This window comes from Canis lupus, chromosome 1 (genome assembly GCF_011100685.1).
Source record: "Canis lupus familiaris isolate Mischka breed German Shepherd chromosome 1, alternate assembly UU_Cfam_GSD_1.0, whole genome shotgun sequence".
In the NCBI taxonomy this organism is placed as follows: domain Eukaryota; kingdom Metazoa; phylum Chordata; class Mammalia; order Carnivora; family Canidae; genus Canis; species Canis lupus.
This window is the reverse complement of record NC_049222.1, coordinates 56,733,297-56,805,385: the sequence shown is the minus strand read 5'-3', so window position 1 is coordinate 56,805,385 and position 72,089 is coordinate 56,733,297. Positions and strand designations below refer to the sequence as shown.

Below are 72,089 nucleotides of genomic sequence, written 5' to 3'. Positions count from 1 at the left end.
GGAGAAAAGGCAGTCTGTACTCTCTGGCTAGAGACTGAGTTTATCACACAGGAACAGTTTGAAGTCATTTGCTTTGTCCGCCTGAAGTAAGGTACAGTTGAAAATTGGGTGGTGAACACTTTTCATGACAGGAACCCCTGGACAAGCTCCTACGGTGAGCACTTCCGGCTGCCTGACTGGTCTCCAGGGAGGAGACTGAGGAACACCAAGTATACTGCTGGCGTGGACTCTAGTGCCATTGGGCATCTCTATCCAAGGAGAGTGCTGGGTGTCTGCGTGGCAGGTCTCCTTCAGAGCTCTAATGACAACCCAGCAACAATGGGGACATTGATTTGTTTTGTATTAGGGAACCAATGTGATCACACTTACTCATGTTTTTTTTTTCTTTTTTACTGCCCAGTCCATAGATCTCTGACAAGTCAAAGTTCCAATCAGTTCCAAGAAAAATCAAACAATGATGTGGATGTAGTCAAAACTTGTAATGAAGGGTGATTCTTATGTACACTGGGAAGGAGCCTTGAGGCCTGGGCTCTTGTATATTTCCCATTCTCTCTGTTTTGCTACTAATCCACGCTCGACCAGTAGACATGTTCCAGCATCGTGTTCAACAAGTTTAGTAAAATTCCCTCACCCACGTTGCTTGGGTGGCCCATCTGTCCAGGTAGCACTTTGAAGAGGATCTGCAGGGTTTCGTTTGAGGTCCTCTGGCTCCACCAAGCGGCTGACCCAAAACCCCCTCAGGTCGTCCTGACCTAATATAGCACCAGATTCTTCCCACCATCTCTTCCACTTCTGTAGCCAAAGTTTGGAGCTCTGGTATCATTTGTAATACAGTTAGATTAATTTGTCAGAGTTTGCTTTCCATCTTGGCTCCTTCAAATCCTGGTTGATTTTTTTTAACTTTGCATGCAATAAATTTTATTCTTGCATTTCTACAGCATTTGACAAGTAGGTAGTCATATACCCACCACCCAGCAACACAGAGACAGATTCCACTGCTCCAAGCATTTCCCCGCTTGGCCTGTTTGTACTTAACTCCTTCCCAAACCCTGAGAAAGCACTGATCACCTTTCCATCCCTGCTTTTTTTTTTTTCCTCTTCCAGAATGTCATATAAATGGAAAAATACAATATGTAGCCTTTGGGGTCTGGCTTCTTTCACTCACCAAAATGGAGCTGAGACTCAGCCAGGCTCCTCGTGAATCAACTGCTCACTCTTTTCCAGTGCTTTGTTCTACTGTGAATAGACCACAGTTTGTTTATCCATTCTCCGTTAAAGGACAACTCGGCTGTCTCCAATTTGAGGTATTATTAAGTTGATATAAAGGTTTGCAAACAGCTTTTTGTGGGAATGTATATTTTCCATACAGTTAGATAAAGATGTAGCTCAGAGGTTTCTGGGCCATATGGTAAGAGTATGTCTATCATCACAGGAAACAGGAAGCTGTCATCCAAGATGTCTCTACTATTTTTGCATTCCCTCCAAAACAGAACAAGAGTTCTTGTGGCTCCACATCCATACCAGCATTCGGGACTGTCACTTTGAAAAAAAAAATAGCAATACTTACTGTTTAGGTGGGGAGGGAGGGAGGAAGGGAGGGAGGGAGGGAGGGAGGGAGAAAGGTTCTGGATCCAAGTCCTTTCTTAGATTTGTAATTGGCAAATAGTTTCTCCAAGTCTCAGGCTTATCTTTTCATTATAATCAGTGTCTTTTGCAAAGCAGAAGTTTTTAAAATTTTTTGTTTAGGTCAAATTTATTTATTTTTTTATTTTTTTATTGGAGTTCAATTTGCCAACATATAGCATAACACCCAGTGCTCATCCCATCAAGTGCCCCCCTCAGTGCCCGTCACCCAGTCACCCCCAACCCCCACCTACCTCCCTTTCCAGCACCCCTTGTTCGTTTCCCAGAGTTAGGAATCTTTCATGTTCTGTCTCCCTCTCTGATATTTCCCACTCATTTTCTCTCCTTTCCCTTTTATTCCCTTTCACTATTTTTTATATTCCCCAAATGAATGAGACCATATGTTTGTCCTTCTCTGATTGACTTATTTCCCTCAGCATAATACACTCCAGTTCCATCCACATAGAAGCAAATGGTGGGTATTTGTTGTTTCTAATGGCTGAGTAATACTCCATTGTGTACATATACTACATCTTCTTTATCCAAAAGACTCCACCCCAAGATTGGTAGAACTCATACAGCAATTTGGTAGCGTGGCAGGATACAAAATCAATACCCAGAAGTCAGTGGCATTTCTATACACTAACAATGAGACTGAAGAAAGAGAAATTAAGGAGTCAATCCCATTTATAATTGCACCTAAAAGCATAAGATACCTAGGAATAAACCTCACCAAAGAGGTAAAGGATCTATACCCTAAAAACTAGAGAACACTTCTGAAAGAAATTAAGGAAGACACAAAGAGATGGAAAAATATTCCATGCTCATGGATTGGAAGAATTAATATTGTGAAAATGTCAATGTTACCCATGGCAATTTACACGTTTAATGCAATCCCTATCAAAATACCATGGACTTTCTTCAGAGAGTTGGAACAAATTATTTTAAGATTTGTATTGAATCAGAAAAGACCTCAAATAGCCAGGGGAATATTAAAAAAGAAAACCATATCTGGGGGCATCACAATGCCAGATTTCAGGTTGTACTACAAAGCTGTGGTCATCAAGACAGTGTGGTACTGGCACAAACACAGACACATAGATCAATGGAACAGAATAGAGAATCCAGAAGTGGACCCTCAACTTTATGGTCAACTAATATTCGATAAAGGAGGAAAGACTATCCACTGGAAAAAAGACAGTGTCTTCAATAAATGGTGCTGGGAAAATTGGACATCCACATGCAGAAGAATGAAACTAGACCACTCTCTTTCACCATACACAAAGATCAACTCAAAATGGATGAAAGATCTAAATGTGAGACAAGATTCCATCAAAATCCTAGAGGAGAACACAGGCAACACCCTTTTTGAACTTGGCCACAGTAACTTCTTGCAAGATACATCCATGAAGGCAAGAGAAACAAAAGCAAAAATGAACTACTGGGACTTCATCAAGATAAGAAGCTTTTGCACAGCAAAGGATACAGTCAACAAAACTAAAAGACAACCTACAGAATGGGAGAAGATATTTGCAAATGACGTATCAAATAAAGGGCTAGTTTCCAAGATCTATAAAGAACTTATTAAACTCAACAGCAAAGAAACAATCCAATCATGAAATGGGCAAAAGACATGAACAGAAACTTCACAGAGGAAGACATAGACATGGCCAACACGCACATGAGAAAATGTTCCGCATCACTTGCCATCAGGGAAATACATATCAAAACCACAATGAGATACCACCTCACACCAGTGAGAATGGGGAAAATTAACAAGGCAGGAAACAACAAATGTTGGAGAGGATGCGGAGAAAGGGGAACCCTCCTGCACTGTTGGTGGGAATGTGACCTGGTGCAGCCACTCTGGAAAACTATGTGGAGGTTCCTCAAAGAGTTAAAAATAGACCTGCCCTACGACCCAGCAATTGCACTGCTGGGGATTTACCCCAAAGATACAGATGCAGTGAAACGCCGGGACACCTGCTCCCCGATGTTTCTAGCAGCAATGTCCACAATAGCCAAACTGTGGAAGGAGCCTCGGTGTCCATCGAAAGATGAATGGATAAAGAAGATGTGGTTTATGTATACAATGGAATATTCCTCAGCCATTAGAAACGATGAATACCCACCATTTGCTTCGACGTGGATGGAACTGGAGGGAATTATGCTGAGTGAAATAAGTCAATCGGAGAAGAACAAACATTATATGGTCTCATTCATTTAGGGAATATAAAAAATAGTGAAAGGGAATGAAGGGGAAGGGAGAAAAAATGAGTGGGAAATATCAGAAAGGGAGACAGAACGTGAAAGACTCCTAACTCTGGGAAACAAACTAGGGGTGGTGGAAGGGGAGATGGGCGAGGGTGGGAGTGACTGGGTGAAGGGCACTGAGGGGGGCACTTGATGGGATGAGCACTGGGTGTTATTCTATATGTTGGCAAATTAAACACCAATAAAAAATAAATTTATAAAAAAATAAAAAATAAAATTCAAGTTCTAAATATTGTACATGGCAATATGTTTAATTTTCCTGTAATTTTTAATATTACTGATTTTAGATGTTTCCTATGTTCTAACACACATTTAATAATCTAAATTTCCCTTTAAGCACTGTGTTAGCTACATTCTGCAAGTTTTCAAATGTGTTTTTATTTAGCCTAAAATATTTTTAATTTCTTATGAGATTTCTCTTTTGACCCATGGGTTATTTAGAAGTATACTCGTGAGTTTCCATGTCTTCAAGGATTTTCTGAATATATTTTTGGATATATTTCCAGTTAATTTTATTATACTCTGAGAATATATTTGTGTGTTTTCTATTATTTTACCAGTTTTAGGATTGGATTTATGGCCCAGAACATCACTTATCATGGTGAATTTTTCAACTTGAAAAAAATGCATTTTCTTGCTGTCAGGTACAGTCATCTATTAACATCAATATTGTCAAGCTGGTTAACAGTATTTACAGAAAAACCATAGGAGAAAAGATTAGTGAACTTCTTTTTGGTAAAATTTTCCTAAAAAGGACATAAAAAGCATAAATTATGGATGAAACCATCAAAATTATGAACTTTTACCCTTTAAGACATCATTAAAAATTATACCACAGACCGAGAAAAAATATTCATAAAACAAATATCTGACAAATAACTTTTTTCCTGAATATATAAATAACTTACAACGACATGGTAACAAAACAAATAATCCAATTAACCCACGAGCAAGGATTTTAAGGGACATTTCAGTAACAGAATGATGCACAAGGGGTAGAAGGCAGGTGAGAAGACCCGGGCAGAGATCATCACTGGAGAAGCAGAGGAAAACCATAAAGCCAGGTTATTGCTCAGTCACCAGAAGGCCTGGTGTTCCAGAGTGAGGCCACATGGACTTTGGGCAAAGATTGAGGACACCAAAGCTTTAGGTGCTTCTGGTGGGAGCAGAAAACCATTTTGGAAAGCAGTTCAGCAAATTCATAAAATAAGAAACTTCCACCTACCTTATGACCCAGTCATTTTACTCTTGGAATTAGTATATTTGAAACACAAACTTGTGAGGACGAATGCTGGAAGCACCATTTATTTGCAGTCCACCACGCTCTCCTGGAGCAGGTGCTGGTGGAGGACCTCACCAACCCTTTCCCGCTCAGCTCATAGGGACCCCAGGACCCAAAACACCATGTAAGCCAAAGGAAGTCAGAGATACGGTGATGGCTGCCAAGGCAGGGATGCTGGCAGAAGGACTCTAGGGACACGGGAGACCTTGGAAAGGACAGGACTGGTGGCATTGTAGTTGTGGTGAGGTCTTCACATGTATACAAAGGTCAAGACTGATCAAAATAGCACCTTAGCAAAAAAAAAAAAAAAAAATAGCACCTTAGCTATGTGCAAGACGTTAGAGCTGTAGGGGCTTGCAAGAAACAGAAACTGGTAAACATCCTGTCCCAGGACTACCTCAGATAAAAGTAGGAAAGGAAGCTCTCCAAGTGGGAAAACCCAAAGCAACCCTGGAGGTGAGCACAGATGCTCAGGAGGGAAGGAAGAGTTCCAGAAAGAGTTCACCTACAGGAACAGCAGCTAGTTAAAACAGCTGTCATCAGCAGTGTGAGCTTCATAAGGGTTGTGGAAGCAAAATCTTACAACACTAGTGTACTCAATGGAGCTATTGCTGGGGATTTCTTGCATTTCCCGGAAAATATTAAAAGTACTAATTTAAATGTTAACTGTCTAGGAATCCATATTGTAGTTTTTAGGATAACTGTTAAAATAATAATAAAAGAATATTAACTAAAAATACAATAAAAGTGAAAACTTGGCTGATGAAAATAATTGATTTATCTGAAGTAAAACAAGAAAGATGGGACAAAGAAACAAAAATGGATGAGATAGAATTGAATAGTAAGATGGTAGACTAAAACACAATTGTACCCTTAGCTGTATTAAATATGAAATGCTGAACAATCCAATGAAAAGATAAAGATTATCTGCATCCATCAAAAAAAAAAAATAAAGAAGTACCCAACAATATGTGGTTTGCAAAAGGCCTATTTTAGATAAGAAGGATTCATACAGGTTGAAAGTACAAGGATGTCAAAGAGGAGCCATGAAAACATTCTCTAAGAGGCAGCTGGTGTGTCTGTATCAGTGAGAGAGAGTTGACTTTAGTAAACGCCAATATATATATCGTATTACTAAAGATAAAAGGGACATTTCATAAAGGAAAAAGGAAGATATGAAACTCATAATTTCATATGCATCTAATAACATTGTTAAACACAGAGAAGAAAAAATTGACATCACTAAGGGAAAAAAGAGGAAATCTGCAGAAGCCAAGGTGAAGATCTGAGAACATCTCCATCAGAGACTGATTGTGTGAATAGATCTAGATCGGGGGAAAAAAATGAAAATAGATTTGCAGGACATAGCTACATCTTCTTAATTTAACACATGTAGTACAGTGCACTCCACAACTGCAGTATAAATTCTTTTTTCAGGTGGTCAAGGGAACATTTAGTAAGATTGCCTGGGCCATAAAGCATGTGATAAGTAAAATCACACAAAGTATGTTTTCCCCCACAATGCAATTCCAGCAGAATCAGCAACAGAAGGCAACTAAACCAATTACACCTCACTCTTCTATATCTTTACTGGATGAAAGAAGCACAGTGGAAATTAGAAAACATTTGTAACTGAAAAATAATCAGAATACAACACATCACAGCTTATGGGTGTAGCTGAGTAGTGCCTAGAGAACACAGTATATATTTAAGTGCATACATTGCAAAAGCTGAAGAGTTGATAATAAAAGATGGAAGCTTTCAGTCCCAGAAGTTAGAAAAAGAACAGCATGTGAATACAGAAATAGAAGGAGGGGAATTATAAACTAAGATGAGAAACAAAATTTTCCTCCTGAGCAGATAGGGGTTTCCAGTGTCAACATTTCCCCAATAAAGGGCAACCGAGCTGTTTTTTGACTCACGTATTCCAGTGCTCTAGGCACTGGTCAAGCTCTGCACACGAGGTGCATAGTCTATTTGGGGAGTTAAGCAGACATATTAATAATTCAATACAAGTACAGGAGAGGAACAGTCCCAGAGATGTGACAGTGTTCAGAAGGCTGGCAATAAGACAAGTCTCACGTGAGCCACCCCACATTCCAACAAGGGTTTTGTGAGGCAGGGTCAGGTAGCAGGTGCAGGGCCTCACTGTGTGTGCCCCCTGGCACCCAGTTGCATGCAGGTGTGATGCCTCCACTCCAGAACTGCAACTCCTTCCTGTTTTCAAAAGCCAGCGCACTATCATGTCATCCTCCTGTTACCACCCCATCCCCCTGCCTCTACCAGGCCCTGGAAGGGAGAGGTGAACACTGCTGCCCTGGGGTGATGTCAAGGTGCAGACACAGACAGGTGGTTCGGATCCAGGGTGCATGGTGGGCCTGCTTCTGTGGCACACTGAGTACCTGGAACCCAGAAGAGGTGGAGAAACCATGGGCTCCAGAGCTCTTCTGAGCCTGAGCACAGGACAGGTGGGTGTTGGGGCAGTGTGCACCCACACGGGGAGCAGCTTATAGGAAAGCAGGACAGAAGCAGGAGGCACAGGGGCTCATTCTTCACACCTGATTGACATCATTCTAAGACGTGCACAGAACATTGTTTTTCTTTTTACATCATTACGCATTAGGTAACAGTCTCAGATGCACCTGCCACACACTTTCATGGCCACTGAGTCCTTAGCATGCGGAGGCAGGTGTGGGGCACAGAGTGGAGGTGCAGGCATGAGCATCACCCCCCCCCCGCCCCCACGCTGAGCCTGCAGCCCTGTAGCGGATCTGAGGTCCCCCCATCCCCCCTCAGCTTGAGCTCGGAGCCCACCACAAGGCCTGCCTGTGCGGCCGCCGAGCATCCAGCCTGCTTCCCAGGGGCCGAGGCCTTCCTCCCCTCTCCTGGGCGGCCACGGCCCGCAGCCAGGGCTAACCGAGCTCCACCACTGTTGTGAAATGCAAAGCCTCGATTTTAGAATGTTTTTCAACATAAAGTCATGGGAATGGAAGTTCAAGCACCAAAACAAAGTTATATAAGAGGAATAATAAATTAAAGATGTCCAGCGGCAGCTGCAGGAGGAAAACAAGCGTTCGCAGGCACCCCTGCCCCCGGCCCGGGGGCCACAGCCTGCCGAGGACTCGTGAGTGGGCCTCCTGGACCTCGCAAATCACGCTGAAGCATTTGGACAAGAGTTTAGATAAGCAGAGAGAATGCACTGTTTGAGCTCATTTTTTCATAACTGGCTCAGCAAACAAAAGAAAAACACTGCAAGCGTCGGCGGCCAAAGCTGTCGTGATGAGGGCAGTGATAACACAGCGTTCCCCCTGGCCTCGGCTCTCGTGACTCAGGGAGGTGGGAGCTCAAAAGAGCTGGGGACCAGCGCCAAGGAATATGTGTTCAATTTTGTCCCCTCCCCTGCTCCAGTCCATGGAACTTATAGCTGCTTCGAAGGGATGACACACTGTAGTTTATGTCTCATGGAATGTCAAGCACTGAGTTTTTCCAGTCCCTGCCCTGACACTGTGGGCTACTTGACTCTGGGCAATCTGCTTTCACAGCCTCTGTTTACTCATTTATTTTTTTAATATATATATATATATGTTTATTTTTTATTGGTGTTCAATTTGCCAACATATAGAATAACACCCAGTGCTCATCCTGTCAAATGCCCACCTCAGTGCCCATTACCCAGTCACCCCCACCCCCCTTCCACCTCCCCTTCCACCACCCCTAGTTCGTTTCCCAGAGTTAGGAGTCTTTCATGTTCTGTCTCCCTTTCTGATATTTCCCACTCATTTTTCTAAAGGGAAATGAACATAGTGTCTCCCTCATAGGAATGGCATGCATATTTATAGAAATAATGTATCACAAACATCTGGGTATGGTGCTTTCGAGTCAGAAGTCTTAATAGACTTAGCTTTCTTGCAGGTTATTGCAGTGTCAGGAATAGCTGGCTACATCACTCTTAAGTTGTAGTTTTATGCAGTACAAGCCAGGATACAGGGACTCAGGAGCATTGGGGTGAGAAGTGGATATTGCCACTTTAAATACAATGATTAAAACTTGGGAATGAAGGTGTCTCTGATGTTTGGTTGTGTTTGGAAAGCCCAAGGAGTGGTCTATGCAGATGCTGGCTAGTCCAGGGAGAGAGGGCAGCTATGTGAGAAGGTGTGGAGGCAAGAGCATACTGGTGTTAAATAGGAAAGAGGACTACTTGGCCAGAGCCAAGATGACAAGGGGCACAATAGCAAACACAGGGCCCCAGCAAACTAAGTAACAAAGATGGCATATACAAAAAAGGGATATGAAGATGTGGTCAGATTCAAGGTAAATCTATGCCAAGATCTGAAGGAGAAAGGACAGACACAGTTACTGAGCCCAGTGAGACCCACGGCTTCTGGTGAGTCATGGGGCATCGGGAGGTCCTGCCAAATCCTGACCAAGAGTAAGGACAACAGCCCACCTGTGCTCGTCTCCGCATCCTTACTTCCCGCTGGTATCACCCATTTAATCAAACCAGAGGAAAGGGACCCTATAAATACAGGTCATAAAGGTCAGCCTCCTGGGCACAAAACACGTGGGCAAAGAGTGGGGAGTTGAACAAGATGGACAAGCAGGAAATATCCAGCATAAGGAACAAGAGAGGTTGTGTGTGGGGGGGGTGAGAGTACACAAAGTCTTGCAGGCACTGTAATGGATTTTCCTCCAGAGAAGGGGAAGTCAGAAGAGCCCTCATCAGGAGAGTGAGTGCATCTGACTTAACTTCCAGGGAGATCATTCTGGCGACTGTGTCAGTGAGGTCAGAGGAAGAGGCAAGGAGAAGAACATTCAGGGTTCATCACACTAATTAAATGGAAGACAGTTGCGACATCCGGAGGTGCCCAGGACAGCTTGGAGTTGGTTGTCAGCACTGAAAATTCAGAGATGTAGTCAGATTCTTGACATGCTTTAGTGACAGCACAGCTAGATTTATGGATGGACTGGATCTGTGTGATGAGGGATGGAGGAACCAGACGGTGGCTCCGGAAGTATGACCTGAGCACCTGGAAGGCAGATGTGGTCACTAACACATGTGAGATGTCCATACAAGGGGTTGGCGTGGTTTGGGGAGAAGATCACAGTTTAGGTTTGGACATATTAAGTTCGAACTATTTTTAGGTCCAAGCAGAAGTTTCAGTGAGGAATTTCCATACAATCCTGGAGTTCAAGAAAAAAAAATCCTGGGTCTTATGATATGAACTTTGGAATAGTCAGTGAGATGGAAACTAAATCCATAAGAGTTGGGAGTGCAGGTGGATTTGTATGTAACAGTGTATGCCTAGTGTAGTCGGCACCCTATAAGTGGTTGATATTGTCCTTAATTCTCTCTTTTCCTTCATTCTTCTGATTTAGGATTTGTCCCTCTATTCTTTTGCTGACTTTTACCTTGAATTTATGTAAGACCATAACTTAAACAGAACTTCTGATCTGGACAAGATGGCATAGACTTGCTTCTTCCTGCTGTCACCATGAAGTACAATGGGAAACTCTGAAGTTATGCAGCAAGGGACCAGAGCAAGATGGGTGATTTGTTACCCTAGCACTGGAGGAACAGCTGAGCAGAGGGCATCTTATTTACCCCCACTAATCTGAAGAATTTCCAGACTCCAAGCCCAACACCAGAAAAAACAAAGTAGGCTGGTTCTTCCCCTGGTTCTGACTGCACCCCTCCCCATGACATCTCCAGTGAGCACGGCTCTGTCACTGGCAAAGGGGATAGACTCAGAACCCTGTAAAAAGCCAGAGGCACCCTGCCTCCTCACTGCCTGATATTCCCCCTCTCCTACCATGGATACAAGGCAGTCTTGTGACGTGGGCAAGAGAAGCCCCATACCAATTGCTCAGTCCAGGATCCCCTAGGTCTACAGGGTCTGAGGGCTCTCCCCCTCACCAAAGGACAGAGGGGATTCAAGGGATGCCAGGACAGGGATCCTGCCACAACAAGCACCCAGCTGGAAAAGTACCTTTGCCCTAAATGGGCCTAAGAATTCTCACCCTCTCTGACATGGAAATGACAAACATTATCATTCCAGGAACCAGGACAACTCAGCTTGAATAGAAGGCAATCAATGGATGCTGAGACCAAGCTGAGTCAGATTTTGGAATCATCTGACAAAGATTTTAAAGCATTTGCCATTTAAAAAAATTCTTTAGCAAACTATAAAAATTCTCTTAAAACAAATGAAAAAATGATAAAATGTTAGCAGTGGGAGATTTTAGGCCTTTAGTCTTGATGTCTGTTATAAGCTACATCTATAAACTTCATGGGTGTCAAGGTCTATAATTCTCTGAACTCTGGCACAGAACCCTCCACTCTTTATATTTTTAATAGAAAATCTTGCATAGAACTTTAAGACTAAGAAGGGTAAGACTGTGCTCACTTTGGTTGAGAGGATGAGCAGACCTCCTTCTGTCTGTCTTGAGCTCTACCTGGGCACCTGCATAGCTGCTTCTCTGGTACACACAATCCTGTATATAGCGAGAAATGATCTCAACTTATTTTTACTTACATAATGCTGAATTTGTAAAAATTCCAAAAAGATATTTTAGAGTGAAGGTACTCAGAAGCAGGAGGGTTGATCCTATGATTTAACTTTGAGTTAGTGACTGGCTTATTATAACATGAACTCATAGATTTTTTTTAAAGATCTTATTATTTATTCATAGAGATGCAGAGAGAGAGAGAGAGAGAGAGAGAGAGAGAGAGGCAGAGACACAGGCAGAGGGAGAAGCAGGCTCCATGCAGAGAGCCTGACGTGGGACTCAATCCAGGGTCTCCAGGATCACGCCCTGGGCTGCAGGCAGCGCTAAACCACTGCACCACCGGGGCTGCCCCATGAACTCATATATAATAGACATTCTGTATGAATGAATAATTGAAGCTGGATATTAAAAAAAAGACAAGACAAAGTCATCTCAGCAAAGACATAGAGGTTATATAACAGATCCAAGTGGAAAGTATAGAGCTGACAAAACATAACAGAAATTTTCAAAAAAATCACTGGATGGGTAATAATTGACTGGAAATGACAGAGGATAGATTCAGAGATCTCAGGACAGAGAAATAGAATTCACCCAAACTGAACAGAGAAAAAATATTGAACAAAAAGTGAATAAATGAGTAGTCTAGAGACCTGTGGGACACTAACAGAAGATCCAACACTCACAGCATTAGAGTCCCAGCGGAGGAAGTGAGCAGAACTGAAGGAGTACCCAAGGAAATAATGAGATCCTGAATTTGGGAAAAAAAAAAACACCAACTTGCAGATTCAAGAGACTGAGCAAACTCCAAACAAAATAAACCCAGAGAAATCCACACCAAAACAAATAATTAAAATTCTGAAAACTAAAGACAAAATATCTTGAAAGCAGCCAGAGAAAAACAACACATTTCTTATAGGAAAACACCAGTTCAAATGACTGGATTTCTCCTCTGAAATGATGAAGGGCAGAGGGAAGTGGTATAATATTCTTTTTCTTTCTTTCTTTCTTTCTTTCTTTCTTTCTTTCTTTCTTTCTTTCTTTCTTTCTTTCTTTCTTCATAACACTTTAAAGTGATAAAGGAAAAGAACTGTTAACTGTAAATTCTATATCTGAAAAAAATAACTTTGAGAAATTACATAGAAATAAATACATATTCAGATGAAGGAAAAGTGAAAAGAATTTGTCACCAGAAGTTTATGCTTAAATTCTTGCTACATTAAAGTTATCAATTATAAAGAAAATAATAAAAGAAAACAGTATGGAAGAAGGAACAACAGAAATATGTATATTAAACTCATTTTTTCATGATTTCTTTAAGTTATATTTGTTAAGTATAACACAAATTATAACTCTGTCTGGTAAACAAGACAGTGATATTTAAAAGCAGGGAAGGGAAAGTCACACAATTAAAAGTGAAGTTTCCATATTTACTCAAAGTGGTAAAGTGTTGATACCAGTAGAGTGTGATAAGCCATCTATCTGTACACATTGTAACATCCAGAGCAGCCACTATGAAAATTGTACAAAGAGATTTACTCAAAAATACTATGAATAAATTAAGATGGAATGGAAAATAATGTCCAGGAAACACAGGAGGAAAAAAAAATATTAACAGGAATAAGAAACAAGGAAACCAATAGAAGCCAAATTATAATGTGACAGCTATAAGTTGAAATAATTACATTAAATATAAATGCCCTAAATACACCAATAAAGACAAAGATTGATGGAGTGGATAAATAAGTCACCCAACTATATGCACTTTATAAGCAATTCACTTCAATTTCAGCATAGCTAGCTTGATGTAGAAAGATGGAAAAAGATATCCATACAACCATCAATTTAAAAGAGCTGAAATGGCTATACTAATCATCTGAAAAGGGAGGCTTTAGAGTAAAGAAAATTACTAGAAATAGAGAGAAACATTATAAGATCAAGAAATCCACCCTCCAAGAAACCATAATGATCCGAAATACATATACATCAAATAACAGAACCTCAAAATACACAAGTCAGTAATTATAAGATAAATAATTACAGCTTGGTGATTCAATGTACATCATGGTGACTATAGTTAATAATTATACACTTGAAATTTGCTAAAAGAAGAGATTTTAAACTTTCTTGCTGCAAAAAGTAAAAGGTAACTATATGAGGTAGGTGGTGGATATGTTAATTAACCTGATTGTGCAAATCATTTGACAAAGTAGGTGTATATCAAATCCTCACATTGTATATTTTAAAATATATAATTTTGTCCCTTATACTTCATTAAGGCTGGAAAAACAAAGAAAATAATTGATAGAGCTGAAAAGAGAAATGGGCAGGTCCACAGTTATGGTTGGGGATTCTAACATCTCCTCTAAGCAACTAAGAGAACTAATAGAAAAACAGCTAGGATATATAGATTTGAAGAACATAATGGAATCAACAGTATCTAACTAACATGTATAGAACACCCCATCTGACAACAATATATTTTTTACAAATACTATGAAATATTCATCAGGATAGACTATATCTTGGGCCATAAAAGAAGCCTTAAGAAATCAAAAATAGTTAATAGTTGAAGTCAAACATAGTATGTTCTCTAGTGTAAAGGAAGCAAACTAGGAAAAATAACTAAAAGTTGACAGGAAAATCTCTGAATACAAGAAAATTAAAATGACAGCCATCTAAATATCTCATAGGTCTAAAAGGAAGTCTCAAAAGAAAACTTAAGAATAAATAGATCTGAGTGGAAATGAAAGTACAACATGTAAGACTATGTGGAATACAGCTAGAGTGATGCTGAGAGGAAAATTTTTAATAAATTGTTTATATTAGAAAATAGATCTCAAATCAATAATATAATTTTTCACCTAAAAAACTGGAGGGGGGAGGGGAAAATACATCAAAATCAAGTGAGTGAAAAGAAATAATAAAGAACAGAAATCAATGAAGTTGAAAATAGAAAATAAAAAAAATTCATAAAACTAAAAGCTAATAATTCTTTGGGAAAAAAATCAATGAAATTTATTGTGTAGCATGACTTATGAAAAGAGAGAAGACACCAATTAGCAAAATGAGGAATGAAATAAAGTCCATCATTACAGACCCTACAGCCATTAAAAGGAAAATAAGGAAATTTAACAACCAATTTATGCTCATAAATTTCACAACCTGGAAAACATGAACTAATTCCTTGAAAACCACACAATACATAATCCCAACAAAGATGAAATACAGCATTCAAATAGTATTATAACCATTAAGGGCTTTGAATTTGTAACTAAAAAGCTCTCCAAAAATAAAGGTCTCCAGGCTGATTTCACTGGAGTTCTACCAAACATTAGAGAAGAATTAACATCAATTTTACACAATTTCTTTCAGAAAATAAAAAAGGGAGGGATACTTCCCAACATATTTAAAAGTCCAGAATTATCCTGACACCAAAATCAGAAGAAGACAGCACACACAAAAAAGAAAATAATAGCTTAAGCCTTTACAAGAGGAATAATGAAGCTTAGGAGCATAACATTTTAATATCTCTTACCTGTCCTAATTTATATGCAGTTGTTTTGTGTATTTCAGTTTTTTATTTTATTTTACTGTCTCTAGCCCCAAAGAAACTTCATGGTTTTATTATTATTGTGTTCGCTGACATTTACCCACATAAATTATCATTCTTTTTTCCCCTTTATTCCTTTTTTTTCATTCAGTGATTACTTTTCCTTCTTGAAGTATGCCATTTATCACTATCTTTAATAATACTCTACTTGGAGGAGACTTTTTCTTCATCTAAAGTGTTTTTATTGTCCTTACTCTTGAATTTGATTTTGATGGGCACACCATTCTCAATTGACAATTCTTTTCTTTTAGCACCTTGAAAATTGTATTCTTCTGTCTTCTAATCTTCGTTGTTTCTATTTAGAAATCTTCTGATAATCAAGTTACTACTTCATTTAGGATTCTCTCTTCTCTCTCTAGCTGCATTTAAAATCTTCTCTGTGTTTGGTGCTCTGAAGCTTTTTTGGAATACAGCTAGGTGATTTTGTTGTTGTCATGCTTGGTATAGATTCAGCTATTAACTCTTCCAAAATACTGTTTCTATTCCAATTTTTCTATTCTTTAATCTTGGATTCATTTGATTTATACATATATTATAACACTTCAGTCTACTTTTCATACCTTTTAACCCCTTTTTCAACTTATCATACCACTCCAGCTCCAGCTACCTCTTGTGTGATTTCTTCAGAGCAGTCCTCCATTTTACTAATCTCTCATCATTCATTTTAACTAATCACCAAGTTTTTAATTGTAGTGATTATATCTTTCACTTACATATGAAAGTTTTATATTTTTAATTATGTCTGGTGATTTTTTTATGCTTTTTATCCTTGTTCTCAGTGTTGTTCTGGTTTCTGTGACTCTCTTTCATGGTGGTAACTTTTTTTTCAGTAGTTTTATTAAGGTTCAACTCAATAATACACAAGGACACTAAATGGGCTAAGTGAAATGCTCTCCTTTAAAGAATGTTTGCATTTACTCCTATTAGGAGCCAGGGAACACTGTTGGTTTGGGAAACACTTGGAGGTTCAAATTTTAATGTAGAATTTATTCTCTAGAGTCAACCCCTGAGAGCACCATGGGCAAGCCCCAGCTTTATGTATGTGGCTGCTGGTCACCGATCCTTCAGGACCAACTTTACATACTTAAACTTTTCTTAGTACTGATGTTTGGTTTCTAAGAGCTAAATACCATGACTATGAAAGCATGCTTTAAAAAAATGGAAGAGCACTAGGTGTTATTCTGTATGTTGGCAAATTGAACACCAATAAAAAATAAATTTATTATTAAAAAAATAAATAAAAATAAAACTAAAAAAATGGAAGCCATTCTTCTTTGTAAAAGTCAGGAGACTAGAAGGTTAGTGAAATGAGCTATGTTCTACCTTCTGCATTCTGAGGGTACCATGGTGCAGTTTCAGGGGCTTGAGGGAAGAACCGGGTATCTGTTCTACATGTAGTCAGTTGTAAATTTGCATGTGATCAATATTGTCTTACCTCCTTTGTTAGTTAGAGAAATAGTTAATAAGTGGCCTTTGTTAAAACATAACACATTTTCAGGGAATAAAAAATCATTTTTAGAATCCCTGACAAGTTCTGAAGAGCATTACAAAAAGCACATGAAGCGTGCTGTTTCAAGTCTTCATGCTAATGATGTTTGCACGCCTTGGTTCTAAGTAATGACACATGTCGTCTGTGTCCACTTGCAGTTTAAAAAGACTTACTGTAAGCTAAGAAGACTATTAAAAGATGTAGAAAACCAGATGGTTTTATTTATATAACTTTACATGAAAATAAACTAAGAATAGATTTTTTTTTTGTCATTTGGATATTCACTTGTGCCTCTTCCCAATTTTTCCTAATAGTAATTTTATGATCATGAGTCAGTGTTAATGGCAGGTTTTGTGTCTGGGTCTCGTCAAAGCAAAAGAACCTCCCATACCTAACAGCAAGGAATCTGGTTCACCAGTTTCCCTTCCATATAACTTTGAATCTTGGTACTTATTTCCTATCCCCCTCCTCTTTGGCAGGAGCCAATGTGGATATTGATTACAGTTTGGGCTGTATTCCCACTGACCCAGGAACTCTGGAACAAGCCTCTGGTGCTCACATATGCAGTGTAATGGTGGTCCTAATTGAGCATCATCTGGAATTCAGACACAACCAACCATATCTAGAAAATCAATGGGATGAGTCTGTTAAAATCGCTTTTGGAAGAGAGTTTGAGTACCTCTTGGAAGAAAATTGAACCAAAAGAGGTGAAACCAAGCATGATAACCAAGTCCTGGTGAGCAGGTCTAGGTAGCTGGGGCAGGTTATCTCCAGGTATGAAAGCTCTGCCATGATGTGTTTCCCTTGTTTAGCCTACTTGCACTCACGCCTGCCTTTGTGGGAGCAGAAGTGCTGCATGAGCGAAGGTGGAGATAGTTGGTACAGAGACTGCATGCAAATGTTAGAGCCCTACATTGAACATAACCCTAAATCTAAACTACTGGTCTTCCACCTGGAAATCCAATCACTGCAACAGTTATTGCTCCAAAGCAAAAGGGGCACTTGCATCCTCTCTAGCAAGAAAGCATGCTGTGCAGAGAAGACCCCAGACACCTTCCTGTAGCATAAAGAAAGACATTTCTGTCCCCCACCCCTTAGCATGGTGGTAGAAGTGTGATCTGATGGCTTAGATGGGGGTCAGCAAACTTTCTGTAAAGGGGCAGGAATATGTATTATAGGCTTTGCAAGCCATATGGTTTTGGTTGCATCTACTCAATTCTGCTGCAGTAGCTGGAAAGCAGCCATAGACAACACATAAGGAAGGGGTGGCACACCACAATAAAACTTATTAACAAGAATCCTTGGCCAAAGTGGGCCTCAATGCCCAAGGACTGCAGTGTGCCAACCACTAGTCTCGAGGATGGATTCTGGAGCTACCCATCCCAGCACCATCAGTGAGGGGTGACCATGGGCAGGACTCTGTCTGTAAGCTGTGCTCCACCACTGACCGTGTCTCTATGTCCTCATGAGGTCTGAATGGGGGGCAGAGTGGGGTAGTGACTAGGGGTAGTTACTCCCTAGGTCTAAGATCATAAACAGGCACTGTAATTTCTTAGTATCCTGTTTCCTCAACTGTATAACTGAGAAAATGTAGATAACAGCACTCACTATCTCAGAGTTTGTTGTGAAGAAAAACAAATTGAAGTATTTAATTCCATACCTGGTACAGAGATCCTGTGGTTGCTGTCATGAAAGATGGTGAATAGAAGAGAGGGAACATGGCAGGGAAGGTCATGTGTGTTCAGGTCTCTTCTGATGTGGAGAGGACATATGTGAGTGCTAGTTTAGGGAAACAATCAGAATAGGGTGGGGAAGTAGATGATTTATGACCCACCAGGGGCTTTGAGAGCCATTCTAGCCCAGTTAAAAGGCAGTGTGTCCTGCTCAACAGGAGGACACTTAGCTTGGCACTCACAAGTCTCTCTGATGCCATGTGGCTGTGACACTATAGTCAAGAGATATAACCTCTCCTGCCAATAACCGTGTGTCCCCACAAGATGAGCTGGCCCCATGGCGTCTCTGGTAGATTCTTGCTGAGCCAAGGTGTTGGGTGGAGACCACAGGCAGAAAGGCAGAAGGATATATGACCAGTAGGAGCTGAAGGAGGATGGAGTCAGCAAACACCACTATCTGCCTCCTGCTAAAAGAAGGCACCCACCGCTTTCATACCAAATGCGAGCAGAGCACTAGACAACAGAGATGAAGAAGCTACTGCATGAGAAGCAGAGGGCGCACCTGGGAGGCCTCCACCTCCTCTATCACAGGTGGTGCATATCTAGGAGTATCTGTGGGAGCCACTCATGGTGACAGGAGAAGGAGGGACAGCTAGTGTCTACATGGTTCCCCTGGAGAGACTATTTAAACTATTGGGTTATATTTTAGGCTGGATAGAAAGACAAGATTGTTAAAGATTCCTTTTCTAATCCCAACTGAAGGCTTATGAGGAAGATGGAACCAGTCTTGAGCCTAGTAAAATGGCTACATATTCTCAGCTTGTTCTGAGTAAATTTTGTGTTTCTTCCTCACTACCTCCACTAACATTTCCAGTAACATAAGTTTAGGGTACAAATGGCAAGGCTTTGGGACTCTCCTGAGAATGACTAATATAGAATGGGGAAGACGGTGTTTCCATTAGGACTTAGCAACAAAGCCGCCATAGCCTCTAGATTTCCAGGGCTTCTGGGCTCCAGCATGTTGGGGTGGCAGGGGGAGGGGAGCCTGTACTGTAGACACAGCCTTGGCCCAGAACATGGTCAGAAGTTATGATGGAATTGTATGATTTTATGATGGTTGGTCCAAACTGTTTCCAAGCTCCTATGAAACAGACATATTTGCAAAATTCCTTAACTCCAGTAAAATTGGTGTTTTGATTGTTAACAAGATCCTGTCCATTCACAGGTTAACAAGGCATCATGTGTTATTCTGATGCTAATGTTTTATAATTATACACATGGTGTATGACACTGTCCCTCCTCTTCCCTCTTCAGCAGTTCTGAAGCAACCGTGTGTGATATAGAGTGTTCATAGATCACTGATGAAAACTCTAGTGTGTACTATCCATTGCTGGACAGAGCAACTATGGTGTTCTCTAGGAAACATCACAGCATTCATGCTGCCACCCGAGTGGGATCTGCTCAGAGCCTCAACTGTAAACATAAAGTGAATCTTCTCCTCAGAAGGGCTTTAAATTGCCATCTCCATAGTCACAAATAGAGGAGAAATCTGCAAAGAGAATTCAAAGCCCAAAAAGACCAGTTACCAAGCCAAAGGTACAGAAAACTGAAACAAGACAGAACCACCATCTTGAAGACCAAACTATGGAGAAGAAAAGACTGCCACTCAAGTCATCTAATTGACAAGCTAGTAAATAAACACCATACTTGAAATAAATACATGAACAGTAGCCAAGAACTTTCTGTAATGTCTACTAAGAGAACCCAGACTGAAATGATCAAAACCATGAGTGCATCAGAGATGCCATTACAGTTACTGAAGAACCCAAGTTCACAGACACATTAATGCATCACTCAAATATGCACAGTGTAGATGGATGTACAATATGTTCAGGGTGCTGGATATAATTCTCATTATATTTTCTAGAATAAGTCAAATCCTGAGTTACCGAAACCTACTATAGAAACTAGATTAGTGGATTATACTCGATTACTACAAATATATTTTTACTGGGAAAATATTTAAATGCAAAAATACAAAAGTAAGTAGTACTACCTCCATTGCTTATTTTAATGGGATCAACCTATGTCAGAGAATGCATCCAAGATCCCCAATGTGAGTAACAGAAGAATAGACAACACATTTATGCATAGCAGGCCGTCTCTTGATGGTGTAAAAGTTTAGTTTCAAGGGAAATTTCCCATGACTCTCCTTACACTCCAGGAGAGCAGAGTCATGTTTCCCTTCCTTACAGAGAGCATGCGCTGCTCCTGCAGGAGAGGACGTAGCAGGAACTCAGTAAATGTTTGCTGCTCAAACACCGGGTAAGAGGAGCTACCTCATAAAAATGTGTCACAAATTAAGCTTTGTAATTTGAAGCCTGTACAAGTTGACTTTTAATGGAGATTTTGGGGCCTCTCTTGAAAGAAACTGGTGAAAGCTTGAATCCACAAAGATTTGGACCAAGTCAGATAACACAATGAGCCCTGAGCTTGTGTGCACGTGATGGGCAGTGCTCTTCTGGGATGAAGGGCAGAGACAAATGAGACAATAATAGAAGCATCCTGAGGGTCCCTCAGCAGACTTTGCTCTACCGGCACTGAGGATTTAGTTCTCAAGTCATCCCCACACACCCACAGCCACTTATCCAGGTCACCACGGGACATGGTCCTTGCTCCAAACAAGGAGGATTCTTCAGCCCTGCACCCTTGTCCTTGGTCCGTGAGCCCCAGACCATAGAGTAAACAGCTGCCTGCTGATGGTTGTGTCTCCACCTCTTCTGCTGGAACTGTCAATTTTATGAGAATTTAGAGTAAAAGGAAACTGCAAGCTTAAAAAGAGGTAAGAAACCCTTCTTAGGGTTTACTGATCTTGCTCTGGGCCTTATCAAAGGTGGGCTCAGTGCCAGATCTTGTAATCTCCTGGAAAACCATCCAGACTCTTTACAAACTGCCAACAAAAAAGTGGAACAACGCAGACTTTATTTCAGTCATTTTGAATTTACTCAAGTGAATCCAGCATCCTGCTTTTTGGTAAGGAATACATGGTGAACTCTTCACTCTCCAGAGCTCACCACAGTAAAATGTCACTTGCATCTCTTGGCCCCTTGGCATCTGGGCATAAATTTGTAACGATCTTCGAATTTCTCCTTGGTCCTTCTGATGGTACTGACGAGTGTGTGTGATGAACATTGATGATGTGAGTGTGATTAATATATCAGTAGGGAGGGGGGCTTCCAAATGCCCCAGGACACGTGTGCTACACAGCATGGCATGGAACCATGGATGTGCACATCCAGTCACTCACCAGAATTGGCATCAATCTGGCTTCGGTTCTCACCAGCCTGGTGACCTTTCCCCAACCAACCAGATATTACTGAGTCATAGGATTACAAGATAAGCAAAAATTTCCAAGCAATTATATCAGAATTTCATAGTTGAATGGATTATGAAATAATCCATCTCAGAACACAGAAATTTTCTTTTTTTAAGACAGAAGTTTGAAATTCCATTTTATTTAGTGGTTGTAAAGGATCTCAGCTGTTGACTTTCCTTTAGGAAATATTTCTTGGTAGAAAGAATACTTGCTCACGAATCAGATGAACCCGATTAAGTGTATTGGGGACTTAGTTTAATACTTGTGAGATACTAGAAAAATATATACATATATTGATCTCTGACCTCCAGTTCCTATCCCAGAGCTCCTAAAATTCTCACACATCCTTAATGGGTAAGAAACTGGGAAGGTCTCTTGTCCTAATGAGAGGATTCTTGGGGGTGGGTGAGGGGCTCCTGGATGAGGTGTGGTCATCAGAAAAGGCAGCCATGGTTAGAAGCATGGGGTTTTCAGCCCCACCCCCATCCTCCAGAGAGGAGAGAGGGCTGGAAATGGAGTTAATGATTGCCTGCATAAAGAAATCTCCATAAAACCCTAAAAGTAAGGGATTCAGGGAGCTTCCAGGTTGGTGAACACACCTGCAGCCCCCACCACGAGGGTGACCCTCCCCAACCTCGCCATACTCGCCTCTCCAGCTGGCTGCTGTCTGTCCTTTATCACATCCTTTATTAGGCAGGTAAACTGGGGGCACCTGGTGGCTCGGTCAGTTAAATGTCTGATTCTTGGTTTCCGCTCAGGTCGTGATCTCAGGGTCATGGGATCAAACTCTGTGTTGGGCTCCGTGTTCAGCGGAGAGTCTGCTTGAGATGCTCTCTTCCCTCTGCCCCTCCCGCTCATGTTCTCTCTCTCATTCTCAAATAAATCAATCTTTAAAGAAAAATTGACTGGCAAACGGGCAAATAAGCATTTCCCTGAGGTCTGCAAGTGGCTCTAGCAAATCAAAGGAATCCCAAGCGGAGATGGAAACACGTCCAGTCTGTAGCCAGGTTGCCCAGAACCTACTGTGTGTGGTTGGTGTGTGAAGGGGGTGTCGTTGCATGGGATCCAGCCCCTCACCTGCGGGTCTCCAGCAGACAATGTCCGAACTGAGATTGTAGGACACCCCATGGGCATGCTGGAGAACCGCCTAGTGTGCAGGGACCCCCACACCCATGGCGACCAGGGTGTCGGAAGCGAGGCATTCGTGTGAAGGTAAAGGACTCTTGAAGGAGCGAGAATGGATGTTGTTTTCCTAACACAGGTGGGATGATTAAGACTTTTTCACTAGGGTACCTGACTCCATGCGTGCAAGGAAGTAAGAACGGTTAACTCAGATGCTTCTTGTGTTCTAAACAGATACTCCATTTAACGAGCACATAGAATCCAGAAAACCCTTACATCAGAGCTCAGAATGGCATCAGAATTACCTGGGCTGCTTGAGAGAATGCAGATTCCCAGGTTTTCTTACAAGTCTTAAGGGTTTTTTTTTTAAGATTTTATTTATTTATTCATGAGAGACAGAGAGGGAAGAGAGAGAGAGAGAGAGAGAGAAAGAGAGAGAGAGAGAGAACCAGAGACACAGGCAGAGGGAGAAGCAGGCTCCCCACAAGGAGCCCTATGAGGAACATGATCCTAGGACCCCAGGATCATGACCTGAGCTGAAGGCAGACGCTCAGCCACTGAGCCATTCAGGTGTCCTAAGTCTTAGGTTTTAAAGGGGAAACTAATATAAGTAACTTTTCAAGTGAATAGATTTATAGAGAAATGTTGATTCTCATTGCCATTCAATAAGTCTCAATGATATTAGGATACTGGTTTTTTCTTACATAAGTCACTGAACTATAGTAACTGACACTTTTGAGATTCGGTGGACATCTGTCTAGGTCCTTTCAAAAGATTTTAGCAAGTCTGACTAAGGTGAAGGCTGTATGTGGGGACATTCTCCTGATTGCCTCCAGCATTTAACTTGCACTGGTCTGTCCTGAGCCAGCTGCATGGCCTACAGGAAGGGGGACGCGCCGGACCCCACAGGCACGGGGCAGCAGCAGCTGACAGGTAAGCCGGCTGGGCTAATGCCGGAGCCCCTGGCCCTCCAGAGAACCCGGGTGGGTTCTCCCGGCCACAGCTGAGACTCACCACTTCCAAGGATGAGCAGATGGGAAATGTAAGTGACCCCCACCTACAACTTAGACATTTTGCTTCTAAATTTACACAGCAGTTCTAGGATTCTGGAGATGAGATTTCCAAGTAGAAAACACATCTTTTTCTGCACTTCTGAATCCCAGAAAAATCACTATCTCTGTTATTTCTGCTACAGGACTATCCTGGTTGCAATCTTTTCACATCTTTTAAGACGTCTGGAACACTGGCATTGTTAGTCACATCAAATAAGAATATTTCAATCAGTGAATAAAACCATGGATAAAGATATACATATGTTAATGTAAACATAAAAAATACTCTGAGAAAAAATGGAAGAATATAGATCTAAAAAAATAAAGGCAGATAATTTGAAAGATTTGGGCTTCAAGTGAAGGAATCTGTGCGTGTAGATGGACTCCTGTGTGAGCCCTCACATATTCGTGGGGCCAGGCATCACATGGACACGGCGCACACGGTCCTGGCCCAGACCACTGATCACTGAAATTAAGTCTAAGAAAAACAATTTGGCATTGACCCTGTTTCTCTTACCTATTAGTTATTAGTTATATGCTTCACCTTGGTCTTGAAATAATTTCCTTTTCTATTGAATTTCTATCATCATGTTCCCCATGCAGGATCTCACACTCCTCACTTAATCTGGGTTAATCTGGATCATTTCTTTCCTTCTCTATTCCACAGATTTTGCATTTACTAAATATTCATTGAACACTTGCTATGTCTGGTTATTGCTTTAGATATTAAAAACAAAAATAAATTAGACATAAACCCTGCCCTTAAGAAATTTCCAGCTAAGTAAAAGGAGACATATAAAAGAAGTGCTATATGATGGAAGAGCAAAATGAAGCAGCAGCGACTCTAGAAATTACTCCAGATGTTACTCCGGAAGGGGCGTTTCTGTAGATCTGGGTCCTGATGAGGAATGAGCAGCATGAACACATGGGCACACCCAGCTGGCAGTGCTGGGCAGGCATTGTGGGTTCAGACACAAGGACTTAGGAGCCAGATTCATGGGATAAACATCAACCTGTGTTTGGAGAGCCAGCACTGAGAGGCTCCAAGTAAGGACAGAGCAGATTTTATTTGTATTTTTTAAAACTCAATTAAACATGCAAGGGTATAGGTCTGCAGTGGTTAATTTTCCGTGCCAACTTCGTTGGGCAAAACCAGAGAATATGTGAATAATGAGGTATTCATTCATGCAGTAATATACAAAAATGAAAATAAGTAAGCAATATCTATATACCTCAATGTGAATTAATCTCAGAAGTGTTTAAAAAGCAGGTTATTAAAAAATGTAATGCAAGATTATGCTTATATAAATTTTAAAGCATGTACATCAATACCAAATACTGTGTAAGACTCCATACGTGTGTAGTAAAATATGAATAATGTCTGGGAAGGATTGTTAATTCAGGCGATGCTATTTCTGCAGCGGGAAAGGAGGCCTAGCTCTGATGTGTGGGTAATATTTTATTTCTTCGTCTGGTAACTAAGTACGTGAGCATCCATTACCTTGTTATTTATACATTCTTCACTATATTCCATCATACCTGTGGGATAAATACTGTTAGTCATAGGGTCCAGAGGCTCTGTTATGGGTGAGACATTAATAAAGGAGTAATGCATAGAAACAGGTGATAATGATCTTAAATGAAAAACAACTGGCTACTGTTTTAAATGTATGCATGAATATAACACTATTTCGAAATATGTATTGGAAAATTTTTCAAAAGAAATATCACAAGATTAAAAGACTATTGGGTACTTTGTTTGTTTGTTTGTTTGTTTTTTAATTTATTTTGAAGAAAGTCAGACTACCACATGTGGCACCTCATGTGGATGGGCCTGGAGCCTTGGGAGCTTGGAACCCTATGTTCTCCTACAAATGGACCTTGAGGGTTTGCTTGGAGGTTCTAGCAGGGGAGTGCAGCCACTCATTACCCTTGACCCAAGAACGGTCCTCTTCTATGGGGAAGGCTGTCCCCTTCCACCACGTGCACAGCTTTGGGAGGGACACACGTGAGGCAGTGAGGGAGGGCGGGGACAACCGCCTGGTCAGCCAGGTCAGCCGAATCAACCTGGCCGCCAATGGGGTGACAGATGTCGCAGCCAGGTCGCCCTCACATCCAACAGTGTTTTCATTATTTTAAATTAATTAATTAATTAATTAATTAATTATTTTAGAGAGAGGTCAGGGAAGGGGCAGCGGGAAAGAGAGAAAGAATCTCAAGCAGACTCTGTGCCCAGTGTGAGACTTATGCTGCCAGAGCTCAATCTCAAGACCCTGAGATCACGACCTGAGCTGAAACCTAGAGTCAGTCGCTTAGCTGATTGCGCCGCCCAGACACTCCACTGTGTTTTTATTTATTTTTTTAAAGATTTTATTTATTCATTCACGAGTGACACAGATAGAGAGGCAGAGACACAGGCAGAGGGAGAAGCAGGCTCCATGCAGGGAGCCTGACGTGGGACTCGATCCCGGGACTCCAGGATCAGGCCCTGGGCTGAAGGCAGATGCTCAACCTCTGAGCCACCCAGGCGTCCCCCAACAGTGCTTTTAGTAGAGCACAATAATGACCCTTTGTATTTTCATTTTTATACCTTTTTAAAGCTGCATTTCTTAAACATAGTGTGCTACTGGGTTTTCACAATTTGTTTATTGGCACAAAGAGAGAAACAGCCAATAAAATAGTTAAGTAACTCTAAAAACATCAGTTATGTGTGACATGTAGGCACCCCTTTCCCAGGTGACATGGAGGAGAGCTCAGTCTTAAGGAAATTTTACCCCATCCACCTCCATCTGGTCCTGAGGAAGCCAGACCTGCTGTCCTATTGGGGCCGATGTCTGTCTCCACTAAACCTACTGTTTGGATCTGTCTGTGCTTTGTATTCTCTTGTCTCCTGTCTTCTCTGATGCCTGCCACGGGGCTTGGCACACAGTAGGTGCTCACAATTTCTAAGTGAATAATGATCCCTGATGTAGCCCCGATCTGGAGGAGAGAGAGCTGGGACTTGCCCTGTGGAGTGAAGAAGGCCAGAACGAACTCCATGGGGCACCGCTGCTCCCGACTTTGCAGACTCTGCAAGCCCAGAAACGTGCCGTCCTCTCCCAGCCGGGATGCATCACGCACTCTGCAGCCTCAAGAGAGGGCTGCTTGCTTACTTGCATCCCACGAAATACCCAGCAGTTCCAAAGTTCCTAAATAAATATTAATTATATGTGTAACTAAATATAATTTAAAAATTGCATATGGTCTTGCATCATAACCAGTGCCACAGACCTGGACCTGCTACTATTAGTAAAGGCCGACACTTACGTCTTTTTTAACGGGTGATCAGTGATATTATAGATCAAACTGCTTCTAGTCACTCCACATTTTAAAGCACTCAGGTTTACAGTTTCTCACACGTCCATGTCCAACTTGCAGTTCTCTGATCTGGAATTTGTCCTGTGGCCGTGGATAAGCAGGCATGGGGCCCTCGGTCTGGGAGCCCACAGCCCTTTGCTTGCACTTACCTTAGCTGTGACTGTCAGCTCCCGTATCACCTGAGATAAACTTCTCTATGGAGGGTGGTGAGGGAGGCACTCCCTCGTGACTGTGACATGTGCCCATCGGCGTCCCCGCACGGCCACCGCCTGAAGTGTGAGCAGCACATCCTCGGCAGCGCCACATGAGACTCCCGGGGCAGTACGTCTGACCCTCACGAGGCTTGTGAACCCACACACTCAGCTGGTGGGGCCGGGGTCACAAAATAAACAGAGCAGTTTCTATTTGCGCAAGTATCTCGGTTGGCTGGCCCCCTGACCCCACAATAAGAAATAAGTTCTGCTGCTTTTGTCACTGCCGAGCTGTGCTGGGGTCCCACACGTGACACGTCCACTCGAGGTGAGCCCAGGGGTGGGGGGGGCGGCACCCGGGGAACAAGAAGCCACTACAAGGGACACAGGGGTCCTGTTGTGGTGGCAAAACCACTCTAAAATGGACTGTGGTGATGGTTGCACAACTTGTGAATATAGTAGAAGCTAATTTTACATTTTAAACAAGTGAATTTTTTATGGAATGTGAATTATATCTCAATAAATTGTTACAACAATTGAAAATACAGAATTGCCATGATTTTGGCTAATACTGATATTTATTCTTATCATAGATGCTTAAAACGGAAGAGCACATTTTGTTTTTTTAAAAGATTTTATTTATTAATGAGAGATATACAGAGAGAGACAGAGGCAGAGACATAGGCAGAAGGAGAAGCAGGCTCCATGCAGGGAGCCCAACGTGGGACTCGATCCTGGGTCTCCAGGATCATGCCCTGGGCCGAAAGCGGCGCTAAACTGCTGAGCCACCTGGGCTGCCCAGGAAGAGGACATTTTGGAAGGTGTTTCTGTCTCAGTGAGGATGAAGATCTGTAGACCCTGTAACATGAAATGGTTAACCAGGCAAAGACATCCAGAAAGTAACACAAACATGCAACTTCTTTCCCTAAATGTACACGTTCTCCTTTAAATAGTGAGCATCCGTACCTGTTCTGTGCGTGGTTCACCGGGGAAATGTACTATGACTTACAGCACAAGAGATTCACAAGGATTCGCAAGGATTCATAGCATTTGTACATAATAAATATAATAGGATAATATACATGCGTGCATATGTGGATATATACACACAGCTGGTATATATGTGAGTAGGTACATTTTGAATTATTTAAGTAAACATAAAAATCACGTCTTTGGTTTATTTGAATTCTGAACTTCTGCTAAATAGCTTTTTAAAAAACTTCAAAGCACTCTTTTGAAAATTGTTTTTTTAAAGATTTTATTTATTTATTCATGAGAGAGACGGAGAGAGAGAGAGAGAGAGAAATAAGCTGAGGGAGAAGCAAGCTCCATGCAGGGAGCCCGATGTGGGACTCAATCCCGGGACTCCAGAATCATGCCCTGAGCTGAAGGTAGATGCTTTAACAGCTGAGTCACCCAGGCGTCCCTGAAAATTATTTTTTATAGATTCCTTATTAATATCTATGCTAATTCACCTGGCATTCTACAGGTAAATGGCTTCTATGGCTGAAGCCTTCTGCATTATTCAGACACTAAGTCAAAGTGCTTCTCTCTACTTCCCCATAATGGAGAACAGGAACGTGCTGGTGGCTGGAACTCAATCCAGGTCACTAAAGCAGAAACCCTTGGGATGGGAAAAGGCTGAACATTGGGTTGTCAAGTCTGTCTCCTGTCTCCAGGCTGCTGTATGGTTTTGCCTCAGGGAACCCTGGGACCTTCGGCCTCGCTATTTACGGCACTCTGTATGCCTTGGGTACTAGGTGTTCCCGTCACTGGACCATGGTGTATGGAAGCCAAGCTGACAATGTGTCAGTGCCACTGGAACACTGAGTTCTTTCTCCAGGTTTCAGGGAAATTTCACGCCTGGACTTGCAGAATCCGTACCTCGTGTGGGAAAACATGCACCACGGACAGAAGTCGTGAGAGCACCACTAGAGGTCACACGCTCACCTCGGCACTCACTGAGGACCCTCGTCTGGGAAATCGTTCAGTGAGAAATCTATTTTTCAGCCAGAAGGTATCAATGGTGTGCTGTGCTGAGATGGTGTTCCTTTCCAAGCTATCCCACTGGCCAAGCAAAAAAGGGCTTAGTAGTCAAAAGCTTGGTTTGGAACATTTTGCTGTTTCCAATCTTGGCAGTACCCACAAATCTGTCTCAATGGCCCATGGTAAGCATCTAAGATTTTGGCCAACAAAAGAAGGAAGGAAGCGTAGAATGCAAAGAGAAGATACCATAGGCCAGATGCACCTGTGGCTGGCTGGCGTGAGACCCACACGCTCAGGAGTGTCCCTCCTGCAGGGTCCCATCTCCTCTTTCCCATGGAAGTGGCCTGCAAGCTTCCCAAGGATGTCTCCCCAATGTTGAAGGCTTTCGGAAAACTTGAAAGTTTTGGAAGAGTTAAAAGAAAGGGAAACGGAGTTTGAAAATTAGGTATTTGAAAAGAGTCTTGGAAATTTCATGGGGTAGGAAAGGCCCCGGGTCCAGGTGCTCCCCTGTGGGAGTGAGGGGAGGTCTAGGACTCTGAAGGTGGGCAGAAGCAGCCTTTTGCTTCCTGGCATGAAATGAAGGAATGCGAAGCAGGAATATGAGGTGTTAGGAAAACGGGGACGACAGCCAGCCACTTTCCCCAGAGAATTCCAGGTCCCAGCCCGCTGTGGCGTAACCGGCAGGCAGAGGGTGATCTCATCTCGGGAGAGGTCTGCTTGGGAGGACAGCGCTGCACCAGCTGAGTTCAGACTCCACTGCCACCAACTTCCAGCTCTGTGGACTCAGGCAAGTCAGGAACGACTCTGTTCCCAAGCATCCTCGTTTCTCACTAAATTTCCCATGAGGGGGACACCTGGGTGGTTCAGCGGTTAAGCGTCTGCCTTCGGCTCAGGGTGTGATCTGAGTATCCGGGATCGAGTCCCACATCCGGCTCCCTGTGGGGATCCTGCTTCTCCCTCTGCCTGTGTCTCTGCCTCTCTCTCTCTCTCTCTCATGAATAAATAAATCTTTAAAAAATAAAAAATAAATTTGCCATGAGGATTAATGAGTTAATATTGACAAAGCACCTGGAATGGCATGCCAAATACATAAAGGGTTGTATAAATATTTGTTAGATAACCTAATGGCACCGTGCAAGACTCCTAAATGAGGCAATGCCTGGGAATGTGGATTTCAAGAATAATTGGTTTGATTTGCCAGTTTTTTAGAATGGAGATTAGACATGAAGTGGCATTTTAGATAATAAGGCAATGATATTTCTTGCATCGCTCAACACATAGGCTGAGATTTACATACACGCAATACCCCTGCACATAGAAAGTCTTTCAAAATTTTTGATGATGTTTAAATTATGCCCAGACTTACAATCATGAAATGTGAGTCTGTGCATGAATGTTACTGGTGTGCTAGATGTGTGTGCATGAGTCTATATAAATGTATGTGTGTGTGAGTGGTATGTGTGTGCATGCAACCTGCATGTGATTGGTATGTGTGTATACATGTATTGTGTATGCGTGTATTCCATGTGTGTGATTGGTGGGGGGGAGTATATGTGTGTGTGAGATGTGCTCCAACCCTCAAGGGACAGGGACATTATGCTCTCTGATAAAACTAAAATTTTCACTTAAACTAATCCGGTCAGAATGAATTCACGTGTCAATGTGTGGGTAATTAGTGCTAACCCAGCATGTGAGGAGTTTTGTTACTGTGCACACTTGCAGGCAATGAGAGCAATAAGCTGGCTGCACTGACTTTGCTCCCTCCTGGCCCATGGGCCGCGGGTGAGTCCCGCCCTTCCTGGAGGGCCGCAGGAGGACCTGGGCTGGAAGGGGCAGGGCCCGGGGGACCCCCTGGCCGAGGTCTGGGACGCAGGGGTCATGGCTGTGCGGTGGTCATTGCAGGCAGCAGCGGCAGTGGCAGCTCCTTCCGTCAGGCTCGCCCTCGCATGGGGACAATCATCCTGTGCAGCTGTGGTCAGGGCGCTCTGCACACAGGGTGTGAAGTCCGACGCTCCATCAGCGCAGTTAACGGGCGATTTTCCAACCACACATGGCAGGTGTCCCTCCTTTGAGCCCATCACCCAGCCTGGAAACTCGGAAAGTGGGGGATGAGGGACATGCAGGACACATGCCAGCAGGATGACACCTGCTGCTCGAATCTCAGCCTCCCCGGAGGGCAGGGCCTGGCACAGATGTGAGTGCAGGTGTGGGCGCAGGTGCAGACGCAGGTACAGGTGCCTAGGCCAAGGGCCAGCAGGTGCTGGGCTGCAAGCTGTGCCCTTGGAAGCTGGCGCACCGCGGAGACCACTTCTTAGGAACCCCGCCTCGCCCTCCGCCAGCAGCTCCTGCTCAGGGGCCACCGGGTTTCTGAGGCCCTCCTCGCACCACAGCTCTGCCCAACGGTGATAGCTCAGAGGCCACCTTCGCACCTGGCTCACTGATCCCCGGGCACCACTTGGCCCCTGGGTTTGTGGCAACCAAAGGGAAGTGCGGCATGTGTCCGGGGGATCCCCAGGAACGGGATAGGATTCCATGACAGGTGCCCCGCAGGTCCCCGGTTAGGGAGTGGGATCCCAGGACTCAAGGGTGACCGTCGAGGAGCTGCAGCCTCAGGTGCCTGGGTGGACTGCAAGCAGGGGAGCAGGGAGGAACTCTTTGGGGCAAGGACAGGGTAGAGGGGAGGACCTCCCTGCACATCCCCTAGCCTGACACACTGCCGGAGTCGCAGCACCTGCTGAACCCCGGGGAAGCTCAGAGACGAGGGATGGTGATCACATCCCCAGTGCCCCATCGCAGACTCAGTAGGGCCAAGTGGCCTTGAACACACTTCCCACCCTGTGGTTATCCACAGTGTGATACCGACCTGTGTAAATAAACACATGTTTTCCAGGCATGGGAAGTGGCAATGAGAGGTAGCAGAGCTCCCTGACAGGTGCATGTGTGTGGGGATGGCATTGGGGTGGTGCCGGGTCACCTTATGTCTGTGGCCAGGAGGGCAGGGGGCCGGGCAAGCTACTGAAGGACCCAGCAAGCAGGATGGGTCAGTAAAGCAAGAAGAAACAGATGACATTAACTCTGACACCATATCTTCCTTAACCAATACATCCCAAAGCCCATTATCCAAACATGTAATGACTATGGAAAGAATTAATGAGACATCTTACATTCTCTCACATTCTTTCTTTTTTTCATACTAAGTCTTCACCTTGGGTGTGCATTCTGCACGTTTAGCACATGTCCATTTGGACTAGCCTCACTTGGAGTGCTCCCAGCTGCTATGGGGACACTAATGACCTAGGTTTGCAGTTGCTCAGATTCCAGAGATCTCCCTCCCATTCAGAAGTCTTGAGTCCATAATAAGACAAGAGTTGGAAATCACTTGATCTGAAGTGATAACAATGATAACTTACTTAAAAACATTTTTCGATTTTCGAATGTTTCCACAAGTATGATCTCATTTAATTTCTTCATCTAGAAATGTAAAAAACTTGAAATCCGACATTTTAATTCCAAGTATTAAAATTTACTTGATAGGGACACCTGGCTGGCTTGGTGGATGGAGGTCTGCCTTTGGCTCAGGTCGTAATCCCGGGGTCCCGGGATCGAGTCCCACGTCAAGCTCCCTGACTGGAGCCTGCTTTTCCCTCTGCCTGTGTCTCTGCCTCTCTCTCTCTCTCTCTCTCTCTGTGTGTGTCTCTCATGAATAAATAAATAAAAGTTTTTAAAAAACTAGTATAAATGAATGACAGAAAATAATGCACATGAAAACATAAAATCCAACCGACAGCATACTTAAAAGCTCATTTATAACCTTTACTGTAAATATTAGAAAAAAAGGAAAAATAAAGACGAAAACCTAACAGTAAAGACTAAGAAGTTAAATTTGATTCTTTCTCAAAGTTAGCACCAGCCAAAAAAGGGGAAGAAACGATATCAGGCTAGGTATACACAAGAACTTCTGCTCATCAAGACACTCATGAAAAGTGAGAAAAGGTAAGGCCCAGAGAGGAAGGATATTCATTGAATGAACAAAGAACTCTTACCCAGACTACATTAGGATCATCTATATATCAACACTAAGAAAATCATGTAAGAGAGTTAAGCTTACAAATATGGATCCCCAAGTGGCCAGATGCTCCATCTCGATAATGGCCGAGGGATGCAAATTGATCAAGGAGTAGATGCAATCCCACCACGGCTGGAATGGCTGAATCTGAATCCGTCCTCACTGAGCGTTCACGAGAGGGCACGTGGGCAGAGTCGGCCTCATATGTCGGTGGGGGAGGTAAGTCAGTGCAGCCGCCCTGGAAATAGTGTGAGATCATCTCTGAAGGTGACAGACATGCATACCTGTGCCCCCGGCGAGCCCACACCTAGGGGGGGAGATTTGTGCTCAGGAGCGCTGAGCCTGGTGCAGGGTGATTTGCAGCCGTTACTGGTATTGAATCCCCAAACTCTGAACAGCCCCCATTGCCTCCACAAGAGATGCTATGGGACAGGACAATACACAGAAACAAAGCTAAAGGGATGACAGTTCCCAGTAGTCACAGGTGCATCTCATGGACAGAATGTTGAGAGAATCCAAAGGACTGTACGCGTCATGATCATGTTTCAATGAAGTTCAACAGCACTCAATGCTATCGTGTTTAGGGACATATGCTTGTGTGGTAAACTTTTTTTCAGAAAAGCAAATAAGTGATTAGCATTACAGACAGAAAAGTAGTGAACCCTGTGAGCAGAGACAGGATCGTGGTTTGGAGCAGACAGGCAGGTCTTCTGATATCCTGGTCACCCTGTGTGTGGACCTGGCAGTGGTGACATAGACCATAAGTCATTGAATAGTTTATTTTTGCTTTGTGTCTTTTTAAAAAATATTTCACAATACTAAGAATATTTTTTTAAAAAATAAAGTGAGCCATATTAAAAACCACAGCTAAATTAACAGATGGGATGGACGCTCGCGTGACCCTGAGATGGAGGGACTCTCACAGCAGGGCGTTGGAGCTGAGCTGGCTGCCCCCTAAGCCCTCAGTCTGGATTCCTAAGTAGACGGAATTGCACACGTGTGAAGAGCTGAGGCCAGACTCATGGCTCGTGGCTAGGGGAAAGCTTTCTGCCATGTATTTTTTTTTAATATTGTGGGAAGGAGATCTGTTTTCCGCTGCCGCCCTCCTGCCTAGAGCTAAGGCCGTGAGGGCTTGGTGCCTCTGGTCTGGCCGCTGTCTCTACCCGTTGGGGTAAGGCCACAGAAACTGCAGTGGCTAGCCCAGAACTGGGCCGCCACAGGGCCACCGAGGGGACCCGGGTCCCCAGTCTTCAGTCTTGAGTAAATAAAAAATGCCTTTTGATTTAAAAAAGATCATTTTCATGAAGTATTACTTTTTAATTTAAAAAAAAATTACTTTTTAATTAAAAAAAAAATTCCGGAAAATGTCCTCACTTGAGAGTTTACTTAGTGTGACAGCTGAACACAGTCTGTACTTATCTAACTTTCGTTCAAATAAGCCAGTCGTCAAAAGAGGTTAATAAAACTCTTTACAACCATATTAACCATGTTCAACCAAAAACCTCGATGGCTCTGCTGAAAGCACAACCACCGTATCATTAAAGTTAACCGTTCACAGAAGTGCTGGAATCGATGTAATTTAAACGCAAAGAGCAAGCGATAGGGTCTCAGGGTCACGTTCAAGATGCCTGGTGCTGAGGATGGGGTTTCAACCCCCAATCCAAGCTTCCACGCCCGTGGGTTCCAGTCACATCTGCAGTGCACTTTAACACATTTCTGTGGTTTAATTTCCTTTGGTTTGCTTTATAATCCTGTTTTGAAGAAGTGGATGAACTGATCTGAACTTGCTTTTTTTTTGAACAGTTTAAAGAAGGGTTCCAAAATTTTCCAGCTACATTTGAAAGTCAGAAAAAAATAGGCTTTATAACTTTTTTTTTTAATGTCAGCATTTTGCAGTCTCCTTTGTCTTGGTTTAAATTTAGGCCACACACACACAAATAATGCCAATAGTCCTGCTGTCTTGGGAATGGCTCACCAAAAGAAGCTTTTGGAGATACACATTGTCAGGTTAGTATATCCCACAGCTCACAGGAGGCAGATGGAGTCCCAGGACCAAAGGGGCCGCGCTTGCTCCGGCATCCATCCTGGAACCCATTTGTGCTCGAGGGTAGCCTGTCTGTTCTTTCTGGTCCTGCTGTGGGGCAGCACACAAGGGGGAGGTAAAGAAGCAGACATACCACGTGAATCTGTTGAATTTTCCTTCTTTCTCTCCAACCCCCAACACCATGAAACTCAATGATTCATGGAGAAACCAGACAGTACGCTAACTAATGGAAAGCCTGCCTCCCGTTGCCTGAATGGGTGTCTCAGGCTTGGTAGTTTGGCCAAAGAGAACACCGAGCCAGCAGCTAGACAAACCAACCAATGAAGAAAGAAAAGCAGAAGGTCATGTGTCATTTCAGCCGTAATTCTTATAATTAGGCAAAATGTAGTCTCCAAAATGAAAAAACAATATATCTCATATATCCATAATATTGTGATAAATTATTTTTATCACAATGTTACTTAAAAATATGTCGATAATTAGGTATAAAATCTTTACTCTTTTAATTCTTATACAACTAAAAAAACTACAAATCGCAATACCAATTAAAATTGACAATATTAATTTAATATGACAAATGATATTTAGCTAAAACCAGCTGGTTAAACAGGGGCTGTGGCACTCAATTGTCCAGTGCAGGTTCTTTAGTTTGGCATGTGTGTACACCTCCTGTTCAGCCGCTCTTCCTGATTGGGAGCATAGGTCCACCTGCATTTGTATCGTGCACATGACATCACGTAGCTGTCACGCTACAGCTCACATCCCGCGTGTCACAGAAGACTTCCATCTTTGTCTCATTTGCTGAGTTACTTCTCAAGTAGTATTGCCATCAATCTGATGACAAATACAAGAAGCGATGCAAACTGATCAATGATGCCATGGCATTAAGTGATACAAGTGGTCACATAGGTGTTTCAGAATTTTTAGACTAATTTCATTAAATAATCTTGGAAGTCAACTTAAAAATTCTTATAAAATAGGTGATCACCCCTGAGGCAATATTCTTGGCTCTTTGTTTGAGAAATGTAGACTTTGGGAATCAGCATATAGATGGAATGGCACCACCGTCAGCCTTGAGGATGAGCTGAGCTGTGCTCCATGAACCAGAACCGCAGAGGACTACTTGGGATGGAGAAAGATTTGCCAGGTAAAATACAGGACACCCGGTTAAATGCTACTTGTAGGTAAACAATATGTTTTTCGTTACTCCAAGTATGCCCCAATCCTTGCATGGGACATACTTATACTAAAAAGTTATTCAATGTTTATTGATATTCGGGTTGAACTGGGTACTTGGTTTTGTAAGTTTGTGTTTGCTGACCTGCTTGTTAAATCTGGCAGACCCGGGTGCAGAGTACCTCTAGGGTCAGCGTGGGAAGCATCTGGTCGACCATCTGACCAATAATGTAACTGAAATGGAAAAATCCCATTAGCCTAGAACATTAGTGTACACATCTTCCCTTGTCTCGTGCCAAAGCAGTTTTGAAGAGTAAGTTCTTCAACACTACTTGGGTCTTGTTTAATGTTTGCCACAGCACAAGCTAAAATAAGGGGCCATGGCTGGGCATTGCTTCGTTGGTCCATAGTTTATCTTTCCCATTCCTTCTGTGGGTGTAAAATAAATGTCCCAACTCAGAAGTCCTTTGGAAGAGCTGGGAGTCAGGTGGTGGATTCTAGGAAGTCCCATGACCACACCTCTGCCACTCCATCCACGGCAGGTGGCTGATGCATACCAAAGGTGTGCCCTCCATGGAAGAAAAGCCTTTGCAAAAGCTGTGCAAAGATGAGACTCCTCGTGTGAGCAGCCCCACTTTTAGTTGTGCAAAACTGTCACCACAGGTTCAAGGAGACCTGCACCCCCCCCCCCCATTCTTGCTGATTGAATAACAGAGAGCAGCCTGCGTGAAGAGCGATGGCTTGGGGCTGGCTGCACACGCACACACCTCTGAGCCAAACCTCACCATCCTTCCTGGTTTCAGGCTGAGCCTGCTCAAGATGTAAAATTTAAAATCTACTTTATTACTTTAGTTTTTTATAATTAAGTATGATTTTCTCATGCCATTGTCACATTCATTTCTTAATATACCCGACAGTAAAAGTTTCTGCGCTACATGAGTTTCTCTGTAGGAATGAGGCATCATGTTAACCTCACACCATCCCTGCGTCTGATGAACCACGGTAAGCATGGAGTTCCTTAACGTTGGGCCTGATTTTGATCTGCTTGAATGAAACACACGTGTGCATGGAAACACTACATAACTGTTTGCAAACTGTTGTCTTTATTTTTGAGGTTGAAAAATGATCCTTGGCTCTTTAGTAATTGAAAGCAAAGCCCTGCCTGATTGTGAAACGAAAGAATAGGGAAGACGTTAGGAAAATGTGCTCATCGGCTTTCTCCAGCTGCCTGCCTCAAAGGCAGGGGTTCGGCAGGAGGAAGCCCGGCAGATTAGGCCGTCCCCAGGGCTGGGTCTGCCCAGGGTGGCCACAATCTTCCCTGAGCTGACGAAGTCGAAACCACAGGACGTGAAGAAATTCCTCCATTCTGAAAAATAACGTCAAAGATGGCTTATAAGGATAAAAAAGTTTTCAAAATGTTATTTAGACAAAACTGGCAGGTAAAATGACATTTGTTGGTCTATTCAGAACCATCTACCGAATATGTTGGGACCTGGCTTTCTGGGGACAGCGAACATTTTCTCATGGATTTGACATCTCCACTGTTGATGTTGGGCACCTACCAAAAGACATAGGAAGACAATAAAATTTCTTGGAACCATATGCTCCATGAAGATGGACAAAATAGCATAGAAGGGATGTTGAATGACTCAGTAGGCACTATCTTTGTGTGGTCAGAGAAGACCCTCCTGAGAAGGTGACATGGGGCTTGTCAAGCCAAGCAGAGAGGAGCCCAAGGTGAAATACTGCAAGGGTCTTGGAGTGTCTGAGAAACAGCCAGGAGTCCAGGAGGAAAGAAAGAGGTAAAAGACGCGTGGACCCTGAGATGTTAGATTTGATGATGGGACCGTAGCTGGCTGTAGGACAGGCGGAGGCAGGGGAAAGGCATTCCTAAGCCAGAAAGGGAAGAAAGTGGTGCAAACACCTGTGTATTGACCAGGTGAGGTCGGCCACGCCGCTGTGGGGTAGCTAAGGGGTGAACGTGGCTCCTGTATCACCCTCGCACCTCGTTTGCAAACGTCCCTGTCCTGTGTCCTGTGAACACCAGCGCATTGGAGAGGTTCTCAGTGTCCACGGGATCCCCCTTGGTATCTCCCTGGAGACGTCCCGCCCTTGGGAGGTGGGCATCACACACAGAGGCTCAGTGCCTGTGCTCTGGAAGCAGACCCCCGGTTCCAATTGTGACTTCCAAACTTGCGGCCCTGTGATCCTGGATGAGGCACGTCCCTTCTGTAAGCCCCCATCTCCTCTCCCCTGCAGAGCGGAGGCAAGAGCCAGGCACTCCATCCTTCTGATCTGTTGTGAGGACTACGTGAGATGCGGCGCAGGAAGCACTTATTAGCAGTTGCCCCACATTGCCCAGGGGAGGTAAGGACTGTCCCCGCTGCAGGTAAGTAAAATGTCCTGTGTTCCAGGCCCATTCACCGTGATTGGCCGTTGGCTGGACTGACCACGCAGGGGTGAAGGGGGCCGAGCTCCCCGCGTCCCAGCCTCCTCCCCAGTGACGCACCTGTCAGCACAGCAGAACCAGTTCTGGCGGGAGCAGACTCCAGTTTTCTCAATCAGCAGGTGCAGTGAACTGTTCGGTGGGAACACAGGATGTGGATCCCAGTCTCCTGCCAGCACTCTCCTCCTCCTCCTCCTCCTCGGTGTGGGACTCTCTTCTTAGACCCCTAACTGGAGAGTCACAGTTTGGTAGCACTTACACTCTGTGCCCTCCAGTACCGAGACCAAACTGCCATGTTTCTGGTTTTTGGAGAAATAGAACACTTTCCTGAGTGTGGTCGGTCTTTTGGTTTCCTCCAGAAAAGACTGTTTGTGAAGTGACTTCATTCCCTGACTTGAGCCTGCTTTGAAAGTCCTGCCTTCCTCCACCTTCTCCTCCACACTGTGTCCTTAGACCCTCCTGGAGGCCATTCCCTTGACACCTCCCTCCAGGCTGTCCTCAGATCTACTGCTTTCAGAGTTTCCATATTATGGAAATTTCCATATTCCATAGTGTTCTTTTATATCTACTAATGATTGCATATAAATATGAATCCTGCAAATCACGTGTATTGTGTGTGGGTATAAAATGAACATATATGCACATATACATCTGTAAGTTTGTGAGGCACAATACAGCTAGTCATATTTCTTACCTACCCAGTAAATGACTTTACCCATGGTCCAGCCTCAAGACACACTTTCTGAAGGATGATTTCATGACATTTTAAGCGGTAGACTGTGCTAGATAATCTTTATTGGCAAGTGGCATGTTTTGAACCACTAGTTCCTTGAGGATCCTTTCTCAACCAGGGTTCCACAAGAGAAGCAAGCCCTACTGAAAATGATTTGTGACTATGTTCTTTATTCTCACGAGTCTGGCACTATTCTAGAGACAGAGAAGGTACTTCATTAAATATGAGTGAAGCCTCAGGGCATCAGGGCTTCTCCCTCTGGCAGGACTGGTAGAGCAGGGCTGCTGTACCTTGTACCTCCTTGGACATCGACCCAAGTTCCTTGCCAGCAGGAGGGACCTTGTTGGGATCTGCTGGTGAGGGGCACCTGCACGCGTTTCGAAGGCTGACCCGGAGACACCTGTCTTCCTCCTAAGTTCACAGCCAGCCGTGAAGCCATACATTCTGCTTCTCCAGGCCTTCTAGTGGTTTTGCAGGGTCTTAATTCTTATTTGAAGCCTACGTTTGCTGAAAATATAATCTTTAGTGAACCGTAATACCCGGCACAGAAGCCCTTCTAGGCCAGGCTGTCAGGTGACTTCATTCCCACTGTGGGTGGGAAGGATATGCTCACCCATTCATTCCACAGAGAAGATCAGCAGCTTCTTATGGAACAAGAATAAAATATTTCTTATTCCTCCAAAGAGGTTCCAGAAGTGCCTCCTTGAAAGAATTGAGGAGTTTTGTTTCACTTGTTTTCTCCACCCAACAAGTTCTGTGTCTCAGGGCAGGTGCCCTGTATTCTCTACGTCCTCTAATTCATGCTCCAGGACTGGCAGGGGTTCTGGCCCAGAGGGCAAACCAGCCCAGCTCAGTCTTGCCTGAATCCAACTGCTCTTTGCAGCTGCCCTATGAAAAGAGTTGGGACTCTGTAGCTCAAGTGAGCTTCTGTCCTACTGGTCTTCCTGGAAATCACAGGCACCAATCCCTGGGAGTCCCTGGCCTCCTCTCCCATGTGCACATGGCCTCTGGGGCACAGCGTGCATGGCAGCAGGCATCCTCTCTGGCACAGGCATTCCCCTCCTGGGCTGGGGAGGGATAAAGGGCCTTATATTCCCATTTATCACCGTCTCTGATCTCTTGCCCTTGATCTCTGGGTGAACCTTGCAGACAGAAGTGTCAGGGTGGGCATCTGCTTTACCATGTAGAGAAGAGGCATGACTACTCTGGACCACATCCCCATGGACTATAAAAACGGTGAGTGTGAGGTCACATGCCAGCATGATGGAGGTTTGTGTGAGGCCCTGGCCACCACGGTGCCCCATCTGGTGGTACAACACTCATCCATCCATCTCACTTTGCGTCCTGTCTGCCTTGGGTCCTTGGCACCTTGCGTGTCACTTCTGGCTTAGAGCACAGTAAGTGTGCATGTGACAATTGCCTGCCTGAAGGCCGGATCCCCTTCTACATGGTAAACTCTTTGTTGGCAGTTTTTCTGTCTTACCCATTTCAGCACAGAGTAGATGCCCAGTGAATGCTTTTAAAACCACTGCTCAGCAAACCATCACCCCTCTTTCTGCACAACAAAGCAAACACTTAATGAGCATATTCATGCACCTAGAGGGTCTCTTCATAACCACGAATTCTTCTGGAATAGACGTTGCTCTACATTTTACCCTTCTGAGAGGGAGATTCTGGGGAAAAAAAACCTTGAAATTTAAAAGCAAAACCACCTCAATGCCACAGATGGGGAATTTGCAGACGATAAATAATCGAGTTCAACTGGGAGAGGTATAGTCTGGGAAGCTTTCCACTCAGGAAAGGCTGTGGTCCCATGGGATGTTCTGGGATGCTTGAAGTCCCTGTTGTCCTTCAGAGAGCCTGACAGGTAGGATCTGGAGGGGCAGATGGGACCCAGCATGTCCCCAGCAAGCCACGAGCTCCACGAGGTCAGAGCACAGGGCTGCAGCTGGCCCTCTGCAAACTCCTTAAGTCCATCTGTGAATCAGTGGGTTAGAACCGCCTCTGGGTGCTACGTCACAGGACAGAAGAAGGAAGGACAGAGAAGGAGGCCCTCCATGTCCCAAGGGGGTTCTCTGCTGCCCATCCACCGGGGACTCCAGGGAAGTTGGAGTGAGGACCACTGCCTCTCCCAGTGAGGAGACCGGGAGGCATCATCCTTCCATGAAACCCCATCTGGTAGATTAGCCTGACCTGGTGATGACAGGGGCCTCGCTGTGTTCTGCGGTGTGGGGAGGCTGGCGACCAACCTCCCTGAGCGTGGGCCGGGCTGAGTGCAGCACCCATTCTGCACCGCAGACACCACAGAGTACCGTGCATGGAGCTGCGCTCAGCGGGAATGTCTGCCGAGACCAACTGTCCCTGAGAACTCTGAACGGATGCCATCGGACATGTGGAAACGGAGGCCGTCCCAGTGGGATGGATGTTGGTAAGGAAGTAAGCGAGCCTCGGGTTCTGGGTGAACTCCGTCCCAGGTAAAGGTGGGGGTCACCCAATGGCATGCCCTCTGTCTGGAGTCAGAGGAAGCAAATGATTGTCAAGCCCAGGCTTACCTTTGTTCCAGGCAAGTGCTGGAAGGAGAGGAACAGATTGGATGAGTAGAAATGGGGGAGGTAGGGGGAGGAACAGATTTTCAACCCAGCTGGTGAGCGTCTGGCGTCTTCCGCTGTGTAGCCCAGTCTAGGGATTTTAGGATCCCACTGGATTTAGGAAGAGATGAAACAGAGACATCCAGGAAGAGCAAGATCAGAGCAGAGAGGAGGCCCAAGGATGTTCAGGAAGCAGACTGCAGAGATCCACTGCCCAGGAACCCATCGGTGACAGAAAGGACAGATATGGGAGAGGCCCAGAGTGTGCGGATCACTGTGGAGAAACCAAGGCAAGCAAAGGGCTCACTGGACAGGGAGTTTTAGGGCCCTGAGGAAGTCTGGATGGCCTGTTGCCTGTCTCATTGTCCACAGAAAGCCTTGGCCTCACATTAAAGACTGCAGACATTAGGCCAGAAGTAAGCTCACTTTACAGAGCCTAGTGTACAAGGAGCCAAGCTCATTCTCACTTAAAGGAGACAGTGACATTGTCTATGGCTCGAGGCGTTTGCCCAGCTGAGCAGTAACAGGAGACTGTGTGAATGTGATTACCTCTGGATGGGGGAGCCAGAGGCTACACCCCTGAGGCTCTGCCCCGGCTGTGAGCCAGTTCTCACAATACCTCCCAAGGCCGGCCCTCCAGTCTGCCGTATTTTTGAGCTGAAGAAACGAAAGCTCGCAGGATTTTAAGAGTTTGGCTACAGCAGCCAGTTCTGAATTAGGAGATCATACTTTAGGTAAAGATATTGTGAGGATGTGCATTTTCTGTGATGTGAACATATTAGCAAGAGGGAGGTGAGAGGGAGAAGGAGCAAGCATTGTGGAGTCTGTGTGTGTGTGTCTGTGTGCATGTCCATGCATGTCTGTGTACATATCTGTGTGTGTGTGTCCATGCGTGTCTGTGTGCATGTCTGTGTGTGTGTACGTGGGTGTCTGTGTGTCTGTGTGTGTGTCTGTAAAAGACAGGAAGAGCAAGCATGAGAGACTAAGACACAAAGAGAGCAAAGCTGAGAGCCACCCCCCCACCCGTCCTTGGAGAAGTAATCACTCCCCTGAGACTCATGTAGTCATAATATGGATTATATACGTCTTTATTTTACAACAAAACAAAGGCAGGTAGTATTTTGACTTATTTTTGTGTGTGGAATCTCAGAATTCCACTTTCAGTAGCAAGTTTAAAGAATAGTTGACTTGCAGCCTTGTGACTGACCTCCATACTTGAAAGCCATTATTCCAGTTGTCTAAAATGGTCACAGTGGATAGGAAAGGCAGGAGATATGGTCACTAACTGCTGTAGGATCCTGGAGGGGACCTTGGGATGGACGTTGGACATTAGGGGAAACAAGGAAACCAGAATAGTATCAAATCAATGTTGGTTCATTAATTGTAACAGAGGTACCATTCTAAGGAAAGATGTGAACAGGAGAAACTGATGCAGGGGCTTATGGGACTTCCTGCACTGTTTTCTCAGTTCTTCTGTAAATCTAAAATAAAACAAAGTTCTATAATTTACAGCTATGAAAATCCACACAGTATGCAGGCATTTCAGACATGCTGAGTGTCCCAGTGTAGCCGTCTGGAGGTCTGAGGGGTAGGAAGGGTGCACAGTACATTCTGCTGACGGAAGTTTCACCGCCTCTGACTCAGAACTTCCCTGAGGCAATGGAAACCACACTTGGGCATTTTTCTCATATTGTACATGCATTTGATTTGTAATGACAGAGCTATGTAAATGTCATAGACTGGCCCACTTGTCCCCATAAGAAAAAGAAAATCTTTACATTAAGCTGCAGAGAAGCAAGGTCAAAATGTGGAAGCTGTGCACATGCCAGAAAGTGACACCATAGTTAATTGTCCCCATTGTGCATCTGAACCCCCAGGGCTGACGGGAGGGCACCTCTCAGTCTGATTCAGATAACCCTGGAGGTAATTATGGCTGATGAGGGACATGTCGTGAAAAGGACAGCATACACAAAAGCAGTGTCACGGCATGTCACTAAAGATACCTATTTTTTCTAGTTGTGCACTAGTACTGAAAAAGAGACCTGGAGGCCATGGAGGTTGTAGTAGGCAGGCACCATGCTGGTGGTCAGCATCGTCCTTCTAGACGCTTCCTTCACAGGATGTCCCTCAGGTGCAATAGCTTGTTCTTGTTCTGCACTGTCCCCATCAAGTGCATGGGAAGAAACAGGTGTAAGTGAACAGGCCACATCCCCCCCACCACCACATCCCTCCACCTGCTGAGAGCCTCTTTGTATTCTACTCACTGGTGAGGGTTTGGAGGCAGCTGGCCACTACCTGCACATGAATCCTGTCCATCTCCACCTGCCTGATCTGAATCCAACAAGGAGCTTTGGAGATCTGACATGAAAATGGACTTTGGAAAGGAATAAAATATTATGTAATATGTATTTAATATATAATGTGCCTATTTCTGTATTGACAGGGTCTATGTAAATCTCTTCTTACTGAGAATTTTCTCAGCAAGTTCCCTAAACATTATGGACCAGTAGGTGGGAAGAAACATGAGAAATACTTTTTTTCCCCTTCTGAACATCAGAAAAAATAATTTCAAAAGCCATGTACAGTCATGTAAGCGGGGTCCTAAATCTTCCATGGAGGCAGTGCACAAGTGGTCTCTTGGTCATGGATGCTTGTCATGTGGGGCTCACTCCATCCAAGAAGCCCCAGCCTGTCCATCTGCTGGCGGTGTGAGCCCCAGCACTTCCTGCTTTCCATCTCATCACAGCCCATGGGGACAAGTTGATAAATAATTCCTATGATACAGACATTTGCCCCAGAAATATGGAGCATATGTTGCTCATTAGCTGCAGTTCGAATAAACATGTCCAACACTGTCAGGCCTTTCTCCTTCCACATAAAAACTTCCCCCAATTTCCCCCTTAGCAAAGCAACATCTGCGTGTGTGCGCGTGCCTTACAATTCATTCCTTTCTGTTGCATAAATATTTATGCATTTTTCTACTAAGTCTTTTTCAAAGAAAATCCCATTTTTCTTAAGAGGCTTTGATGCACATCTGCATTTGGGGGTCGTTATCAACCAACTGTAAAAATGCTGAAGAGGGACCCGCAGTGGAATATATCCCTGGAAGGCCTCCTGTTCAAGGCACGTGACATAAGCCTGCTCAGTTACCCTGTGTTAGTGCAGGAGATAGCCATTCCGGAAATTGAGATCACAGAGCCTGGAGCATCCTTACTCTGAGCTATATAACCTCGAAAATAATTTCCTACAGGATGGATTCAATGTTCTTATGTGTAACGCAGATGGGGATAAATTTAAAAACTCTGCCAATCTTCACTTTCTTCAATATTCTTTCTGTGTTGTCAACCACAACAGAAGTGACTACTCATCAAAACATAAAGATTGGAGCAAATGGCTCTGATGATTCCCAAGGTCCCTCTTAGCTGAGTATAACATGTCCCAATAAGACTATGTGTGCATTTTATTTTTGTTGCAATTGAAAAATGTCTTCTAAAGGAAAAGTAATTCCTGGGCATACAGATTGAAGGAAATGTGGATAAAACAAATAATTATATATGAGAGAGATATTAACAATATTTTGTATTTTGTGTTATATCAAGGGTTCCATAGTGAAGTATTGCAAAAAAAGAAGTAATCCAAAGTAGTCAAAACTTCACATAAAATTTGGTTGTTTTTCTCATAATATTGACAAGACTTCTTACTCCTGTCATTGTCACATCCTTTCATCTTCATGTACATAGAATCATTTTAGAATAAAATCTAAATCCTTGGTATAGCATCAAATCCGTGGGGGCCTATCTGCTGCTCTACATGGTAGCCCTCATCCTCACCAACTGCCCTCCATGCTAGTGGCTCCTCCAACTAAGCTCACTCCAGGGTCCCCCCAGACCCTTTCATCCTGCTCTTCCCAAGACAGCTCTTTCTTGTCTCGGTCAATGATACCTTCTGCAGAGCAGCAAACCTTTTCCCATCCCAGGGTTCATCCCTACTTCCTCCTCTCACTGACCATGAACTATAACCATCCTACTGCTTATTTGCTTGCTTATTTGTGAACAGCACTTTTTTACTAGGAAGGTAAAAAGAAAAAAATCTATGAGCATTTTGGTCTTCTTCATGGCTGACTTCCAGAACCAAGTGTATGGCTCCTCAGAGTGGGAATCCAATGACTACTTTTGGAGTAAAGAACTCCATATTGTTGCCACCTTCAAACATCAGGCACAGTTGGATGTTGAGAATCCCAAATTCGATTTTTAAAGAGATTTTATTTATATATTTGGGAGAAAGAGATGGAGAGACAGAGAACAAATGGGGAAAGAGGGGCGGAGGGAGAGGCAGAGCAGATTCCCTACAGAGTGGCAAACCCAATGTGAGGCTCGATCCCAGGACCCTGAGATCATGACCTGAACCAAAGATAGATGCTTAACCACCTGAGCCACTCAGGTGTTCCAGGAATCCTAAATTCTACAGTAGACCCTTAGGAAGAATATCAAGAGAAAAAGAAGGAAAATTGACTATCAAAAAATATGCACCCAGATATTATTACCTCCCAGCTCCCAACACAATAGCAAACTCACACTAGTTGCTGGGTCCCCCTAAACATAGCCCCGAGATACTGCAGAGATGGACATAGAGCAGGAAAGAGGCAGGTGTGAGAGCTACGAGAAGCCTGGGGCCACTGGAGAGGCTAGATCCCAGGACATAAGGAAGAGTGTCCTGCTCAGTAGGACAACAGGTGCCATAAGTGGAGTTTGCAAAAGCAGCACCAGTGTAGGCTTAATTTTTTTATATATATAGATATAAATTTATTTTTTATTGGTGTTCAATTTGCCAACATATAGAATAACACCCAGTGCTCATCCCATCAAGTGCCCCCCTCAGTGCCCATCATCCAGTCACCCCCACCCCCCGCCCACCTCCCCTTCCACCACTCCTAGTTCATTTCCTAGAGTTAGGAGTCTCTCATGTTGTTCTTTCTCCCTCCCTGATATTTCCCACTCATTTTTTAAGTTGTTTTTTTTTTTTAACTTTACCAAATTTATGACACAAAGCAGAAGCTACTTTTTCCAAGGAAGCCCTAATAACTAGTGAGAAAAGTGCGATCTTTAGTGGATAGTGTTAGGAAAACTGGTTCAGCTCACTAAGAGAAAAAGTTGAATTCTATCTTATTCCATGTTTGATGAATGTCACAGGGATGAAAGCCCTAACTGTGAAAGCTCAGAATTGTAAAGGAAATAAAGAAGAACTCTAAGAATATCCTTGTGGATTTGAAGTAGACTTCTTAAATAAGATGCCAAGGACAAAACAAAAGTTAGAATAATTGATAAACCAACATTAAGGATTTCTTTCCATTGAAAGAGGACATTAAGAAAATTGAGAGGTAATTGACAGTGGGAAGATTCTGTATAAAATCAAGAAGTTATCAGAATCTCTCATAACTGATGGCCACACTCCAACACCAGCAGGGCTCGTCTGTCCAAGACAGATCTGAATATGAAAATCACAGAAGTGAAACTGAGCAGCTACTGAGCATGTGGGCCTTATCCAGTCCCACTGAGAAATTGAGGTTGAGACTTCTTTTTTCCCACCAGAATGGCCAAATGAGAGAGACGGGGAAGGGGAAGCATTGGTGAGAATGTGAGGAAACAAGCCCTGCCCAGCGATGTTCAGAAGGTGCTGTGGCTCAAGCGGACAAGTGGTTCAGCAGCCCCCAAGGAGATCCAGCCACGCAGCTGCAGACACGAGGGGCTCACTGCCCACTTCTCTGGGCCCCTGAGAAGTTCAGAGGTAAGGGCAGGAATAATCCTAAGTGGAGTTTGCATATTGTAAAGTACCTTTTAAATACTAGAAAGGCATTAAATTCAGTTGCATGGGGTACACACTGCCCTGGGGTAGACACACACTGGATGACGCTGATTTTTTAAAAGATGCTGTTGAATGACAAAGATGGGAAAACAGCGTGATGCCTACAGGACAATGAGGATGATGGAAGCTCTCTCTGTAAGGTAGAACCACACAGAGACAGAGGGAGCAGCCATACTAAACACACCGAAGTTGTCACACGTGGAGAAATCGAATGACAGAAATGGTGCTGGGGACTCCACAGTGTTACTCTGAGATCAGTTAGGCAACGTTAAACTGAGCAGCTGTGCCGACGAAGATGATGGTGAGCCCTCCTCGGGTACTGTCCAATGAGCCTTCTGCACTTGAGTTTCAAAGTGGGAAATAAAAAACCCTATTTAAGTGTAGTCAGAATATAGTGTAATACATGGTCATGGGAAACTGAGAAAACGATTACCAAGTGGAGGAGCCAACTCATAGGGAAGGCAGGTGGAAATAGAAGGTGAGGATTTTAGAGGCGCATGAGTGTGTGGGAGTCTGTCACTGTTACTGCAATGCAGAGAATCCATGACCCTGTTATGTGCACATGGGAATCAACCTACAGGCAAACCAGAGCCTCCAAAGTCACCTGAGCACCCCCTATCGGGAGAACTATGGACACAGGCTCGTGCGCTCTCTAAGGTTGAGCAGGAGGAGCTTACCAGGGGCTGGTTAACCAGAAAGGTTCTGTCTGTGAGAGTAGGAACACGCTTTCTTGTGCTAGGGGCACACCTCTGATACATGGGCACCAGATATGGTTGGAAGGATTATCACATGCCACTCTTCCCAAAGTTAGTGGATCAAAAGGCAATCATTGCCAAAATGTGTGGGTTTGCAGAAAGCTGAGCTAGCTTCTCCGAGACACACTGCAGCAGGGATAGTGATTTTCCTGTTCTCTGGGAAGGAGAATCTCCCTGGAGTGAAGAAAAAGTTTTACACATGACCTGAACGAGAAGGAAGGGTACCCCAGACACTGACCACCAAACAAGTGGCCGAAGAAGGATCATGGTTCTTGGGGCTTTTTACCAGGCCATTTTCTTCCAAAGACAGAAAGCGAATGAGACCCTGGGCACTTAGAGCTTCTGCTGAAGCCAGTGATGGAGGGTTGGTTGGTTGGTTGGTTTCATTAATTTTGTGTGTATTGGCTTCTAGATATTTGAGGGGGATTCATTTGGAATTTTTAAGGAAGCCGGTGAGATCTCCTGCAAGAACCTTCTGAAAAGCAGGCAGTTCATACAACCACACAGCTACAAGCATCTTAACTTTTTCCTGGCCACCATCCACTCCACGGATATACCACAACTCCCTTCTCCATTCATCCATGGGTGGCATTAATTAAGATTGTTTCCATGTCTCAGCTATTATGAATGCTTGAGATGAATATGGGAGTATAGACACCTCTTTGGGATTCTTATTCAGTTCTTTTAGATATATACTCAGTGGGATTGCTAGATCATGTGATAGTGCTATTTTTAATTTTTTGAGGAGCCTCCATATTGTTTTCCAAAGGGGCTATACCATTTTACATTCCCACTGGGTGGAATAAGCCAATCACAGAAGGACAAATACTATAGCACTTAGGTGAGAAATCTAGAACAGTCAAACTCAGAAGCAGAGAATAGAATGGTGGTTGGCAGGGCTGAGGGGGGAGAGGACAGTAGTTTTTCTGGGTGTAAAGTTTCTGTTATACAAGATGAATAAGTTCTAGAGTTCTAACAAAATGCCTATTTTTCATACCATACTGTGCACTTTGAAATATGCCAAGACTCTATGCCTCATATTAAGTGTTCTTAACACAGACATGCACACACAAGCAAACAAAAATACTGCAAGAGAACAAAAGGACCTTTATGGAGGTGATGGATATGCTCAGAAACTCGATTGTGGTGAGGGTATTGCGGGTGTGTGCATGTGTCCAAACCCATCTAAATGGATGCAATGTTTGTGCATCAGTTATGCTTCCAATAAAGCTTTAAAAAAATAGCTTAAACATAGTGGAAGCTCAGAAAAATCAATTCACTCTCTTCTCTTTCTTTTCCTGGGGCTACTCCCCAAGAAAGATCTTTATTAAAACCATTGATTTTAAGGTATGAGTTTTTCCAGTGGAAACTGGAACACCACATTTTTCCAAACCAATGATGACGTATTTCAAGAAGCAATGGGAAGGCAAATTCCAACACAGTCTTGTTTAGGTCAAGGGAAAATTCTAGAATAGAACATTGCAGTCTCCAGCAGTGTCAAAATAGACACATCAAATCCAAGAGCCTTAACATTTTGTGTTTGTCGTAAACCTGGGGTCACGTTTTCATCAGCTGCTCTCTGGCTTGCTTTGGGATTTACTTAAGGTCCCAGCATATACGTTCTGGACGAGTCCTGTTTGCAGGTCCATATATGTGGAAGATGAGAAGGTGAGATTGTGGTAGATATTTTATGAAGCAGAATTTCAGATTGGTGGTTAGAATGCCAAGAAATCCTTTGAAGAAAGGAAAGGAATGCACCCAGCTGGGATAAAGAGCATGTTCCAGGCTTAAAAGGAGCTTGGAGTCATGGTGGGCAGTGAGGGACCAAGGGACTCAGTGGCCTGAACTTCAGCTCGTGCAGCTTTTCCTTCTTCCTTTGCCAGCACAGGAATGCACCACGTTAGCCTTCTGAAGATCATCCTGGGTTTCGTTCCAAGGAGCATTTCCACCTGCTGGGAATGTTTAGTTACAAACTGAGACAGAGGCATAAAGCTTGAAGAGCTGAAAAACATTATGCAAATCTAATCACTTCTGGACCGTTTTCTGAGGTGCAATTATGTGGTGCAGCCAGACGAAAACAACTCAGAAGCCAAACACTCTTTTTCTCCCGGCTCATTGTGTGCCTCCCCCAGCACCCGGACACTCTTCCCTTCTAAGTCTGTGATTCTGATGCTCCTCAAATTCCCATCACAGCATCATCCTGGGTCCAAATTTCCCAAATGTGATCTACAAACCAGGACCACCTAGTATTTTGGTTTAAAATGAAGATTTCCGGATCCTACTCAGCACCCACCGTGCTCATTTCCCCGGGCTGTCTTAGCAAACTGCATGGCCTGGGGACTGAAGAGGGGGCTTATTGTCTCCTTATCTCAATGATTAAGACTGTGCATATCTTCAGAGCCACCAATCAGTCCACTATACCTGCTGAATTACAAGATGGGATAAGGAAGAGGAAATGCCCAGAAATACACATTAAATCAGCAGAACCATTGCAGGGGGTGGGGTTTTGTGCACTCCTCATGGCTTTCGATCTCACTTGCAGGCTGCTGACTCCACATTCCTCCCCAACCCAGAGCATGCTGCACAGCCCCCAGGCCATGTATAGTTACTCACCTGTTTGAACTCTCCCATCAAAATGTCTCACCTGCACATCTCTGTGCTGTTCTTCTCCAGCCACATCCCCTCACAGGCCTTGTTTCCATGTCACCACGCTCTGTCATCCCCCTTCCTCCAACCCATCATCAGACCTTGTAGATTCAGGTGGGAATCATGGGGTTGTTGTGGAACAGCTCTCCTTCTTGCACCTATTTGTTCCTTCTATGTATTCACAGCAAGCAGTTTATCTTCTACCTGAGGTGATTTTAGAGATTTCGTTCCCATGTCATCCTGGAGCACTGTTTCTAGTGATATAGTCCATCTCTGTTGCCCCACACATTCTGCTGCCCAGAATGTCTCCCCTCACGCAACCACACAGCCCTTGATTACTCTACTGTCCAAGAGTCCTCTTTAACCCTTGGCAATTCAGGGGGAAGGGCTATCTGTTTATCTCATAAATTATATCAGATTACCCCTGACTATAAGCTTTCAATGTCCTTCCATCCCAATATCTCTAAAACCCAGAGTTCCTAGTTTGGTCTGCTCTCCACAACTCACCTCCTGCTTCTGCCCCTGACCACCTCGATATCACCCTTAACTGGAGTATTAAACTCCATCCACATGGACTTCTTTCTCTTATTTTGAGATGCCAAAACACTCTGTCCCATCCTAGGGAATCTCATCATAGGTTTCTTTATGTCAAAATATTTATTTCTTAATTCATCAGCTCGTTTGTAATTAAGTTATTTTCATCCATAGGTATCAGCTCCAATATTGCTTGCATGGCTGTACTTTTCATAAATACAGTCTCTAGTGACTTTCTCTCCTATGGCATTACATCACATTATTCCCTCATTTTAGAGCACAAGAGGTATTGTAATAGTTCAAAATGTGCTGCTTTACTTGATTGTTGCCTATCCAAGTAATTCATGTTTTATGAATAAATGAAAATGAATGTTCACTACTAGGAGTTAAGCTCAGTCTTCATGACCAAAACATAAGAGTCTCATGGACAGCCTCTGGGTCTGGAAAACCATGTTTCTGTTAATCAGTGAGCTATTTATATGGAGAACATGTGAGGAACTTCCTTATCTTTCTATGGCCATACATGTATTTCAGTTTTCTAAATGATTAAATATATTATTTAAAAAAAAACCCTCACAAGTGGATGTTGGAAAGCTCTCTGTGAGCACTGCTATTGATCAGACCAAAAATTAGGGACCCCTGAGTGGCTCAGTGGTTGAGCATCTTCTTTGGCTCAGGGCATGATCCCAGAGCCCTGGGATTGAGTCCCACATCGGGATCCTTGCAGGAAGCCTGCTTCCCCTCCGTCTGCCTATGTCTCTGCCTCTCTCTGTCTCTCATGAATAAATAAAATCTTAAAAAAAAGACCAAAAATTAACATCTCAGAAGTGGGTAGAGCTGTTGATGGAAATTAGAACAGATATTTATAGAAATGGGGAATCTCAAATTGAGCCCAGAAAGAAGAAACAGGGAAGCTCTTCATTCAAAATCAAAGGGCTTTTACTCATGCCAATGGTTGAACATGTTCCTACAGACCCATCTTCTCTCATGTAGCAGCAATAAGCTCTCTTTGTAGAACTGCTGCTACCACACAACACACACACACAAACACAGAGCAACTAAGTAGGGGAAGTGGACAGCGATCAAAACCAGGGATATTCTAGAGGTAAGTCAATCTTTGAAGGAAAAAAAAAATGACAAGTGGTGTTGAACATCAATGTAGCTGTAAATTGGTCTCTCCACCACCCTCCCCTCCGCTAAAGAGAGAGGTGCTTGATAATTTGTCAGTTATCATGGTGTTAATTCCCACCATGTCTGATTTCAAACTGTAAATGACTTTACAATCAATTGGAAAATTTCAGAATATTTGGCAATTGGTTCTTGTGAGCCAATGGAAGATGGCTCCAGCACTCTACAGGCATAGGATGGGTTTCCCATCCTTATAGTTTATCACATGGCCAAGAGTGGGCAGGTTTTTGAGAGGAATCATCACTCGGAAAAAAAAGGTACTTTGTAGAGAATTGATTTTCTATCTTCACAGCTTCTAGTCTGAGGCCAGGCCCCAGAAAGCATGTGAGATAGCTAAAAGTCCAATAGATAGTCTGCAGTCTTTGTCATCCTGAAAAGCCAGAAGTTAAAATGTAGGGCATCCATAGATATGGGGAAAATTGAGTAGAAATCCTAGGAAGGAGAGCATTCGTAAAATCTGTGCTAATATGTCTGGAGCATGCATATATAAGACCGATACAGGCAGGCCAGCTAAGGACAAAATCTGAGCTGCCATCCAGAGACAGAGCTTGCACTTTGATTCCAACCAAGTTAGTATGCTGTAACAACCACAGAACACTCTTTAGGGGAATATAACAAAATCCAGAGTCTGAACAAAATAATATTCACAATGTCAAGAAGGAATCCAAATTTATACAACCTTCAAGGAAACAGGATAATATGACCCAATCTCAAGAAAAAGACAGTCAGTGGGAACTGACCCAGACTAAGACTCTAAAGCAAGTATTAATACTATGTTCAGTAACATAGTGGAAATATATCCATAAAGAATTGAAATGGGGGATGGGATGTTGCAAGAGATGTATTGGAAGGTGAGGTGGGGAGTCTTCAGAACCAACACATGTCTGGATCCCGTGAGAGGAGGAAGAAGAGGAAAAGACTGGATAGGAAGAGGGCCAGTCTGTTTCTCCCAGGAGGGGGCCTGCCTCACTGCCCTCACCCAGCTCAGCTGCTTTGAAAGGCAGACTGAGAGAAGGATGGCCACCTACAAATGCAGCGATGGCCCACAGGGGCAGCAGGTGGGGCTTCATTCCACTGTGCTTCCCAGGGGGAGATCTGAGCGTCCCGTCTTCATCACTGCTGCAGTGCCCACTTCCAGGTCATTTCTTCAAACTATCCTCTTATTCACCTATTCTTCTGCTTCTTACACATTCACCAAATAGAATCAGTGATCCTATTTTTATTTATAGAATTTTTTTTTCAAATCTGCCCATTTGTTTTCCTTAGAGTTAACTATTTTGTTATAGTTTCTTTATTACCATTTATGTCTCTAATTTCAAATAAACTTGTTTTAAGTATCTATTCAATTTTTTGTCTTTTACTTTCTGTCAATGGAATCTTTATTGAATTGACTGACTTTTTTATCACAATATATTGTTCTTTGTGCGTTTATCAATTTTTATTGTGAGCTATTTTCTTTTTTCAGATTTCTTTTTCCCTTCTTTTGTTTAAACTGTAATATACCATCAGGGTCATCCAACAGTCTCCCACAACATAACTGCATGTATTTTTCTGGTGTACTGCAGAGACATTACTATCTTAGGACCAATTTTTGTGTTAATCTCTTTCCCTGGGATACCGACAAGCAGGGGGCATAAAATCAGATTCTGTGCCCATTAAGGACCAGGCTTATCCTTTGGTTCCTCCTGTTCACAGGCCGGGGGGGTGGGGGGTGGGGCTCACGCATCTGCCTGGGCATTAGTGCTCTGTTCTGCTCAGAGACCTCAGCTCCTTGCCTGCTCTGGGCTTCATGCCCACCTCATATAGGCCTGTATGGCAAGTACCTTTCCTGTCTTGCAAGGTAAACACAAGGCTCTAGTTGTTACTTGTCCAATTTATTGCATTTACTCACTTGAGCCAGGAATTTAAAATGAAAAAGTGTAAACAATATTGAGCTCTGTTTCGTGCATTCAATGGGAGGTTTTCGGAGCCTATACCCACCGTACGACTGGAACCAGGTGAGGGAGATCACCATAAGTGCAGTTTAGAAAGCCTGCTCTCATCCAGTGAAGAGGAGAGTGTGGATGGTATGAATATGTCCAAGCTGGAAGTAGGACACCAGTTACACAGCGGGACCAGCAGTCGAAGTGGGGGGCAGAGGGGACAGGGGCAAGGACTGAGTCTAATACAGCAGTTGTGGCACACATCAAGGAACGGGAATTTAGAATTAATGAGACTTTCTCTTTGGATGTGAAAATGAAAATGAACAGGAAAAGTGCAAAGTGAAGCAAGAAGAGAAAATCTTGGCGGAATGTTTGTAGATGTTGGATCCTGGCTGCAGAAGCCCCTTCCTCATGGGGGTGTGGAAGGAGAACAGAGGGAGGTGCTGTCGTGGCAGGTGAAGGATCAGAAAGGTGATTATGTAGATGTGTCAGATGCACCCACCTTCTCATCACAGGAAGAGGCCAGGCTGATGGGGACACAGGACAAGAGGGAATGGGCTGCTCTCTTGTAGGTGTGGATACATACTCCCGAAGGATGCTGATGGCAAGTCGTTGTGTCAGGTGCCTCAGATACCTACTTGGGGGTGTGGTGAAGGCAGCTAGGGAGGAAGGGAGTGGGGGAGGCAGGCCTGGAATTCCAGAGAACATGATTCAAACTTCCTCATCAGAGAAGCAAGGGCACACTTGTATAAGTAATTGCATCAGGATATATGTTGTTGACAAGCAGAAATGTCATGGTTTTGCTCTAACAGCGCAGTGTGATTTTGGATCTGCTCGTCCCTGTTACAGAAAAGGTTTCAGAGGCCAGCAGACCAGCCGCAAGTCAGGCCCTGCAGAAATGCCAGCCTGCTTCCTTTCCTCACAGGTTCCGTATGTGGGCACACACATGCATGCACGTGTGCACACACTTGGCACAGAGATCATGGACTTCATCAGATCCCTTTTGGACGGCAAATCATTTTTCAGCGTATGTAAAGGAGATTATTGTTATTGTAGCATCCTGTTTGCCTTTTATCACTTTGTATGTTTCTTGAATATATCAGTGAAAGCACCCGGAGAAGCAAACAGACCAACTGAGACAATTGGAAGAGCAACTCTAATCCGACCTCTGCTGAGAACACTGCATGCCCCGAAATGCTGGTGTGTGGTGCCCTCGCGTGGACCAGCATGGCCATTGCACCAGGCGGATGGTGGCCCTGCCACAGCAGGAGGCCAAACCCCTGCATTTGTTGGATGCACTAAAATCCATTAGACTGACTGCCTGGTATTTAAATAATGATTTTTTTTTCTTTAGCAAATGGCAAAGACGATTTCAATACGGTTCAAGGAGGCTGAAGGAAGAGAAAAAAATAAAACACTTTGTCTCTGCTGATAGGTCTGACCTAAGGAGGCAAAACTTTGATTCAGATTTACATTTCTAATTCCCAATTTCGTACTGATAAATTTACTGTTTCACATAAAATTACGTTCAATGGTCTAGGGGGAGAAAATAAAAACCATCACACCGTTGTCAAACTTAGAAAGATAAAAACCTATTCTTTTAAGAAACCAAGACCGAACGCCATCAGGTGGTCAAGGAGGTAAAGTGATAAGAATATTAAGCAAATACAAAGTGGGGACAAATTGAACCAAAATACTTTGTGTTCCAAAGCAATCAAATGCAACAAGAATAACACCACAAGTAGAAGGAGCTGGTAAAGGGGAAAGGCAATGTTTCTAAAACAATGGGAAAAAAATCAAATACATCTTTTGTGTGTAGAAAATAGAAAACATGGGTACCCAGATTTGTGCAGAGGAGAAGGAACTAGAACATACTGTGGCTACAACAGCACTGCACGCTGTCATCATAAGAACCTTGCATGGGAGCTCTCGTGACTCTGCTGGGATCACAGCAAGAAAGAGTGAAGTCAGTTAGGAAGACAGCGCTCCACGTTCACATCCCCCCCCTCCCCCAGGAGCCAGGCCTGTCCCCAGAGGCTCCTTCTCAGCCCACCAACAAGGTGAAAGTCATATTACCAGACGAGACAACACCCACAGGCCGCTGGACATCCTCAGGGTGACCCGTCCCCAAGAAGGTCTCCTATACACGCCAGGAAGCTGCTGTTCCCCTGTCCTCTCAAATGGGGCCAGCACATGAGCTTGAGGACCAGGAAGCCAGCATGATCTGTTGGGGGAAGTTAATATGATATCTGTGAGGAGCCCTAAGGAGATCTAGTTACCTAGAGTCCTCTCCCCTGGTTAGAACTTCCTGGAGATGGAGGGAGGTGTCGGTAACCGGGCACAAATGGAAAGTGGTGGTTATACCTTTCAAATACTTTCAGGAGCCTTCATCACAAAATGTGGGGTTTGAAGAGTGAACAGCTGGAGCTCCCAGGAGTTAATGCATTAGGATCATAATAAAAACACAAAATGGAAAAGCATTAAAAAAAGAGTAAAAATAAAAGCATAACAAAGTCACAACAGAGATATATAAAATTAGAAAAAAAGACCAGAAAACCAAATCTAAAGTATGACAATGAGATGTGAAATTATAAACTGGAAGAACTTACCCATACACACGTGATTTAAACTCATGGCTTCATTAGAAGTGAGGTGTGTATTCACACATGCACGATCCACGTACTAGTGTTGCAGGGATTGTGATTTGGGAAGTGAACCCCACCACCACCTAAGACCAACAACCTCAAGGTCCTCTTGCAAGAGCTTCGGTACTAAACTCAAGCGTCAAACAGTAAAATGTACGACTGGTGGATTCCTTACCATGTGCTAAGCCCTGTCCTGTCTCAACTCAATCTGCACGAGAACCCGGCTGTCATTCCTGTTCCACTCGCTCGTGAGGTCACCAGGGCATGAAGGTGTTTGGGAAGCTACGGCAGGTGAAGCCCAGGTTTCATGTATTCTCTGGAGCAAGTGTGCACCAATTTGGCAGGAAGATGACAATGTCATTTCTGATCTGACATTCTTGTAAAAGTGTCCTTTATCTAGCAAAGTGATCTTCGAGTCTTAGTAATGACGACGTTACTTTTCCAAGGTCCTTCTGTCCCTCCTGGGTCACCAGGCGCAGAGCAGGGGACCAGTCTGGCCCGTGTGGGCAGCGTGTCCCAAAGGAGGCTGCTCCCTGCTGCCCAGACCGGGGTCCAGGCCATGGGCCTCGGCCTTCAGCGAGGACACCTGAGCAACACTGGTTGTTGGCTGTCACATTATACCCGATACCCCTGGCCTGTCACCATCAGTAAAATTTGGTCTTAATCTCAAGGCCAGAGCCAATCCTTTGTTTCTAGCAGGAGGAGTCATTAAATGCACTGGTTCCTCAAAGAGGCAAAACCATGTTCTTTGCTTCCTTGGGTAGAAAAGGTCTTGTCCTTGCATGAACTAGTGCAGATGCCACCTTGATGCACCCTTACTTGAGGAAGACAGACTCCCGCCAGTGCCATGAAGCAGGAGTGGAGGAAAGGGGTGGGTGTGGTCCAGGCCACGGCCCGGGATTCCACCAACAAGCCGAGAATTCCTCCTCCCCAGCGGGGTCTTTGTCCCCAGGCCCCATTTTCTCTGAACCAGAACGTTCTACCTCCTAGAGCCTCCGCAGACCTGCTCTGAGCCCACAGGGACTCGAGTGGACATCCCCCAGGCCCACGGAAATCTGCTCAGCCTGGGGGCCCTGCGCACAGGACACTGACCTGCCCCGACCATGGAGGCGGCTGGATCTTTGCCCTCAAGGTACATTCCGTAACTTTTCTTTCTTTTTCTTTTTCTTTTTTTTCTTTTATCATTCCAGCCTTTTTTCTATGTTCACACGGATACAATTTACAGACACATTTTTAAACGAATAGGCTTATTTTCCAAATAAGATTTTCTCACTTGTATGTTTTGGTGAGTTTACAATAGAAAATTTTACTCTTGGTAATTTTATGTTTTTATAAACATAATTTTTAACTTTTTGTATTGTGAAATATTTCATTGAAGAATCTTTAAAATGTGTATGTAAAGAATGAATTGATAATATTATAAAGTTTAAAATGTTTTCAATAGATGTTTTACCCATATTTGGTAGGGTTTATCCTAAATTACCTTTATGTTGCCTAAATAGTACACTAAAAATTACATTTTCTTTTTTTTTTTAAGATTTTATTTGTTTACCGAGAGAGAGAGAGAGAGAGAGAGAGAGAGAGAAAGCACAGAGGGAGAGGGAGAAGCAGACTTTCTGTGGGCAGGAAGCCCAGAGCTCGATCCCTGGACCCTGAGATCATGATCTGAGCAAAGGCAGATGCTTAACTGACTGTCCCTAACTTTTCTTTTCTTTTTTTTTAATAATAAATTTATTTTTTATTGGTGTTCAATTTGCCAACATACAGAATAACACCCAGTGCTCATCCCGTCAAGTGCCCCCCTCAGTGCCCGTCACCCAGTCACCCCCAACCCCTCCCTCCTCCCCTTCCACCACCCCTAGTTCGTTTCCCAGAGTTAGGGGTCTTCATGTTCTGTCTCCCTTTCTGATATTTCCTACCCATTTCTTCTCCCTTCCCTTCTATTCCCTTTCACTATTCTTTATATTCCCCAAATGAATGAGACCATATAATGTTTGTCCTCCAATTGACTTATTTCACTCAGCATAATACTCTCCAGTTCCATCCACGTTGTCCCTAACTTTTCATGACAAATACCAGCGGCTACAGATGCAGGTGGCGGGAGGCCTGGGCTCAGCCGGCAGGTGGCAGTGCTGCTCACCCGGCCCGGCAGGCGCAGCTGGTGTCCAAGTCAAGTCCCCAGAATCTCAGCTCCGTGCAAATCTGTCCCGCGGACAGGACAACAGAGAACTGTCCTTTTCTGAAGGTGCCCTGTGAAACAGCTCAAGGGCAAGGGGTGGCAATGTGTCGTTAAACTACCTTGGGGCACTTTCTGCGGCCCATCCCGTTCCTCGGCACTCTATCTACTGCAGGCACTGTTGCCATAATCCCCTCCTGCTCTCCGGAGCCTCCAGCCCACGTCGATCCGTCTGCAAGACTTCCCAGCGGCTGTGCAGGCTGCAGCCTCTCCTTGCATGCCCAGGGCGCAGGAATGGGCAGTCCAGGGGCCCCGGAGGGCACCCTTCCTCACGCTGTGTCTCCCTTGTCCGGTGCATCAACTAGCTTTCCCCCAAGTACCTTGTCAGCTCACTGCGGACCACAGACTGACTTCTAGTCTCTGTCAACCAAGCACTACTTTCGTGCAACAGTGCAATGTAAGTACATGGGAGATGCTTCCTAAATATTCACAAAACGATGCATTGGGAAACATATGCACACGTCCAAGATGGAAAGAAAGAGCCTCCACTGATTAAAAATACCCGTGGACCACCCATGCCGGGGCCATGTCAGCTGCTGCCACAAGAAGACCACAGCCATGCTCAGAAGCTTAAAATTCACGTGTGCAAAGTCCAACTCAGATTCCATTTATCACAATGTTCTCAATATATCTGAGGCCTCCCTTTAATACAGAATCTGAGCTACCAAAACATACAGATTTGTTTCAAAAATATTCAAAATACAGAAATTACTTTCATATATTCTAGTTGAACCACTTGTCCTTTTTTTGGAAATGAAAAAAAAAAAAAACATTAGCTTTTAAGTATAAGCCCAGAATATATATCTTAGACTTTATATTTGTAGTCAAATAAAATGTGGAACAAAATATCTAAAAATGAAAATGCCTGTGCAGGTGGGTTACAGGAAGTCACGTGGTTAGTTTTAATCAGTATTACATTTCCGCAGCTAGAACCCACGTGGAGATGGTTTGTTTTTTCTTTTTAAAAGACCCGATAGTACTTAAAATGCATTCAAGGCTTCCTGATACTGTGAGCTTCTGATCCTTGATCCAGATGCATTGCACCCCAAGGGAGCACATGCTTCACACTTCCTGCTGGGCAGGTGGGTCCCCACAGGCCCCCGTCTACCATCTCTTCCTGTCTCTTCCTGTTTCCTTTGTGGAAACAAGGCGAGAGAGGTGGGTGCGGGGGGGTCCCCAGTCCAGGTCAGCAACCCCTCACAAACACAAACACCAGCAGAAGACCCCAAAAGAGAGGCCCGCTAGCCAGAAGCCTGAGGTGCACGAGTAGCTGGTCAGTAGCTGAGGGACCTGTTACTTTCCTCTTGTTATTATATCATAAATCAAGGCAAACCAGTGGATTAAAACAACACAGATTTACTCTCTTTTGGTTTTGGAGGTGAAAAGTCTGCAGTTAAGATGTCAGCAGAGTTCCTTTTGGTGCCTCTGAGGGAAACCTGTTTCTTGCCTTTCCAGCTTCTAGAGACACCTGCGTACCTCGGCCACAGCCTCCCTCTGTCTTTAAGGGCCCCTCCAAGCTCCAGCTGTCTGGTTCCTAGCCCTGACCCCTTGGCCTCTCCTTACAAGACCTTTATGATGACCCTGGCCCCTGGACAACCCAGGACCATGTCCCCATCTAGTGGGGAGGCCCCCAGCGTGGAATCTTAACCCAAACCCCCTGCAAAGTCCCTCCTGCCTCGGAGCTGACCACGTATTCACAGTCTACGGTGGTTTCAGACGGGGCCGTCCCTGTGACTATTACCCGGCCTCCCATACAGAACAGATAAGGTTGTCCCCAGGATACTTATTGGAGGCACAATACTCAAGGGTCTACTGCAATGTCTGAAGTTTAAAAACAACTTAGTCAACCCCGAACAGGGACAGCAGCATGTAGGTTAGTAAGGTGTTGTCAGCTGACCACACCCACAGTAAAGGAATCCAGCCTCATGGATTCACACACCACCAAACATACTTTGTAAGTCCTACGTGGTGGCGACCCCAGAGAGGCCCAAAGAGCAGCAGCACAGCATACAAAATGGATACTTTTTCAATCTTTTGAAATCCTACAATTTTTACAGAAATGAAATCCAGGCGGATTTTTACACCTCATGTAAGGTGCTGGGGAAGGCACTGTTGGGGTGACAGGCAGGTCAGTAGGCGGCTCCACACTCTGAGACCTAGGCCAAAGGGGGTGAACATCCTCCTATCTGAACCGGGACCTCATTTCCTCCATTTACTGTCATCCTTTTCCCCAAAAGATCTTAGAGCAGGGCAGCCCCGGTGGCGCAGCGGTTTGGTGCCACCTGCAGCCCGGGGTGTGATCCTGGAGACCTGGGATCGAGTCCCACGTCGGGCTCCCCGCATGGAGCCTGCTTCTCCCTCTGCCTTTCTCTTTCTCTCTCTGTGTCTCTATGAATAACATCCTAAAAAAAATTATATATATAAAAAAAAAGATCTTAGAGCAGAAGGTGAGAGCAACGGGCACCTCTTCAGATCCGGGCCCCTCAGCTGCATCTCGGTGGAAGAGGATGCAGGGTCACCTGTGTGACCTTTGAACCTGAGGCCCAAGCGTCCTCTTGTGACAAGGCCCACCTGGGAAGAAAGAAAGCAAAAGTGAACACGCAGCCCCAACAAGAGTGGTGCTCTGCTGGGGAGCAGTTCCTTTTTTGCCCCGGGGTGCAACACGGAAGACCCCCGGGTGTGTGACATGGAGGCCCCCCGCCCCTAATGTGTGACACAGCAATCACCAGCCCTGGTGTGCGACACAACAGCCCCCCCCCCCAATGTACTACTTGAAAGACCCTCCTGTGCCATGTGTGACACTCCAGGTCCCCCTTGGTGTGCAACACAGCAGCCCCCACCCTGCCCCATGTGCAACATGACAGGTCCCTCCCTCTCACCCCCCAGCAGCCCAGGACCTCCTGACCCCAGAGCATAGCAGCCCGAGTGGGGCACCCGCCCCTGGGGGGGGGCATTCCCCATTCTGGTGCCCCTCATCTGGTCGACACCATGTGTCTGGGCACCATGGGGAGGTGGGAGGGACAAGAAAAGACGTGGGAAGCACGATATGAACATAAGCCTCTGGATTTTCTTCCAGAAGATATTGAACAAAAGCCACAGACAGTCAACCAGACAAAAATCCTCAGGCACTGAGGCTTCCCAACTTCATCTTGAAGAGTTTTGCATCAAACTTGTGAGCAGAGCCCAACAGTGTTATCTGTTCCCTCCCAGGGCTGGCTCAGGGCGCAGCCAAGCCTCTCCTGTGATCATCTCATCACCGACAGGTACTGACCTCATCTGATTGTGTAAACGTTGAAGTGGGACATGAGTCACCTTTTAAATATTAACTAACCCTGCAAACCTTCCCACACTGAGAGTGCGGCTGCCGGGGTGCAGTCACACCTGCCCAGGGGCCTAGCGCGGTCCCCTCGTTAGAGAGAAACATCAGGAAAATAGGGACAGAGGAGGGACCTCCCAGCATTAGTTTTAGTACTTGTTGAGATTTTACTTTCTTGTAAACAACGGCTAGTGTGTCATGCATTTTAAATTTTCTCTTGGAACTGGAAGGAGAAAGGGAGAGAAAGGAGCCCTGGAGCCGGTGGAAATCCATCCCCCGGCAAGTATTTCCCGGCTCTTTGTCCCCCGCGAGGCTGAGCCGGGCCGCCTGGACCTTCCGTCGGTGACAACCTGCCTCCTCGGCTTTCTGTTGACCGACTGCCTGAGATAACCTTTCATTAGATACAGAAAAGCAAAAACAGCTCTTACTAATAAAGTCTGGAGGTTCCGCAGGAATCCTCGGCTGTGCCGTGTGGCCAGGCTAATGAGAGAGCGGCGCTGGCTCCGTGGGCTCTGCGGGCACCGGGGCGTCAATCTCGGCGGCCCAGGCGGGATGGAAGGGCCGGCCGCGCCACCAGGGCCACCCTCCCGACCGCAGCCCCGGCGGCCACCACCTGGGGAGGCCCCACTCGGTGGCCGCGTCCACTTACTGGAAACAGCCCGGCCGTGTCTTGGGGTCAGTTCCTGAGCAGCCCATAAATAATAGTTTCCAGAAGTGCATTTTTCCTGTGTACAGTCAGCCTTCTCCTCCGCACCCCCTCCAGTGATAAATCTAGCCGTGGGAATCAACAGCATCGTTGTTCTAGGATATTACGGTCAGGAATGAATAAATGCCGCAGGTCACACGGCCTGCAGACATGCCGTAAATACGGCATCATGAATCTCTGTTTCATAAAATAAAGGGCAGGGCTGCAGGACGGCCGGCGAGCGGGATCAGTGGGCTCTTTGTTGCTGGCGGCCCCGGGCGGGGTCGGCGCCGGCACCTGAAGACAGAGCCGCGGGGGCTTGGCCCTCGCCGCTAATGACTCATGGGCCAGCCCTGGAGCCCTGCATCCAGAAATAATGCACACGGGCTCCGGATGGCAGCGCCGCTGGAGGAAACACTCAGCCCGGACTCGCCACCTGCGTGGCAGCCACCAGGCCACTTTCGCGCCGCGGCCGCCTGCTGTATCGGGACCTCTTGGCACCCTGGAGACCCTCGTTGTCCCGGGGGCAGGGGACCCCGGGGGAGAGGGAACCCAGCGGTGCCGGTCAGGGCCTTCTTTCCTTTCTCTCCTGACTTTCCTGATCATCAGAAAAGGTGGAGCTTCCGCGCTTATTTAAAAATTTAATACAGAATTCAGAGGCAGTTCCCCTCTCAGTCTCTGCAAGGGAAGAGAATAAGCGCAAGTCCAGGGACGCCTGGGTGGCTCAGTGGTTGAGCGTCTGCCTTCGGCTTAGGGTGTGATCCCGGGGTCCTGGGATCGAGTCCCGTATCGAGCTCCCTGCATGGAGCCTGCTTCTCCCTTTGGCTGTGTCTCTGCCTCTCTCTGTGTGTCTCTCATGAATAAAATCTTAAAAAAAAAAAGAAAAAGAAAAAGAAAAAAAAAGAAAGAAGAAAGAAAGAAAGAAAGAAAGAAAGAAGAAAGAAAGAGAGAAAGAAAGAAGAAAGAAAGAAGAAAGAAAGAGAGAAAGAAGAAGAAAAGAAATAAATAAAGAAAGAAGAAAGAAGAAAGAAGAAAGAAAGAAGAAAGAGAAAGAAAGAAGAAGGAAAGAAAGAAAGAAAGAAAGAAAGAAAGAAAGAAAGAAAGAAAGAAAGAAAAGAAAGCCTAAGTCCAGATCTTCCAGCTTCCAGCCTGAGCCCGGGGGGTTGGTGCTCCTGGCGGGCATCTGAGTCAGGGATCCCCGTGGCAGGACTCACAGCTCCAGTGTGTGGCTGAGATTTGTCTCCAGGGCAGAGAGAGACCAACTGCAGCCCAGCAGCTGCCTCAAGACCAGATCCTGAGACCAGAGCTTCCTCCCCCGGGAGCTTCTGGCTGCTGGTCCTCCCGAGGGTGGTCCCAGGACAGAGAGGATGCTCCAGGGCAGGGTGGGGAGGAGGGGGGCTTTGGATGGGATGCACAGAACAAACGCGTGAGCACAAGCAAGACAGGGTTTCTTTCCCTTTCCCCTTCAAAATCCCTTCAGTAGACTCCCCAGGATAAAACCATCACTTTGAGTGAGTTTCATGGAGAATGAGGAGCTGTCGCCCCAGGACACTGCCCGACTTCCTTTTGAAAGAAATGGAAAAATGTGGGATGATTCCCCTGCGTCTTCTCTTTGTAATTTCTTCATAGGCCTCCATGGACCATGGAATGCATCTCACGGTCCTTAGAAACATTACTGACCCTCGAAATTCTGGTATAAAACAGACACGCAGTACATAAACCTCGGTGTCTATGGACACATCTGAGGCATTTTCAGGTTGACGGATACACTCAGGTGGATGCAGGTTTTCACACCGAGAAGATTCAGGGAGCCTCTAACAAAAGTAACACGGAAGCACAAATAGAAAATGCGTTATAAAAGTGAACATTTATTCACAATGTGGAAAGAAACCTCAACAAATTATGCATTTGAAAACTCTGACAAGTACTCCAAACATAATAAAACCCACACGAGCATAATATAATATTTTTGTCTACCCAATAGACGCCAAATTTCCCCCAATTTTCTGCATACTCTTTTACCATTTTTCCATGTACCAATGACTATTCCTAACTTAATGTTTCCTATAAAGAGAACAGAATGAAAAATCAATTTCCATAGATGCATGAAATCTATTTTTATTGTTATTAATTGCTGGCTGTAAAACATGTGACTTCACACCAAAAATACTTGCTGTCCGTAACACCATTCCAGATGTGTGCCTTGCTGACAAGGCAAGATGTGTGCCTTGATGAATTCTATCTTGCGTTATTAGCATAAATGTTTATATGTATGCATTTTATATATGTACATGTCATGTGTTTATCATTGCATTCTTAACAGAATATTCTGGACATGAGAGGACTTCTGTTTTGACCAGGTCTGGATGAAACCTGCTAATAATTTATGGGCATGAGAAATGTAAGCATTTCCCACAGAATGGCTTCAGGCCACTCCCTCAAAGCCTACCCTCCATCCCCCCCTCCAACTGCCCAGCTTGCCCAACCCTGGCCCAGAGGACACCTCTGTATTGGGACTGGCCTCTGCCCTCCACTTTGGGTCACAGGCCAGGTGGAGGGCAATGTGTAGGTGGATATTCTAGAAGCTGTCTCCAGGCTGGGAAGATGGGCAGTAGTTGAACTGTCCACAGAGGCAATGGCAAACTATGTGAATATCCCACTTTGCCCAAACTAAACACAGCACAGACGGGGGGACAGGCGGCAGAGATGACAGGAACGAGGGCAGACAGACAGCAGCCTGCACCACCTGCTTCGCCTGCACCTGCGGTAGCCAACTCTGCAGGTCCCACAAACACACATGGCTGATGGGCATTTCCACAGCATGGACCCTGGCCGTGGGAGCAGCTAGGGCCACGGCTGAGCCGTCAGCCCCACTGCTATTGGTGTCCAAATGTGTGCAAGGTGACTGCGGAGAAGCAAACATAGTGTCGTGGACCATGATCATTTCAGATCCGAGGGGACTGATGTACACGGGTCTGGTCTAAGTGTCCACTTGCTGAATGAGCAAATGGGCCAGCGACCTCAGAGCCGGGCATTGTGGGGCGTCGGCCTTGACCTCGTGCATGAAAGGTATTTCCTTGCTGGAACGTGCTGGAAACGTGCTGGAAGTCAGTAGGTATCTACTTGATGACGTGCATGTGATTATCAGAGTTTCAAGTCAAATTTTAAGGTTAGACCCTGTGCCAAACCCAGGCCCTGCGGTAAACACACCCAGGTGCTGCCTGTACACCTTGAAAATCTAACAAAGAGAGTATTACCTCCTGTGTAAGTCCCGTCTGACATTGCCTCCCCCAGAATCAGGTATTTGGCAGGGGGTGCTGGTGATGGGAACAGGTGCTGCCCTGTGCTGCACAGGACACTCTGGATCATTCAGTCCAGCAGCTCAGCTGTCGGTCTTGGTCCTGGGGCCCAATCCACGGAGCCCTGCGCCCTCGACGGCCAATGTTCTCACCATCACTGAACAGGCCTCACTCAGGGCAGACTCAACGCCAGACAGCGAGTCTGCGTGGGCAGAACCAGGAGGAGTTCGGTGGGCTATGTGATTGCTATCCATGGAGCAATAAATTTCTTATTGGATACCTGGCTTTATTCTTCTAGAATTCTTTCCAACCCCCCAGTATATCATGATTACAGACCGCCATAAGCCTCATTTTCTAGAACCTGTCCACTTTCTCCCTTTCTTGTGTTGGGAACCACATGTGCTTTGGGCCACCATCCTGTCTAGGTCGCAAGCCGCCAGCCGGAAAGGACGTGAAGGAGCCAGAGCTTCTCCCCGTTACTGGCTGCTGTTGGAACCAGGTGGTGGCTACAAAATGATGACTTGTACCACGTCACACTCCCACCCAGACCATCACACAGCTGCCACGGGCCCTGACGCCATGCTCCACCCTGCTGCCAGGTGAGCACGCCCTCCAGGACTGTTACCTGCCACAGAGCTCTCCGTCGCTGTCGCTTAGGGAGTCCCTGAAACACCCATTGAATTGCTGGCTTCTCTGGTTTCAAAGCACCGTGCACATATTCCTGTACAACACAGTCTTATTGTAATGACACATCTGCATCTGACAAAGCAAGTCCACCTCATTCACGCTGGTTCCGGGCACAGGGCCTCACTTGGTGCAGGACCACAATAAAGAAATGGGCAGAGAAATTAGGGAAGACACGAATGACTGTGTAACTGGAGAGTGTGAGTGATTGGCAGGCCCACTCACAGACCGCTCAGGATAATCAGCACTGAAGTCACAGGCGGAAGCACCCGCCCCCAGGTCAGTCCCCAGACTTCCTTCACCTGGTTGTGAGGAACCGGGCAGTGCCCCCCGGGGTGCCTATCGCTGTGGCTGGCAGTGCACGGGATGCCAGAGAAGCAGAAGACTTTGGTCTTCCTGCTCTCGAAGAGGAAGCAAGCTCATGCAAGCCGAGGTGGAAAGGCAAAAGTGAGCCCCATGAATAATCACGAGCCCCCGTCACCAAGTCCACGTGGCTTAGTCCCCAATGCAGGGGTGGCAGGGGGTGAGAGAACAGCACAATTTGTGGAAACTCCAAAAGTCAAAGATGAGCTGAGCTCCCAGGAGGCTCCTGGCCACTGACTTTGCTCCTCCAGGGTCACCCCACCCAACCTGTACCACCACACCCTCCTCTTCCCCATAAATAATAATTTTGACAGTAGCCAACAGTCTCAGTGCTAGATGTTGTACTAAGAGATCTGTGTGTACTTGCCCACCTGGCCCTCATCAAAGCCCTGCATTCCACAAAGGAAACCAAGGCACAGAATGATTAATCACTGTGCCCAAGTGACACAGAGGTCTGATCACCCGAGCTCTAGCATGGCTGTGCTGGAGGGGCCAGGCTGGAGGTGGGGTCCACAGATCCTCCACAAACTGATGCCACAGCAATTTCAGTACAAATGAGATGATTTCAACTGCCCTCCTGAGAGGGTGAGGCAGAGAAGGGAGGCTGGGTGGCACGCAGGGCACTCTGGCCTCCTGCCATCACTGAGCAGACACAGACGGCTGACCCTGGTGCCCCGCTGCTCTGCTTCAAACAGTGGCCAGACCCAGGGAGAAGTCTGTCCAGCAGGCAAGCCTATGCAGCCGCTCGAGGAGATTTATGGAAGACCGTCCTGTAAATGATGAGTAAGAGGTTCTGGCTCATTTTTAGAATTTTAGGACCAGTTTGATTTGTTGAACTGGATAGGAAACAGATGCTGGGGTAAAGCATTTGGTTAAATTTAATTTCAGTATTGGATTTAGTATGGCTTTCCTCTGCTAACGCTCCAAGAGTTTCTATCACATCTAAATATATCTAGCTCCTGGATCCGTAGGTTACCAAAAATATGTGCTTCAGAGCCATTGCTTGCCCCCAACCATTAATAACCGACGGATGCCAACACAAAGCAGCAATTTGGAATATTTCTTAAAATTTCCATTTATTATAAATTGAACTTTGTACTTAACGAGTGTTGAAATTGACGTTTATAAACTGTCACAGTAAACTTTACTCTGCTTAGATGCAGTTTGAAAGGTTCTTTTAAAAACTGCTCGTATCAGTCAGTGGTTTCCAGAATTTCTGTTGTCCTGGATTTCGCAACAGTCTCTGTCTTAAACCACCTCTGACGTGTATGTGTTGTTTTACTACAGTGAATTAAAATACGTAGTTTAAGAGAGATGTGCCTTTTCCATTTTTATATTTTTAAAACATTTTTAATAATCTATGTTGGGAAAATAGTGTAGCTGACCCCTGGACAGCATGGTTTCAAATGCAGGGATCCACTTATACTCTGTTTTTGATAAATACAGTACTATCTTGTAAATGTATTTTGTCTTCCTTACAATTTTTAATAACATTTTTCTCTTCTCTAGCTTACTTTATTGTAAGAATAATGCATGTAACACACAAAATACATGTTAATTAACCTTTCGTGTGATTGGCAAAGCCTTCCGTCAATAGTAGACTCTTAGATTTGGGGGGAATCAAAAGTAACACTCCTGTTTTTGACTGTGCTGGTTTGGCGCCCCTAACTCCAACATTGTTCAAGGGCCTGTCGTACCTGCTAAATCATCACTGAGTGATTAATAACCAAATGATTAATAACGTGTTAATACTGTGAAATAAGAGCAAGGACTCACAGTGCATGCAAGGTATGACGGAGCAAAGCGCCTCCATGAATGGTTCAGCAGTGTCAAGTGAGTATGTGGGATCCTGACTGGGAACCGTGGAAGGGAGCCGGGGCTGGCCTATTGTTTCTCTCCCCTTCTCCTTCTCCATCTCTCTCCCTTCCTGCACCTCCCTCTCTATCAATTCTTCTCAATATTAAAAAAAAAAAAACAGATATTGATCATGAAGTGGTTATTCCATGTCCTGGAGATAAGTATGGGATCATTCTTACCTTGGTCAGTATTTAAACCTATACTTTCTTTCAGAGAAAGGGAAGTCCGAACAACACCTGGAGAGTCCCAACAGTTCTTCAAAGTGGAGAAGTAGCTTTCCATTGCTCTTTACCTCTTCTTCGGGAGTCTGTAGAATTGTCTACAGAACCTCAATAAGAGGTTCTGATGAGATATAATGCTCTTTTTCATGGAAATAAAACCCTTTCTGAAAGAGAAATACAATCTCAGTGTTGCATTCATTCATTCTCTTTGCCATACAACATGCTTGCATCATGGTGCGGAGGTTAGCATCTCCATAAATTGTATGTGTTGACTTCTCTTTTAATCCACAGTGGTTTTGGCTTATGGCTACTTGCCTTCTCCTGAGAAGCGCTCTGCTCACTGCAGGCAAACACAGGTCCCTGCTCCTCACTCTCTCATGGTTCCTGGACTGAGTCCAGCCCATGCCGTATTTTCACCCATTGTGGGGCCTTTAGCAATTACACTTTATAGGATCAGCATATTTCACAGAACATGGAAAGTATCTTATAATAAGAAAGCGAGCCCAGAGGGAGGCCTGGGACTATAGCTGTCGGAACACGTTCTCCTTGGCCAACTACCAGCAACTCAGCCTGCCATCTGCCTTTGAAAGTTTCTCTTTCAGATGGAGTGCATCTGGAGTGGTCAGTGTCTTACCACTTCACTGATTCAGTTGATTCTTGGAGTCTGCACTGCTGAACACGGGCTGGCAGGGACTTCCCAGGCAGACACAAAGTGCTACCAGAGCCTCCCAAGCCCAACCAAAAGCTGAACAAAGCTGAGCAGTGGAAAGCTTCCAAGATCAAAGCATAATGACTTTAAAATGTGTCATTTCTACTTAAGCGGCTATGGAAGTGATTTTGCTGCTAAACTTTCAAAAATAGGCATTTTTATCTATCAGGGGGAAATTTGGGGTGAGGCATAATCTTTAATAAGTTCCTATGCAGCTGGGTAAATTTTCTCAGAGAGACAGGATGAAGCCTTATTCAATGCAGCAGGGAAGAGTTTGTGGAAGGGACACTGGAGTGGACACACGGTGGTGGGGAAGACAGTAATACTAAGGAGAAGGCTGACATTCTACTTCCTGGATCATAATTACCTGCACAGACAGCCCCGCTTGGGTTGGCCAGTTGTCTGGTGTGCCTGACCCTGAGAGGTCCTGGAACATGGGACTCTCAGTGGACATCAGGGCCATCCCAGGAAGGCTGGTCAGTCTGTGGAGGAGGAGAGAGTCCTTTCTGCTTGCCTTTGGGTAAGTCTGAAAGGCAGAAAGACATTTATTTAAATGGTTATACTAAAGAAAC

The 72,089-nt window shown here is 44.7% G+C and overlaps 1 long non-coding RNA gene across 2 annotated transcripts; it reads left to right on the top strand.

Annotated features, from left to right (window-relative positions):
* The first annotated feature begins 42,044 nt into the window (after positions 1-42,044).
* LOC119870669 lies at positions 42,045-59,330 on the top strand. 2 transcript variants are annotated; one of them, XR_005353105.1, is made up of 3 exons: positions 42,045-42,435; positions 48,184-48,379; positions 59,138-59,330. It is a non-coding gene; the product is annotated as an uncharacterized LOC119870669 (long non-coding RNA). The 2 variants fall into 2 exon arrangements; XR_005353104.1 differs by lacking the exon at positions 59,138-59,330 and adding an exon at positions 51,096-54,789.
* The last annotated feature ends 12,759 nt before the right edge of the window (positions 59,331-72,089 follow it).